Source organism: Puccinia triticina, chromosome 5A, assembly GCF_026914185.1.
Source record: "Puccinia triticina chromosome 5A, complete sequence".
NCBI lineage: Eukaryota > Fungi > Basidiomycota > Pucciniomycetes > Pucciniales > Pucciniaceae > Puccinia > Puccinia triticina.
This window is the reverse complement of record NC_070562.1, coordinates 3,405,260-3,476,174: the sequence shown is the minus strand read 5'-3', so window position 1 is coordinate 3,476,174 and position 70,915 is coordinate 3,405,260. Positions and strand designations below refer to the sequence as shown.

At 47.3% G+C, this 70,915-nt stretch overlaps 9 protein-coding genes across 9 annotated transcripts; 5 read left to right on the top strand and 4 right to left on the bottom strand.

The window, feature by feature from the left end:
* Positions 1-2,839: 2,839 nt before the first annotated feature.
* PtA15_5A431 (uncharacterized protein) lies at positions 2,840-4,407 on the top strand (the record flags this gene model as incomplete). The annotated part of the gene is made up of 4 exons (XM_053169192.1): positions 2,840-3,192; positions 3,264-3,388; positions 3,482-3,854; positions 3,948-4,407. The coding sequence occupies 4 exons, from the start codon at positions 2,840-2,842 to the stop codon at positions 4,405-4,407; spliced, it is 1,311 nt and encodes a 436-aa protein (XP_053020413.1).
* A 17,995-nt stretch (positions 4,408-22,402) lies between these two features.
* Positions 22,403-22,733, bottom strand: PtA15_5A430 (uncharacterized protein; the record flags this gene model as incomplete). Its single annotated transcript, XM_053169191.1, has 2 exons — positions 22,403-22,656; positions 22,721-22,733. The coding sequence occupies 2 exons, from the start codon at positions 22,731-22,733 to the stop codon at positions 22,403-22,405; spliced, it is 267 nt and encodes an 88-aa protein (XP_053020412.1).
* Positions 22,734-29,538: 6,805 nt separating this feature from the next.
* Positions 29,539-32,559, top strand: PtA15_5A429 (uncharacterized protein; the record flags this gene model as incomplete). The annotated part of the gene is made up of 12 exons (XM_053169189.1): positions 29,539-29,778; positions 29,846-29,881; positions 29,949-30,153; positions 30,225-30,291; positions 30,353-30,493; positions 30,585-30,863; positions 30,936-31,069; positions 31,140-31,289; positions 31,374-31,703; positions 31,778-31,822; positions 31,902-32,376; positions 32,496-32,559. The coding sequence occupies 12 exons, from the start codon at positions 29,539-29,541 to the stop codon at positions 32,557-32,559; spliced, it is 2,166 nt and encodes a 721-aa protein (XP_053020411.1).
* A 649-nt stretch (positions 32,560-33,208) lies between these two features.
* On the bottom strand, positions 33,209-36,569 carry PtA15_5A428 (uncharacterized protein; the record flags this gene model as incomplete). The annotated part of the gene is made up of 2 exons (XM_053169188.1): positions 33,209-35,895; positions 35,981-36,569. 2 exons carry the CDS (start codon positions 36,567-36,569, stop codon positions 33,209-33,211), a joined length of 3,276 nt encoding a protein of 1,091 aa, XP_053020410.1.
* An 854-nt stretch (positions 36,570-37,423) lies between these two features.
* Positions 37,424-40,765, bottom strand: PtA15_5A427 (uncharacterized protein; the record flags this gene model as incomplete). Its single annotated transcript, XM_053169187.1, has 8 exons — positions 37,424-37,549; positions 37,630-38,079; positions 38,160-38,321; positions 38,394-39,242; positions 39,317-39,736; positions 39,840-40,158; positions 40,239-40,421; positions 40,500-40,765. 8 exons carry the CDS (start codon positions 40,763-40,765, stop codon positions 37,424-37,426), a joined length of 2,775 nt encoding a protein of 924 aa, XP_053020409.1.
* A 340-nt stretch (positions 40,766-41,105) lies between these two features.
* PtA15_5A426 (uncharacterized protein) lies at positions 41,106-43,439 on the top strand (the record flags this gene model as incomplete). The annotated part of the gene is made up of 4 exons (XM_053169186.1): positions 41,106-41,360; positions 41,459-41,581; positions 41,670-41,765; positions 41,847-43,439. The coding sequence occupies 4 exons, from the start codon at positions 41,106-41,108 to the stop codon at positions 43,437-43,439; spliced, it is 2,067 nt and encodes a 688-aa protein (XP_053020408.1).
* Positions 43,440-43,814: 375 nt separating this feature from the next.
* PtA15_5A425 (uncharacterized protein) lies at positions 43,815-45,172 on the bottom strand (the record flags this gene model as incomplete). The annotated part of the gene is made up of 3 exons (XM_053169185.1): positions 43,815-44,100; positions 44,199-44,960; positions 45,126-45,172. 3 exons carry the CDS (start codon positions 45,170-45,172, stop codon positions 43,815-43,817), a joined length of 1,095 nt encoding a protein of 364 aa, XP_053020407.1.
* A 12,539-nt stretch (positions 45,173-57,711) lies between these two features.
* PtA15_5A424 (uncharacterized protein) lies at positions 57,712-61,611 on the top strand (the record flags this gene model as incomplete). The annotated part of the gene is made up of 6 exons (XM_053169184.1): positions 57,712-58,344; positions 58,403-59,104; positions 59,303-59,751; positions 59,794-61,044; positions 61,131-61,401; positions 61,465-61,611. The coding sequence occupies 6 exons, from the start codon at positions 57,712-57,714 to the stop codon at positions 61,609-61,611; spliced, it is 3,453 nt and encodes a 1,150-aa protein (XP_053020406.1).
* A 3,699-nt stretch (positions 61,612-65,310) lies between these two features.
* On the top strand, positions 65,311-66,795 carry PtA15_5A423 (uncharacterized protein; the record flags this gene model as incomplete). The annotated part of the gene is made up of 5 exons (XM_053169183.1): positions 65,311-65,660; positions 65,729-65,776; positions 65,841-65,972; positions 66,043-66,450; positions 66,549-66,795. The coding sequence occupies 5 exons, from the start codon at positions 65,311-65,313 to the stop codon at positions 66,793-66,795; spliced, it is 1,185 nt and encodes a 394-aa protein (XP_053020405.1).
* Positions 66,796-70,915: the final 4,120 nt, after the last annotated feature.

The following is a 70,915-nucleotide window of genomic DNA, read 5'->3' as shown; positions in this document are numbered from 1 at the left end:
GTTATTCCAAGACGGAACTGAGGGAGTCTGTTTAAACAATCACTGCTGATTCAGAGATGGATGAGGGAGTCTGTTCAAACTTGGTCAAGCAGTCTGGTCAAACCAAACTGCAATGGTGATGTCTCACACAAATCTTCATGAACAGGGTTGAACGGACTTGTCAGTATGTACAAAAAGAGCATCAAAGCCGGTGTTACTTGCATGACAGATTTTGTACAGGATATCGACGCTGGCGTGACTTGCATTGACAGATATTTGTACTGGTTTGTTTGGCCCCCAGAGGCCATTTCTTTAGTTATATGTAGATATGTACAAAGGTACGCAACAGTATGCAACACTTGTGTTACATCACCTACAGGTCAGTAAAAGTTGTGTTACAGCGTCAGCAGTACATAACACTTATGTTACAACAGGGGACAGAATCCTTCCCCATACTCCACCAACTCACCACATTTTATGCAAAAATTGCAAAGAAGTTAGAACTCTCTCAATGACTTACCTTCCTCAACCACCTTATAACTTTCCACCTTGGTTGAACTACCCACGGGACCTAAGCCCCACTCAAATTTCACTCAAATTTCCCCCACCTTTGTCCAATGGCTCTGCTCCAAGACCCATCCGTGATAAAGCCCTCCAAAGGTCATGACAGAATCTCTATGGAAGGAGAGTAATGATTTCTTGTTTATAGAGAAAGAATTTGGCCTTGCATCATAATTGAGTGTGATAAATACAGTGAAGTCAAGTCAAATCTTAGTGGAAATACAACTTTTGAAGCAAGGATTTCCCTATGTCATGAAAAACACATTATTTAGCTCAATTATTATGCAAAAAACAGGTGTTTGTAGATTTGTGTAGTTGCACTATTATCACAGAAAGAGGGTGAAACATCTTTGGGCCATGTGTGTTATGACATCATTGAGTGTCAAAAGTGATGTGTATCTTGTGGTGTGTGAACATACTTTTGAGATTTCACCAATATTTTAGTTCAATTCAGCACATTTAATGATGCTCAACTAGGACACAAAAAAATGGGGCCTTACTTCAACTATTTTTTCAAAATAAAAGGATGATCATGGGTACTAGGTTTAATCTTCAAGCTCAGAATTGACATACAATTTTCTTTAGTGAAAGTTGAGTTGGAACTCACAATCCAAGCCACATGCTTTGGGACCTTGTTCAAGTACATACCAATTTTTGCCCATTTTTGCTTGAGTTAGTTTACTTTGCTTTCTCTTTTGTTGCAAGTAAAACCTTTGGAACTGTGAGTATATGGATTCAAGTTACCATGGTGAGTTTTGATGCTGTCCTTTTTTTTTCTCTCGAGCTTAAACTCAACCACTCAGGAGCACTCAGGAGAAACGACATGGCAACTCACCAGGTATGTTGAAGGGGAGTTTGAGCTTGGCTGAATGAATGAGGATGAGTCAAAAGAAACCACAAGTTTTGACCCCGATCTGCGATATTTTGTACGGTGATAGTGGCGAATTGACCTGAATAGCTATTTTCATATGTGAAAAAACGGCTCAATATGGCCTGGACGAGCGTATCTTGCACGAGACCAGTTGACCACATCGGAGGTTTATGATCATGAGGGAAGCATCCAATCATCCCAAGCGCAGGAAGCATGCCGACCTCAAATTCCGAAGTACAAGTAGCTATGGGCATCTTCAGATGATGCCAGGAAGTCGCGGGGAGTATGTAGTCTGATCAACTTGACATCCAGGATGGGCTTGGCATTGTTCGGTCGAGTCTTGCTACGGTTGCTGACTATTCACACCTCGATAGACGTTTGCAGGACTGGGGTTCACATGAGCTGTATCCCTGGTTTATGAAATGCTGGATGATATTAGTAGGAAAGCCATGTTCGGTGACCAGTTGTTAGCACAGTCTGAGACGGGAAATCAGTCCGGCTGAAGATGTGGCGTAAGAAAGCCTCGACTGCCTCGACTCATGAGTTGAGGCTGAGCGAGTGACGTCATAGACCAATAACCACTACTTGGCACTCCATAAGCGCACTTCCCAATTTATCTCGACCCTAAACCCCAAACTCCACCGGTTCTCCTCTCCTGCAGGTGTTGACACTTGGTCGGACGGTCACAACTGAAAGGATTCTGGTCTGGTAGGCTCATAACCGATTCTCGAAAGTTTATCATCGTACCTAATTACCATCGGCTTGAAGAGTAGATTGACCGATGCTTTTCCTGTTTCTGTCGTATTCGTGGAAACTATCTTCCAGATATCCCGACTTGCAAGCTGAGCCACACCTCACTCGAAAGGCGCTGGAAGATACATTGCTATCATCCCCCTGGCAAGGGAGTGTAAAACTCACATATTGGCGATCCTCAGCATTTTGGGGTACTTGATGATTTCCACTTTCGATGAACATCGAGGGTAAGCTTCAGTTGAACTGGACTCATTTCAATCGATCATTCAACTGAGAGAAAAGTCGATATTTTTATATAGGTCCATCATATTCGTCAATCGCTCTTTGAACTGTTAAGTTTGGCCACCGGACAGACTTCCAAACCATTCCTTCAGTCAAATCATTTATATTCTGGGTTGTGAGTACGTTCTAATTTGAGGCTGGGGAAAACGATTTTTCTTACCACTCCTAACGGCTGTGTGTAATTTGAACCGCATCTTGTGATTCCTCAACGTTGATAATGTAGCCTGGTCAATCCTCTTCACAAAAACCCCAACCCATCGGCCCGCTCGCTGGTCCAGTCTTCAATCGATTCGTTTCCAAACGACTTGCAGGACCCGAAGCGACAACCACACTTTAAGCTTCTCTCCAAGCTACCTCGAAATATCAAATTTCGTCCTCAAAACCTCATCCAGCATGCCAGCTCGTGCTAACCTTGCTCCAGATGATCGAATGAAGGACTGGCTGAGCTCTCAAATCGACACTTTCCAAGATTTTCTCAACCGCTTGGCCTCACCTATCTTCACCCTAGCAGATCAAGCCATCGTTGTACTTTCTTATCTCAACCCGTTCACTTACATCTTCCTCCTGTTCAATTTTTTTTATCGACTCTGCGTCTCACCCCATACACATCGATCCATTCTGGGATCAATTATCTTGGGATTCATCTTTGTCATTAGCTTGCTTCTCAGTATCATCGCATACATAACCTTTTACCGAGCCTATGTCCCTCACGTTGGATTTCGTTTGCCGGTTTGGCTGCAGTACGGGTACGTTTGTTCTCCGACATTTGCTTACTATCTCCAAAAGAGTCTTACCAGAAGTTTCTCGTATGCTCCAGGGAAGCTCGTGTACCGTATGCGGCCATGGACCTGTCTTCGATTGCACCTGAAATCACTGTTGATCAGGCGTACGACGTCCATCTCCTTCTGACTGTCCCAACCAATGATCGCAACATGAATTTGGGTCAGTGTGTCACCAAGTTTCTCATCTCGCCAGTTTCTGACTCCACGGACTCCACGCTGATGTGCTAATTTGTGGCTTCGCTGGAGCTTTCAGGCAACTTCATGGTCCATTTCTCCCTTGTTACGACGCATCCGCATAATACCACCCTGCATCAAAGTTCCCGACACGCCTCTCTAATCTACGAACCTGGATTTGCTCGCGTGCTCCATGGCTTCAAATACCTTCGAACCCTCTTCTTCCTTTCCTCGCCCCCATCTGTTCAGCACATCAGGGTACCTCTCCTAGAACACCGCATCATACATCCCACCTCTCTCGGGAAGCGCACAAAAATTGCATATGCTAAGATTGAAGTTGGGCGGCAAGATGTATATAGCTCACCGACCTTACTACTTGAGCGCGATGGCTGGGGAGAACTCCAGATTTACAAAGCTACTCTTGCTTTCGATGCGCATTTGGAAGGTCTTAGGTGTGTTTCTATGTTAAACATCACTACGCCGATTCTATCACAAGCTGTTTCCTGTTCACTAATATCCGCCATGCTTTACATGTCTCATAACAGATGGGCACTTTACTATCATCCTTACATATCATTTTGCTTTTTCTCGGCGTTCTTTTTCATCGCCGAGCTCATGGCTGTATTCATTACTTGGGGAACAGTCCTTTACCGCGAGGCTCCAAGCAAGCCGACCAAATCAAGCTCATTCCCCAAAGTAGAGCCTTACTCCGGTAGGCAACATAGCTCAGCAAGTCAGGACCGCCCGAAGGTTGGAACTTTAGCTCCGGGCACGACAGAAGTAGATAGTTCCTCGACTTCTGAAAATGACCCCCGATCTCTGGAGGACGACGATGATCGCGAACACGAAACTTTCTTTGAAGAACCCCCACGGATCAAAACAGAAGTCAACGACGATGGTGTACTAGTCGGTAGCAGTCGGGACATCCATACAGATCCTTCTACGAGTGGTCCCCAGCGTCATCTTACCCATCGGAAGTCCTCGAAGACCTCCAGATATAGTTAGGTGGAACATATTTCCGTGTTTATGGGTAGAATTTGTTAATGAGCCCCTCCGGCAAGATTGTCCCTTTCTCTTTCGTCTTGATGCCGATTTGGCGGTTATACGTAGATCCCGGTGCTCTATGTCTTCTTTTTCCGTCAAGTATCGTATAGCGTCTTGTCTTCCCAACATTGCCACTACCATCCAAAATCCATCATATCATGATCAATGTGACACTTTGCTAAGCTATAAATAACAGCCAAATTATTAATCCGGACATACGTAGAACATGATGAAATGTTAATTCAATACCCTGAACTACCTTGCTGCTCAAGAATAACATGTTTCAGCACTCTCAGCAAGCGAAAAATCCACATGAACATGCAACCAAGAAACCAAGCCCTATCCGACTTGAACTCCTATTTGCCGGAGGGCAGAGCATCCAATTTTATACCCTTGTTTCTCAGCACTTCCTGGAGAGCTGTTTGGTGCGCATGTTGCAAGTGTGGTGCCAATTTTCTCTACTGCTCTCGATGCTCGTCGCAGCCTTGCTCGACCCCGCTGGGCTGGATTTGAGATGAATTACTTGTTGAACTTGTCGCAGGGAAGAATACACATTTCACAACTCCCCTCCTCCCCTCCCTGATATCCACTGATTCGTTTTTTTGGCTTGGCCAGTTACACATGTATGTCTCGACATGATACTCCTCGACTTTACACCGTTTCCGCGAGTCATTGAGGTGTGACAATGTGATCACTCGAGTTTCCGCTCTCCCCGTCTTTCATATTGACATGATTCCAAACTCACGTAATCAAGCTTTTCAATGATTCGTCTCTGCGCCTGAGGAAAAATTTGACTCTTGTGTAGGATTCTGAATTCTTGGGTTGCCGATGAGACGATGGTCAGATCAAACATGCATGGGCCACCCACAGTACTACAGAAAAGCACTTCTAAGCAAGACTAGTTGATAAAAGCATCAAGCTATTGAGCAAGACTAGTTAAAAAAGCATCAATCTATATCCATCCGAATCTTTCTTGCCTGTTCGATAGGAGTCTGACATCCATAGTCTCAGACCATTCTTCGCTCAACATGAAAACCGTTCATTTAATTTTTCGCATATTACTCGCCCAGATCGCAGTAGCATCACCATCCCCAGGGTATTACCTGGGCGGGCGTAGGAGTGAACATCCAACTAGCGAGTTTCCCCTGCTTCCCCCAACAGATCTGGCTCAGGCTGACGCCAATGAGGGATTCAACCCATTGCAGCGAGGACTCGATCACTTTGAGAGTCCTATGGCTGAGCCAAACGTCATGATCACCTCGCCCGGCGAATCAGGATTATCCTGGATGAGTGCATCCCGCCACAATTACATAGACCTGGCTGCACCAGGTAGTACGGATAGCAAAATGAATCAAGCCGTTCATAGCCAACAACACAAACGACAACCCCTTGACCAATTGGTAGCCGCGGAGAAGCAAACATGTGACGGTCATCCTGACACTCCCTACTTACACGACAATGGCCAACTTTTGAACCATAACCAAGTTGATACAAATTCCCAGTTCTATGCAGGAGATGTATGGGGCCCACAAGGACATGTTGGCCACAGGTGGAATGCCGGGTTTGGATTACTCGCTGAACCATCCAATGCAGCGGAACCATATTTCTTAGAACATTTTTTTATAAACCAGAAATCCAAAAGCTTCAACCATTCAATCATCAATCTACAAATTTCCAAACCCAAGAACAATATAAAAATCTTGCTGATGATCTCTTCAATACACAATTACATAATTTTGAGCATTATAACTTCAATCACCACCCACAGGATGTCTTTCCAGGAAGTCTTGAACCAATGTTTCCAAAGAGTAACCCATCAAGCTCATCTTATATTGAGCCACCCAAATCACCAGTGGCTGCTTCACATACATATAAGGAGGAAGTTGCATTGGGGAAGCTTCTTTACCAACATGAACAGAAATCCTTCTTTAGTATCCACAAAACATATCTGGAATATTGGGATTTAGTAGTACCACATTCACAGATTCAAGTAAAAAAGGTTGATGGCTTGCAAGCAAATATTCTGGTAGCCAAACTTGGCATTGTTGATCCTGCCACTTCTGTACATGAAACATCATTTTTATTGCCCTGCAATTCCAAAGAGCCACCCTATGACACTGAGGCATTCTTCAAGATTTTTAGGTTTTTACACTTGAATCTGCATCACATCCACAGCAACTTCTTCAGAGGGTCCAATACAGATCATCTTTCTGAGAAGAACAATGAATACCAGAGCCTTCTTCACTGGCTATATGAAGAGGTTTTCAATCCAAAAAATGAACTGCCCCTGATGGGGAAGACACAACTCCCAATTTTGGATGAGATGAAGTTTGGTTCCGTACAATATGGGATTCTCAAACTGCTTGAAGATCCCCTTCTTTTGGAACAAATTTCTCAAGAAATTTTTGGAACATGGCTCAAGAATGGTTCTAGGGAGTTGGGAACAAAGCCTGAAGATGGTGCTATATTGAATGTGTCACAAAAATTACCACAACATGGAAATAATTTTCATGATCCAATTAGATCCAAGGAAATAAAAGAAAAGCAGACTGTTGTGTCAAATTTGATAAAATCTCAAATAATTCGTAAAAAAGCAATTATGGAGATTGGAAACATGAAATTTTATGATGTTTATGCAAGGAAAAAGGCAAGAAGCAGGTGTAGAAACACAATAGTTTTGTTAAATTGGATGACCAGAAAGTTAAGCCTAGTTCCACGTGTAACATTCATAGAACAATGCCAGTCAATTGTGGAAAAATTCAAACAAATCCCAAATGATTGTTTTTGTGAAGGGTTTTCTAATCATGGAATATTGGATAAGTCACATCCCATATTCTCAAAAATCCAATTTTATAAAGGTTCATATTATTTTGGACTGTTAGATGAAGATTCAGGATTTTTTCTTACAAAAACTGAAACCCAACGAAGGCTGAAGTCATTTTTGGCAAGCCTGGAACATTACTCTGGAAAACTAATCCCATATCTTACTCTAGAATCAGAAGATGTCAAAATGTCTGCATCAAGCTTCCTTGATTGGTTTTCCAGCCATCTATATGGTAATAGAGAAGATTGCCAGCTTCCAGTGATTGGTCAAGTTGAAAGATCAACTCTAGAACAAAGTCCTCAACCAAAGTATAATATTGTCCAGTGTTACATCAGCAAATCTATAGCAACAAAAAGACACAACAAATATCAAGAAGATTCTTTATTTCTCTTTGGCTTTTGGCTCAAAGAAGAGAACAAAGAGCTATGGAATCTGTACTTTAAGTCTGATCAAGCCTATTCTAGGTTTATTGCTGCAGCATTGCAACCACAGGAAGTAATGCAAGTAGAAACATGAGCTGCATCATCAGCTGCATCACTTCTCATATCTGATATCACCTCAAGAACAGAGCCCAATCATCCATTTTCCCTTACAGATTCTGTTTCAATATCATTCCACATTTTGAAAAATTAAGTGATGTCTCCTGCTTTAACCAATCTCATTAATTCTTGCAATATTTATATCTTTTTTTCAACACAAACTTTTAATCTCATAATGAAACCATGTATAAACCATGATTCTACATTTCTGAGAGGGACGAGATGGTGTGGCTTTGTAAGCTGTCATGCAGAGCATTTATTTATGAAATATCTCATGCAGAGCAGTTGTTTATGAAATAGGGAGTTGAAAATTGACTCCCAAGAATTAATAAATTGACTCCCAAAAGTTGTTTACGTTGTGCGGACCGCCTCTGGACGTCCGTCCCCGGTCTGCAGGACCAAAGATTGACCTGCCGGCATTTTGGGACTCTGAAAATTAATTCTTCTCTCCAGAATGGGAGTCAAAATTTTAATTTCACAAAAAATGACGGAAAATAAAGAAAAATTTATACCTCTGCATTGGGGCACCTAAAGCCCCCCAAGATTTTAAAGTGGCCATAAAGCACTCTGAATAGCACCTGATGAGCTTCACGGCATTGGCACACCCCAGGGTAGGGGTCTAATTTGGTGGATTTCCTACTAAGGAAATCCGCCAAAGCGTTAGCTACAGTGCCCCAAAGCCCCCCAAAATTTTCAAGTGGGCATAAAAGACTCTTAAAGTCACATGGTGAACTTCTTGGCAGTAGGAAACCCCAGGAAAGGGGTGTGCTACTGTGGGTATCATTTGGTGGATCTCCTACTAAGGATGAAATATTTAGAGTACCCAGTGAGAATTTAGAAATTCTGTCAGTTTTTATCAGCAGGAAATGAAACAATACCAGAAAAGCTTGTGTAACTGCTAACAGTTTATTGTGTAACAGCTTTTGTAGCACCACCAAAGTAGATGGTAGTTTTTTTTTGGGGCATGCTAAATGCACCCCAAGTTTTCACTTCATGTACACCAATAAAAAGGGGTACACTACTGGGTACACCAACAAAATTGGGGTATTCTTGATTACACCCCAATCTTCAAGGGGTACCCACCTGGCCACCCCAAAAACATTGGGGTACTTGCATCAAAACTCCAAAAGAGCTTAGATATTGGGGTGCAATCCAATTTACCCCAACAGAGATGGTGTACATGAGGGGCGCACCCCAAACACACTTCTGGAGGGGGTCATTGAGGGCAGGTGGACTCGGATCAATGCCTGGCGCAGACCAATCGTCGGGGAGTTGCTACTCCCACCTCCCCTTGGTGACCGGCACATACCGGGCATTGAGGGAGGTGGACTCTCCTCGGTCGCCGGTCCCTACCGGTCATTGAGGGGAGTAGCAACTCCTCTCAATGACCAACCCAGACCGGTCATTGAGGGGAGTTGCAACTCCTCTCAATGGCCAACCCAGACCAGTCAGCGAGTGGAGTTGCTACTCCCTTCAAAACGATCATCAGGGGTAGTAGCAACTCCCCTCAATGACCAACGCCAACCAATCATCGAGGGGAGTTGATACTCCCCTCAATGACTGGTCTCATCGAGGGGAGTAGCAACTCCTCTCGGTAACCAACCCAGACGGATCATGAAGGGGAGTTGCTACTCCCTTTGATGACTGACAGAGACCAGAAATCAAGGGGAGTTTCAACTCCCCTCGATGATCAATTGGTGTTGGTCATTGAGGGGAGTAGCAGTCATTGAGGCGAGTTGCTACTCCCCTCAAAGATTGGTCGGTGCTGGTCATCGAGGGGAGTTGCTACTCCCACTCCCCTTGATGGTCTGTCCTCTCGGTGGCGAGCCGCGACCGGTGTGACAAGTCGGGCTGGGTGCCGGTGTGGAACTACTCAAAGGGCAGAATAGAGCTTGGAAGGGAAATGGATAGCAACACTAGTAATAATGTAAGCTGTGCAAGGGTGCTGATGAGGCTGCCTTCCTGACTAATGCTGAGGGGATGAGAGTAACACTAAGAAAAAGAAGAAAAGGTGTGGCTGATTTCTACTTGATCTTAGGAGCTAGTACTATGAGCTTACTACTGACTACTGAGGGTGAGAGGGTTGGAGGAGTGATGAGAGGGGGGAATGCAATTGGCAATGATTCAATAGCAATGGGTTGGAGTGATGAGAGGGGGGAATGCAATTGGCAATGATTCAATAGCAATGGGTTGATGAGAATGGGCACTATAATTTCTGTATCTAAATTCTGTATAAATTCTGCATGCATTGGCTGGGGTACAAGTGAGGGGGGAAGGACAGTTCTTATATGAAGGAAGGATGAGCACAGACAATGAGAAGTTCTGGCTATGGGAAAGAAGGTTGTACAAATGGGGAAAGGTTCTGGCTATGGGAATAAAAGATTGTACAAATGGGGAAAGTGATGTGAACATAGTGACAACTTGTAATGATGAGCACTACTGAAAGGGATAAGCACAGATCCAATGATGTAATGTGTACAATAGGCATAGTACATAATGAGCAATGTATGTAAAGGGTTTAGCATGTGAGAAAATATCTGTCAAAAGAATGTGATGTAATGATTCAACTAAGTTACTAATGAAATGAGTATTGTAACTAATGAAGACTGTAGGGTTTCTGTAATTCTTATATCCTTTATAACTATTGAACCATTGAAGATAAGGGGGTACTACGTATGAGTGACTATAGGTGAAATTTGGCGTAGAATCTGAATATGCAATAATAATGAGGTATTTGTGAAGGGTTATGGGCAAATGGGTAATGTAATGATGAATATATGTAAAGAAAAGCAATAAAATACTACTTATGGTTTGGAATGGAGCACCACACCGGATATGTACATCTGGGGTGTGAAGGGGCTCACCCCTATCACAGAGTATCAGATTGGAGTGCAGGGGATTTGCACCCCATTATGATGGGGTGTCATGGCCATGTACACCATAGATTTCACTTGTTTTGGGGTACCCTGTGGCTCACTCCAACTTCCATGGGGTATGAGGTGCTGTACCCCATCTTCACAGGGGTGTGTAAGTATACACCCCAAGTGGTTTGGGGTACACATCAGCTGTACCCCTTTTTGGTGTCCATGAAGTAAAAACTAGGGGTGCATTTAGCATGCCCCAAAAAATTTGGTCAACTGCTTGCAGTTGACACGCAGGATACTCAAGTCAAGCTGCCATTGTAACTCCACCTGGATGCACAAGTGCCTTTGTTGGCGCAGTCACTGTGCAAGGTGCCCAGTGACTGTGCATTGAAGCTTGGGTTGAGTCAAACCTTGAGTAAGGCTGGTGTAACACCACAATCTTCCTCAGAGTTACCAAATGTCAACTGCTCACAGTTGACACGGTTTTTTTTTTTTTTTTTTTTTTTTTTTTGCAGTGATACCTTCTTCTGATTGTTCAGAACCAAATAATTGATGCAACTGGTCCCCACCACGAACATGACAACATCATCCAAGTCTATTAAAACCAGAGTTTTGTGGGAAAAAAATTCAAGGGTTTCCCCTATTTTTTATCCACAAAACAACAAAGAAAGGGTTTTCCCTATCTTTTAATCACACAAAAACAAAAAAGGCTTTCCCTATCTGAGGAAAGCCTCTGCAAAAAATGCAACCTAGCCCAACACCAGCCAAAGCTGCTGCACCCAGGCCCATACTGCCGCCCAACTCACCGGATGGGTCAAACAGTATGTAAGGAAGGCCCCCAGCAGCGCGGTGGCAATCTGCTAAGTGGGGGCCAGCTCTTTAACCCCCCAGGCTGTGCAAATGCATATGCAGCAGCGGGAGAGCATGAGACGCACCGCCAGCTGGAATTACAGACAAAACGGATGCGGCTGGGGGGAGAATCTGACTGGCCAGCTCGCAGTCTTATATACCCAAGCCCCCGCGGGCCTCACTTGCCGCGCAACAATGCCACCAACACTGCCATGGCAAAAACGCCACTGCCATGGCAAAAACGCCACTGCCATGGCAAACACGCCACCGCCATGGAACAAACGCCACCACCAATATGTACAGCAAACGCAGGAAACGCGCCGGCCAAAGCCAAAACCTATTGATGACCAGTAACATCTGCCCTCAATGACCGGTCTGTGCCGGTCATTGAGAGGAGTAGAACCTCCCCTTGATTACCGGTACACACCGGTCATTGAGGGTATTAACACCTCCCCTTGATGTCCGGTACACACCGGTCATCGGGAGGAGTAGCAGCTCCCCTCAATGACTGGTACACACCGGTCATTGAGGGGAATAACACCTCCTCTGGATGACCGGTGTATACCAGTCAACGCAAGGAGGTGTGAGTCCCCTCAATGGCCGGTAAAGACCGGTCATTGAGAGGAGTAGCACCTCCCCTTGATGACCGGTACACACCGGTCATCCAGAGAAGCTGTTATTCCCCTTGATGACCGGTCTGACCGGTCATCAAGAGGAGGTGCTACTCCCCTCGGTGACCGGCACAGACCGGTCATTGAGAGGAGATTTTACTCCCCTTGATGACCGGTGATGACCGGTCATCGAGAGGAGGTCTTATTACCCTTGATGACCGGTCTGTGCCGGTCATCGGGAGGTGTGACTGATGACCGGTCCGCGCCGGTCATTGAGAGCTGTGAGTCCCCTCGATGACCGGTACAGACCGGTCATCAAGAGGTGTGATTCCCCTCAATGACCGGTGTGTACCAGTCATCAAGGGGAGGTGCTACTCCTCTCAATGGGAGGGAACCAGAGCGCAGCGAGGTCCCGTTGTCCATGGGCTGAAACCCATAGCAACCATCCTTGAGACGCGACACCAACACCCCCCACCTTCCCATAGGAAGGTGAAGCCTCAGGTGGCAAAGGGAAGTGCCCAAGCCTCTTCCTAAACACCTAGACGGCCGTTGACACGGCTGCAGAGGCGTTTACACCTCTGAGACACGTGGTTTGGTGAGCGACCCAAGGATGGGCCCCAAGGGGAGAAAGGAGCTGACAAGGCATAAAAAGGGGCGTTCTCCACGCCCTCTCTATGACCTCAGCTCCCATTCTTCTCCCATCGCTCCGAGCATCACATCTCCTACGGTTCCTACCTATTTTTCTTTTCAGCACCACCCACCCACCCCGGCAAATAGCACACAGGGGGGACGTAAGCATAGACTGTAGGGTCTAGCTCCGATCCCCCAAGAGTGTGCTCCTTTTCTTTTACTCCGGGAGGTTTTCACCCCTCTTGAACCACCAAAACACAGAGTTGAATCTGAAGAGTCGTCAGAAGCCCGAGAGACACGGGATGGAAAGCCCCCCCTGACCCACACACGGCCGACTTGGAGCCCCCGCCCAAGGGGAGGCACAATGGCGAAACCAACGCGCCTCCCTGAACCTGTAAGAAGTAAAAAGAAAGAAGAAACCCCTCCCAAAACCTCGCGTAGAGAGGGGTCTCCCAGACACCACCACAACCAAGTCCCTGGAGGGGCCTACATTGCGGTAGGTACGTAGAATGGATGACCGGTGTGTACCCGTCATTGAGGTTAGGTGCTACTCCTCTCAATGACCGGTGATGGCTGGTCATCAAGAGGAGGTGTTATTTCCCTTGATGACCGGTCTGTCTTGATCAATTCCTTCTCCCTTGCTCACTGGTCAAAATCTTTCCTAGCTCCACATTGTAGCAACCAATTATCAAGCTGGCCTGCCTGTCTTTGGCCTGAATTTTTTTCTTTTTTTCTGGTCTTCTTGATGCCACTGCTTGAATACCAGCAGCGGTGGGTAGTTACGTTACCAATAACGGTAACGTAACGGTTTTTAAGCCGTTATCGTTACAGTTACTCGTAACGGTGGTGCGCTACGTTATCGCGCCACTGCTCGCGCCATTTTTTTCTGCTTGTTACGTTATCGGGGCCTGCGGCGCGCCAGATAATGCACTGATTTCAGCGCCAAAACAGCCCTTAAGGGCTCGTTATCGCGTTATCCAAGCAATAACGTAGCGTAACGGCGTCGGAAAAAGACCCGTTACGCTATCCATATGGCGCTTAAAAGGCCCGTTACTCGTAACGTAACGGGGCGCGGTGGATAACGGAGGTAGTTACGTTACGCAAATAGCGCGGATAACGCAACGTAACGTAACTACCCACCGTTGATACCAGTGATCAATCTGATCTTGTTTTTTCCTCAGGAAACAAGGGTTGTTGTTTTGATATTTTTTCTTGTATCTGACTTTAAAGTTGGAATAAATTATAATAAGACTCAGTGACAACCATATTGGACTTTTAAACTCTCCAGCTACTTAGGCAAACTGAAAGCCTTTTCAAATCAGTGGAGACTGTCAAAATTTGAGCTGGTGGAATGACAAATCTGTTCAGCAGATATGATTTTGATTTCAATGATGGGAAGGCATCAAGCTTATCATGTATACTTTAGGATTACCATTTAACCTCAACACCAAATTCAACTCCCAGTTCCAGGCAACAAGGATAACTTACTCAGGCTAATCTATGCAGATTTCCATTGAAAGTGATATGAAAAGACCCATCAGTACTGAAATAGGATAAGGAAATTTAATAAAATGCTGATAAGGGTCTCAGGGTTTTATTTATGTATCTATCCTTTTACATATTCTGGAGTTTATGAATGCATTTCATATTTAACATTTGCTTTCAAGAGGACATTTACTGGCCTGTGGAGAAGAATGGGGAAAGGGACTGATGAGAAATTGTCCCTGAACCCCTAAATTTGCAGCGGCGAAGCCGCCTTGGCCTCTAGTTTCACTAACATGACAACATGAGTTGGTGCAGGGACTTTTGCACCGTAAGCGGTTCTGGCTATATCTTCTCCCAGCTTGCAGACATCTCAAAATAGGAGTGGAGGTTGAAAAATGCGCTCAATGTAGGCTTGTTTGAATGGTTTTATTTTGCAGGAAAATACATGCTGGACTCTGAAATCTTTTCCCAAAAGTTGTTTACTGGATCCAGCAATGAGCCCCAGCGCCAGCAATGGTGATTTGGTTCCACTGCACAAGTTTTTATCTATCAGTCTAGCTCAGAGGCATATTTTACTTCATAAAATAGACAACTAACAATTAAATTGTAGCCACACTTAGTTGGCGACCTCCTAGGTTCTCAATTGCCTCCTTAAATTCAGGTTGATTTTTGACCATGTCGAGGAACATATCCAGAATCTTGGTAAGTCTAGCTAGTTTTGCTTTGCTGATTGTTTCTTTTTCTTTTTTGGAAGGACCTCCAATCTTTGTAGGTCTGGGTTTGGCAGTTTTCTGCAGGTGCAGCCCAGAAAACTTTCAGTCAGGGTAGAATATCACAGACGATTGAGCGCAAAACTCACGGTCAGATCTTTCTTGATGAAACTGCCCAGAGGATTGCTTGACTTGGCTGTGGACTGAGGTGAGTTTTTAACACATCATTTGGTACAAGCATATGACATAGCTGATTGGGGGTGGCACTTACCCGCTTCGGAGCGGAGATTGCCGGCGTATCTGAGAAAACAAAAGTGTCAGAGGTTGGTAAACTTTTAATCTGTAAGGGATTTCGAAGTACATGAAGGCAAAGACAAACCATCATCAGACGATGGTTCTGAGAGAGTAGAATCATCATCATCATTGCTCTCATAATTGGACACAATGTACCAAGCACGCTTTGGGAAAGGTTTCTTGGGCTTGGATGCTGGCTTTACCTCCCCTCATGGCCAGTAGGGGCAATGGAGATCCACGGCGGTTGCAGCTCGCCACCAAAAAAAAGGTGGAAGTTTGGAGGTCAATTTGAAAGACCTTGCTCTGCGGGCTTTGACCCCTCTGGTGTGGAACTCCTAAAAGATCAGCACTGCCAGCATATTTGGCTGGGTTTAAGTCATCCTAGTTTAACTGGGATGAACTCAACCAATTTAAACTTGGTTTATCTCAACCAATTAAATATAAACCCAAGGGGTGTACCTTGAATTTATATTTCATCAGTTGAGATTACACAAGTTTAAATTAGTTGAGTGCATCCCATTTTAACTGGGATAACCTCAGCCAAGCCATTTATGCTGGCAGTGCAGGAAAGAGCTGTGAGGGGAAATAGTCAACTACACTACTAATAATGTAGAAGAGGCTACAGGTGCTGGTGAGGCTGCCCTCTTGACTAATACTGATGGAGAGAGGGTTACACTAAGAAAAAGAAAAGGGTGTGGCTGATGATTCTCTTTGACTTAGATGACTTTAACACTTTATGAGTTTGAGGTGTATCAATCCTACTGAGTGAGAGAGGAGAAGTGAGAAGGGGAAAAGCAGAAGCTCTTGTGGAGTCACTCTGAGATGTGAAATGAGATATATGCTGGGAGATATATTTCTATGGTGATGAAAAGTTTATCTAAGTGTGATGTGTAAAGGTGCTACAGAGGGGATGTAGTAGAAAGTGCATGATGATGGGGAATACAACATCTAGAGGGGTGTTTATATATGTGAGAAGTACTACAGGGGGGTGATACATGATGAGCACATAGTAACAATATCTGAAGATGAGCAGTAAAGATTAAGGTGCAATGACCAAGGAGTGTACATGAAAGGTAACTATGTAGAAGATGAAATAATGATGAGCATTTGGTAATAACTACAAGAGCTATGAAGGAATGTACTGCTGATATCATATGAAGAGGAAAAATGAGTAATGAAGTTATTTAAGATCTGCAGTCTTATGTAGCTATGATACTAATGAATGATGTATGTAATAATGCTAAGGATATGTATGAAGAAAATACCTGCCAAAACTATACATGCCAATAACTGCTGATCCATTTGGAAATCCTAGGTGAAATGAGTGGGTTACTAGGGGTAAAATGGGGTGTAGAATCTGAATATGAAGTAATAATGAAGTATTTATGAAGGGTTTAGGTGATATGAGGGTGGTAGTATGAACAGGAACAGGGTTACCACACCGGTCAGCCGGCAAACAAGCCGTCACCATTGGAACGCCCCCACCCACCAAAATCCAGTAAAAACTCGTGCAAACCTGATGGCAATTCAATGTCAAACCCAATCACAACCAAAACAGCTTGTTCCAGTGTACAGTGCTGATCTCACCACTCTTTGTTTTCACTCGTTTTGTGTTCATCCTGGTTTTTTAACTTACAGGGGGCTCTAATGATGTCTAGTTTTGAATTTCTATTAACGCAAGCAAAGAGAAAGTTGAACTAACAGAACAGAATCTTCAAGTAGAAAAGAAGGAAAAAATGATTGAAATAGAAATGGATTTAGAAGAAGGGCACTATTGTAAAAATACTGAGGTGTAGGACAGTGTTTGCAGCTTAGTTATTTGTCGTGATCCTTCAAAAACTTCTGATCTGATTGGTTCCTAAGGAAAAATAGTCTTGAGCAAGCAAGTCAGTGATGAGTAAGCAATAAAACAGAAGTTTTTGGATATAAGAGCTGTCAATTTACTTGTATACCATGATGAGGTACTTTGCTTCATTGAAAGCTGGGACCTGCGGATTGGGGAGGGGATTGATCGCGACGTTCCTAATTGGGCCAATTTAGTTAAAGTTAATGCTATCTAGGTGCTTTTCCTCCTGAATGGTCCAAAGAACATTGAAGACTTGTCTTAAATTTTAATTAATTAGAGATGGTACTCTCGACTCCCTCTGCTTGTTAGGCGAGTACTCTCAGTTCATTGCGGACTGAACCAGCAACTCTACTTGGGGGACTATTACCACTGGAGGCATAGACGGTGAGCGGGCTATGAATTCAATCAGTGTTGCCAATATGTAATCTCACTCTACACGACAATCTAATCCCAAAATCACTTTGAGCTCCAGTCAACAGTAATTGCAAAGTTTTATTAATCTTTGTTGTAGCTGGGTGGGACCAAGTTTAAAGTGTTGGTGCTGAGATCTCCGACTTGGATGGTCTGATGGTTGCTGGTCGGAGTGTGAGCCATTTTTGAGAATCAAAGTCTGGGCCCGTCCACATGTCAAAAACACAACCACCTGGTTTGGAGGAAACAGTGAATAGGCTGATAGGATCTAGTTTGGCGTGAAGTGTGTGTGTTCATCTGAAGAGGTGACAAAGGGTGTGGATGCTGGATGTGCTGAGGATGATGTTACATCTGATGATCAGCGGACTTTGAAGTCGGGCCCCTTGGCTGGATGAACGACTTGGAAAAATCTGCCTTGGCCGCTGAGGGTGACGTGTCCCTCCGATAGCCGGATCACGCCCGACCGAGACAAGTTATGTTAAACTTGTCTGAAATCAAGTTGCCAGTGGGTCTGCCATGATCAAGTTGGTTGAAATTTTGACAACTGACCGGAGGCCCAAATCTGAGCCGTCAATCTGATTGGTTCTTTGACTTGGACGGTGGTTTTGACGGCCAAAACCTTAAATTGTGCAACTGCCGTGCATACACTTTCCCAAGGGCCAGTACTGCCAACTGGCCCTCGATAGAGTGACAAGCGGCCGTCCAACTGCTGAACGCCCCAATCCCTGAGCCAAGTCGTGGGTTTGAGGCAGGTTTGGCCGGCGGGTACCCGGGAACGTACCCGTTTTGCAAGGCGGTTGTTGAGCTGCTTGAGTTGGTATAGTTCGAGGTCCAGATGATGATAGCTGAGGTGCTGGTGGCGAACACCGAGTGGGGATTGAAGGGAGGGGCGCCTGCAATGAGGCGGCCGTGATTGTTGGAGTTATCAAAGAATTACAAGAAGCAAGGGCTTTGAGGGTCTGAAAATCAGAGCAGGCCAAGTCAATGATGATCACCAGGAAAAGAGGAACACTCAAATTCAACTTACCTTGGCATAAGGGCCACAAGGCTTTTGTTCTTTGACTGGGACTTCGGAAAGGCAAACAATTCAGTGAATCAGTAGGAAGATCCTTTGTTGATAATTGGTGACTAACGTCTATGGTTATCTTCTTGCACTGGAGCAGTTACATGCATCTGTGTAATCACAAAAAAGAATTTGGTTAATTTATGACAGGTTACATTTTATCCAGCGCTGCACATAACTATTGATCCATTGCAAATACACTTTTTGGCTTGAGGTGCACAATTTTTGCATACCACGGAGATCATCACCCAGTTGGCCGACAGAAGTATCCATGCAATGCGACTCCTCTTTAGTCCAGCGGGCATAACCAAGGCTCTTGATCAATGTTTCACAACGTATAATTAAGCCTGCAGCGGTGAAAGTTGGAGATAATCGTCTTAAACCAGGCCGGAAAGGATCGGAGTGGGCCTGATTCAGTCAAAGAGCAAGGTGCAGCCAGGCTAAACAGAAGGACAAGTTGAGTCAAGCGGGGTCCACGTGACCTGTAGTGGTGATGATTTGTACAGTGTTGTAGCGTCCACTTGTTCTGATACAAGGAGAAAAGGTAGTCCAGCAAGATATGGACAACCATACCAATATTGCAGAGCACACGGTGACAGTTGCCAGGGTGGTGCAGTTCAGTCAATAGGGCCAAGGCGGTGGCGTTGGGTGGTGTACAGATGTCAAAGTGCAAGAGCATTGGTGACTGGGAGTCTATAAATACCGGACCTTGAGGGACAGTTATTTCCTCAGGCAACTCCTTGGGCTGGTTTCCAGCCGGGGGTTTGTCTCACCCCCGTCCGCTGTTGCACTTGCGCAGTTTGACGGGGGAATACTCGTTGGCCCCCCTTGTGCTTAACCACTGGGGGTCATCCTCTCACTTGATTTTTGACGCTGCTAGACAGGGATGGACAGTGGGCCACGGTACATCAGCTTGCTGATGTTGGGTGGCAGGTTGCGGGCTTGTGGATTTGTGTATTGTTTTTTCATTGTTCTTTTGTGCTTTTGTATTTTGTGGGGAAAACCTTGATTTTTTTTCTGCTTTTTAATGTGGGGGAAACCCTTGACTTTTTTTCCTGTTTTTTGGTAATTTGTTGGGGGAACCCTTGATTTTTTTTTCTGTGATTCACTGCCTTCAATATACTTGGATTTGGGAGTGATCCTCTTGGGAAGCTGGATAAATTTCCAGCTTGCCTGCAAGCCCGGCGGGCTCCTCTTTGCCCAAAGATGAATTCACTACACAAGCTAAAGCTAGATACATTTCCCGTAAACTGATACATAGCAATTTCCTCGGGCTAGCCAACCAATGCTACTAATTCATCAGTCGGAAGCCTCCCAATCTATATTTGCCTTGGGTGGCCGCGGGCCGAGGTTTTTTTCACTTGGTTGGCATCCACCAAACATATAAATAATTGGTGCAATGTCCAACCAGGGTTAGATTCCTTGGTGGGCAGTGCACGACCTATCCTCGCATCACCCCACTCCGATAAAATGATTTCATTGGTTGAAAGACAAAACTATTGCAGCTCAGGGGTTGAGTGGCGGACTTTACATTGGGGGGCAAATCCCTCGCACGAGTTGGGGCCAAGTTTGACTCGGATGCATGTTGCATTGGGTGCGCGCAACCGGTTTGGAATTGGTTAAGCGCACCCAATGAGGAGGGGCATTGTGTGATGCCAGGCAAATATGCTGGCAGTGAGACATAGGAGCCCATTGTGCCATTGTTGGCCATGATGCAGAATATCTTGTCCCTAATTCCAAAAGAGTCCAGTACCTCAACTAAATGTTTTCCTAGATTGATTCCAGCGTGACTTCCCTCAACAATCCAAGCAGCTAGAACTATAGATTTAAGAGAGAATTTCTTATCAATCCAGTGTGCCGTCACTCCTAGTATTGATTGGTTGCTAGGCAAAGTCCAGGTGTCACAGGTTAGGCTTAGTTGGGACTGGATTCCACACAGCTGTTTGTGGAGGACTTGTTGTCCCTGTCAAAATGCACCGCAAATGAAACCAGCCAAGGTGTTGGCTGCACAAATTAGATTGGTTGTTTGTGGGTTGCAGAGTCAAAGGAGCTCGCAAAATTCTTCATCCTCAACAACAACATAAGGTATATTGCAGTTGATGAAAAAGCAAGCAAAAGTAGTGGTTAAGGATTCATGGTTGAGTTTCTTGGGCAATTTCCCTTTAGTTAGGAATCTGGTGATTGCGCCAGTATCTGATTTGCCCTCTGTTATCCTATGGCAGTAGTCCAAGTGGTTGATCATACTTTTTGTTGATCCCCGTTGGTTGACAGCAAGCCTTTTGAGACATAGATTTTTTCCTCCGGGAGTCTTGTTGACCTGGCAAATGTTGAAAGACTTGTCATCAACTTTTGTTGTCTTGAAATACTGCCAAACCCAACTTTTCTTGCTAGAAGTTTTGGGTTCAGCACCATCCTGACGCGTTGACTGTTTGTTTTCAAAGTCTGAATCAATGTCAATTGGTTCTGGGTCTTTTGCAGCGCGTTTAAGGGCCACTTCTGGGTGGTGGCAGTGATCAGAAAGCCCAGATTCCCACCATGACACGTCAGAGCCTCAGTAGTGCTATTTTCAGCCATGCCCGGCGGGTACCCGGCGTCAGAGCCGGATACGCCGGGTACGGATCTTGGGAAGGTGGTACCTGGACCCGGGGCACCGGATTGGAACCCTAGTCAGCTCCCTTTTGCAGTCCAGACCCAAGCCCTAAGAGCATCAGCATTGGTGGCTAAGTTAGTGTAGTGGTGTGGGGTGGACAAACTCCACATTTGGAGTATAGGGGAGTCAAGAGGCGGGCAGGGAGGAGCAATGAACGGCAGTGATTCCAGTCACAACAGTTAGTATGGACTAACTAGCTCGGATTATGCTTGGAATAAGCTAATCCCATTGGCCGACTGCATGGGTGGGGATTAGCGGGTCTGAGGCTGTCGGAGGTTATGTGTTTAGGTGCCAGTATGTTATGTGTTTGGCACCTAAACACATAGAGCTCATGCTTATGAGCATGTTGAATATGCATTTTGAGTTTAATCCAGGGTTAGTGGGGTCTACATGTAGACCCCACTAGCTCCAAACGGAGCTCCAGGTCAAGTTGATCCCAAGCCAATGCGGATGCGGGGGTGGACTACACGCCGGGGGTACTTCCTGGCGAGGCGGTTCGTGGATGCGACGGGTGACACCGGCTTTGTGAAACCCACGTGGATTCCACTGTGCTCCCGTCGGTATCACCACACCGTCAAAAATTGGTGGAGACAACGGGATAACCAGTCGTCTCCACCCTCCTGGGATCTCCTTGTCATAGAATCCCGGTGGGGCCGACAACAACACAGAATTGTGACCCACGGGATTTCCTCGTCGCTGTGGAGCTGACAATAACAGTGCTTGATCAAATTGCCTCGTCATTCCGATGGGAAACAGACAAGGGATCCGTTGGGACTGGATTATTATGCTTATGGACATGCTTGTAGCACAAATTGTGTACTGGTTAGGGTTATTCCAGTGACACCCTCTGTGGTCCGTGAATTCTGAGGACTCTCAACGGCTCTCAGGGTAACCACCAACTTCGAAAAAACTATCAGCATCATGTCCGGTACCGCTTCATCAACTCATGGTGTTCCACACCTTGATTCTGCCCACAGACCATTACATACATATCCAGGTAAGTCCCCCTGTACACCAGCTTTTGTGAAACCAGCCCCTGCCATGTTTTTGAGTCATTTTTCAGGAGTCACCAGGCCCTTTAGTTCATCGCACCATTGCCGCCGTTGGTCCTTGCCTTGACTTTTGTCCTCCCGCTCACCTAGGAAGCTGTCGTGACGGCCAGCGGGGAGCCCAAGGCCGTTCAAACCTTGCTTGCCCGGACGAGGACCCTGCTTGAACGCTGTCGCCAATCAACGTTGTCGAGCCCAAGAGCGAAGACCTGACGGTCCCGCTGAATCTCGCCGTCAATCGGCTCCGCATCAGCAACGGTAGCAATAGCTTTCTCGGCAAGGCTGGTGGCTCGGAGGCAGGATCGAGCGCCCACGTGTCGGGCGGCTTGGCTAAGATCCACGTAGGCGGCGACGGCTCGGAGGGAGACATGGAACTCTTCTCCACCTGGCACACAGTCAACCAACTCAACAGAGCCTGCTACACAGTCAACAAACTCAACAGAGCTAACAGAGTTGTGACATGTGATGGTTGAAAACTTGAACAGGTGAGCAGGATTGGTCACACAGACACTTGTGCGGGCAGGAATGGCTTATTTGATGTTGTCTTTTGCACTCGACTCATAGTCAAGTTGGCTCTTCCCAAAAGCTCGGCAGCCGCTCGGCGATCGGCCTCTTCTCGCAAACTTTTTTGTTCCAATCAAAGCTCAAATTTTCGTGCGGCTTTCTTTGCTGTTTTGCGAGCCTGTATGGCGCTCTCAATTCCACAAAGAAATCGCTCCTCAGTCCGCCCACAAAACAAAGTATGATGATGCTGATTCCGTTCACAAACATTGACCAACACCTGATGCCTACCCCCGGTGATTTGTGGGCTCCTTTGTCCTCTACTAGTAACAAAGACACTCACTAACTTCCCCTGAAGAGCTAGCATACCGTACACCGACCCCTTTTGGAGTTTGAAAAGACAGGTTAGCGCGTCCGACTTCTCTGCGGGACTTGTGATGGCGATCATCATTGCGGTATCAACTGAGTGAGTGTCACCCTCCCTGACGTTCTCCTTGTGGAGTGGACATGATTGTTGGGATTTGGCAATGATTACCTTATTTTCTCAGCTCTCTATTTGTATTCTCTCTCCTCCTGTTCTAAAATAGGATCTATTGTTGGTTTTCTTTTTTGAATGAATGTAATGCAGCATCTGCTGCCCGTTGGGTGGCAGCGTTCAGCCCGAAGCATTTAGAACCACTCCAGACAACCATGGATTGTCGCAAAACAATCCAATTTTTATAGCTGGTGCCGACGTGTATATGCCCACCACCTGCGAGCCAGCCATCACGTGATTTGCACCGCTGCTACATCTGTGGAATCCACCGTTTACCCACGTGGATTCCACCGTTCAAGGTGTGATGGGCCAGGTGTGGTCCCAACCATCCCGTCGGTATCACGAGGAGTCCTCGGGGAGACCACGTCAAGCCTAAAGCCAACGTGGAATCCCCGTGTGATCTGCTTGGTGATGCCCACGAGGGCGTGTGGACCAAATGCCGCTGGTCCGACCTCGCGCACCCCTTCACCGTGGGATCCACGTGGATCCGCGGTGGGCCCCACGTGGAGGGACTCCCCGGGTGTAAGTGCCCTAATCCGGGCTAACTTAGCCACAGATGCGGATGCTCTAACCACGGCAAAGCTAACGCAAAGTTGGAGGACTTCCCTTCGATTTACACGGCCGTGTAAAGTCAGATCTGGCACTTGTAAAGCCAGATCTGACTCACCTTGTAATTTTTAGCTTTAGAAGCTTTTCCGCAGGATTGAGATGCCAGAATACCTGCCAGATTTACAACCCTCTAGATACCCGGTATAGACCGGCCATCAAGAGGATTCAACCCTCTCGATGCCCGGTATAGACCGGCCATCGAGGGTACGCAACCCTCTAGATGCCCGGTCGAGACCGGTCATCGAGAGTACACAACCCTCTCGATGGCCGGTATAGACCGGACATCGATCACTCGATGACCGGCCTGTCCCTCGAGAGGACACATCCCTCTTGATGGCCGGTACAGACCGGTCATCGAGAGTACAGACCCCTCTCGATGCCCGGTACGGACCGGTCATTGAGAGGGTACAGTGTCCTCTCGATGCCCGGTACAGATGTGTCCCCTCTACCAGTCATCGAGAGGACACATGCCTCTCGATGACCGGTGGGTAGGACATCAAGAGGACACAACGCCGGTCATCGAGAGGACTCAAGCCTTTCCGATGGCCGGTACAGATGTACCCCCTCGATGACCGGTCTGTACCGGACATCGAGAGGGTTGTGTCCTCTCGATGACCGGCACAGATCTGCCAGAGGGTGGTGCCCTCTCTCTCGATGGCCGGTCTGTACCGGCCATCGAGAGGGATGTGTCCTCTCGAGGTACAGGCCGGTCATCGAGTGGGCTATGTCCTCGCGATGACCGGTCTATACCGGCGATCGAGAGGGTTGTGTACTCTCGATGGCCGGTCTCAACCGGGCATCTAGGGGGTTGCGTACTCTCGATGGCCGGTCTATACCGGCCATCGAGAGGGTTGAATCCTCTCGATGGCCGGTATAGACCGGGTATCGAGGGTATAGACCGGGTATCGAGAGGGTTGAATCCTCTCGATGGCCGGTATAGACCGGGTATCGAGGGTATAGACCGGGTATCGAGAGGGTTGAATCCTCTCGATGACCGGTACAGACCGGGCATCAAGGTTGCGTACGAGAGCCGGTCTGTACCGGGCATCGAGAGGGTTGAGTCCCCTCGACGATCGGTCTGTACCGGGCATCGAGAGGGTTGTGTACTCTGGATGGCCGGTACAGACCAGCTATCGGGAGGGTTGTGTACTCTCGATGACCGGTCTGTACCGGCCATCGAGAGGGATGTTCTGGTTTGATCTAGCCGCTGAAAAGTGCGTGTAAAACCAGGGTGTAAAAATCCGGCTTTACAAGTGCCAAATCTGACTTTACACGGCCGTGTAAAATCGAAGGGAAGTCCTCAGTATTGCTTTGTCGATTGCAGAAGCCCAATCAGCCAGAACCTTAATGGTCACAGACCACAGACAAGCTCAAGCGCAGCCAAGAACCTTGTACGTCCCGAGACAAAAAGAAAAGCAGACTTACTCTAAAGCTGAGTTTATCGTGTTCCTTTGCAGAACTCTCGCGGAACGACTCGGACTCAAAACACAGACAGACCTGCTCTCAAGACTATTGTCGGAAGCCTTAGCTACCAGTAAGCACATAAAACAGACCATAGAGCATAGAGCATAAAGAGCAGACAACTGATGTTGACAAATCATCCCTAAAACAAACAGACCAAGAACAAGAAGACCCGTACAGACAGGATAAGACGAAATTACTCCGGTAACTCGGCTTACACCTGTGAGTAGAAAAAGACAAGAAAACAGACCAAATGAGAAAAGAGACTGACGCCGGGCATACGGCCGTCTAGAGTGTAGGATTGCCAATAGGACATCTCACGACAGACGAAGGCGAAGCAAGCGTACAACTCATCCCTTCCACGTCTAACCAGACACAGTACCGGGTGCAATCTGCCCTGCTTTTAGGTGCTTGCCCAAAACAATCTTCCCGCTCAGATTTCCTCTTTTCACAGTACAGACAAATTTTAAATACAAATCTAATGAAGTAATAAACTTTTGTTGCTTCAAATCTTTTACTTTTTCCTCAGCTTGACAAACATCAGTGGCGCTTTTTCTTGCAAGGAAGCGCAACCTTCTCGTTGGGACATGTTTATTAGTTCGGTCGCCAATGGTCAAATCAATCATACAAGTGTCGGACGCAGTACATATTTCATATACAAATACTCTTTACTCTTCATACATGAGCTATTTCAATCTTTCTTGTCTTTTCGTCATCCATCGTCTTCAGACCAATTTTCCCTCAACATGAGGCACTTCCGTTTACTTCTTCTTATATTATTCGCCCGGGTAACATTAGCACCGACATCCCCAGGGTATGGCTTGGGCGGGCGTACAAGTGAATATCTAACCAGAGGGTTTCCGCTCCCTCTACCAACAGACAAGGCTCGGTCTGACGTCAATAAGGAAGTCAACTCATTGGAGCAAGGACTGGATCACTTCGGAATTCCTACGGGTGAGAGAAACACGATGATCGTCTCAACAGACGAATCAGAATTACCCGGGATGCAAGTGTCCCGACTCCATCATATTGACTTGGCTGCATCAGGTCACACCAATGGCAATTTAAATCCAGCGGCTCGTAGCCAAAAATACAAACGGCCACGCCTTGAAAGGTTGGCAGCCGGGGAGAAGCAAAAAGACGATTGCCATCCTGACACTCCATATTTACAAGATAATGGCCAACTTCTGAATCACGAGCAACTGGATACAAAGTGCCAGTCTGATGGAGGAAATGTAGCGGGCCCACAAGCACGCGTTGGCCACATGGGGAATGGATTACTTGCTGAACCATTCATTAGAGTAGAACCAGATTTCTTGGATCAATTTCTGCTAAATGATATCAACCTGGATGCACTTCGTAGCACATATGAGGAACCAGAAATCCAAAAACTACAACCATTCAATCATCAATCTACAAATATCCAAACCCAAGAAAAAGAACAAGGCAAGAATCTTGCTGATGATCTCTTCAATGCACAATTACAGAATTTTGAGCATTATGACTTCAATCATGACCCAGCCAATGACTTTCCAGGAAGTCAGGAACCAGCTTTTCCAAAGAGTAACCCATCAAGCTCATCTTATATTGAGCCACCCAAATCACCAGTGGCTGCTTCACATACAAATAAGGAGGAAGTTACATTGGGGAAGCTTCTTTACCAACATGAACAGAAATCTTTCTTTACTATCCACAAAACATATCTGGAATATTGGGATTTAGTAGTACCACATTCACAGATTCAAGTAAAGAAGGTTGATGGCTTGCAAGCAAATATCCTGGTAGCCAAACTTGGCAATGTTGATCCTGCCGCTTCTGTACATGAAACATCATTTTTATTGCCCTGCAATTCCAAAGAGCCACCCTATGACACTGAGGCATTCTTCAAGATTTTTAGATTTTTACACTTGAATCTACATCACATCCACAGCAACTTCTTGAGAGGCTTCAGTGCAGATCATGTTTCTGAACAGAATTATGAATACCAGAGTCTCCTTCACTGGCTATTTGAAGAGGTTTTCAATCCCAAAAATCAACTGCCCCTGATGGGAAAGACAAAACTCCCAATTTTGGATGAGATGAAGTTTGGTTCAGTACAATCTGGGATTCTCAAACTGCTTGAAGATCCACTTCTTTTGGAACAAATATCTCAAGACATTTTTGCAACATGGCTCAAGAATGGTTCTAGGGAGTTTGGAGCAAAGCCTGAAGATGGTGCTATATTGAATATGTCACACATATTACCGCAACATTCAAATACCTCTCAGTATAAATTTAGGTCTGGGGAGATTCAAAAAAATCAGGCTGTTGTGTCAAGTTTAATAGAATCTAAGACACTTGGGGAAGAAGTTATGGAGATTGGAAATTTGAAGTTTTTTGCTGTTGGGGAGAAGAAAAAGCTTGGAGGTAGGTGTAGAAGCCCAGGAGGTTTGTTAGCTTGGATGAACCATCAATTAAGTGCAGTTCCCCACGCAACATTAATGGATAATTACAATTCAATCATAGAAAAATGCCAAAAGGCTACAAAGAAATGGGATTCTGATGGGTTTTATAATCATAAAAAATTGGATAGCTCATATCTGATGTTTTCAAAACACTTACTCAATGAAAATTCATACTTTCTAAGGCTGAAAGATGCAGAATCAGGAAAATTTCTTACTAAACATGATTTTCAAAGAAGGTTGAAGACATTTTTGGCAAGCCTAGAATTTTACCCAGGCAAAATATTTCCATATCTTATCCCAGAATTGGATGATTTCAAAGCACATCAATCAAGATTTCTCAATTGGTTTTCTAAAAATCTTTATGGTGAAGGAGACACTTGCCAGCTTCCAGTTATTGGAAAAGTCAAAAGATCAATTCTAGATCAAATACCTCAACCCAAACATAATCTGGTCCAGAATTACATCAGCAAAGCAATTTCAACAAAACAACACAACAAATATCAAGAAGATTCTTTATTTCTCTTTGGTTATTGGATCAAAGAAGAGAACACAGAATTGTGGAGTTTATACTTTCATGAAGATCATGACTATTCCAAGTTCATTGCTGCAGCATTGCAAAGCCAAATAATGAGAATACATATATGAACTCCATCATTTCTTATTGTTCATCACTTCTGATATCACCTCAAGTTCAACTAAGAGCAATAATAAATTTTGCTTGCTACATTTTATCTCACTAAGGCTCTGTTTGGACACCCTGTTATGCATGATAAATGGAAAAATTTATTACACTTGACTCAAATTTTGCCCTGTCTCCACTCATGAGTTTTAATTATCAGCAGGTCATGAAAGGTGTTAGATTTGGGGCCCTAAAATTCAGAATAACCACAGGTTGATAAAGCAGCTTTTTTTCAAAAGTGTTTGACTAATGTGATAAGAAAGTTAATGCTGCACATTATTCACACCAGAAGATGCCCTTCTGTAATTAAATGACACATGGTCCTCCTCATTACACTGGCAGAGGTCTGGATGCTGATCTGTGCCTGTGGTCACATTCAGATTTAGAGCTATTGGCCAGTCTGCTAATTGATCCTTTGAATCTCTTGTATTTTTAAGCATGGCAGAAGGGTAAGTAGTAAGGATGCGCTTCCTTGTATGTGGAAGACGGCAAAGCTGAAGACTTAGAATGGAGCAAGATCTAGCCTAGAAAAAAATATATGTATTGGAGGACTTCCCGTCAACTTTGAATAAATCTGGAATTCCAGATTTCGCAGGGGAATCTGGAATCTGGAACTCTGGATCCCTTCGGGGAGCTTCGGGGACCGAGATTTCCCTGCGAAATCTGAAATCTGGCGGCTCAGATCTGGATTTTCAGATCGACGGGAAGTCCTCCATTATGTATGCATCAGAAACAAAAATTTGTTCAACTGGATGAATAACCAACCCAGACTCGCCCTGTCTGGAAAAAACAGACGCTGGAAAGCTGGTCTTTGAACACTTCAAACGTAACACAATTGACTCTGGAGTGCCTTAATTTAGAAAATTGCATATGGAATTTGAACACCATAAAAGATCTGGTTTGGCTCTAGTCTGGCGTCGCATGTCACCGATCTTGGCCTTTCACAGGTAATCGGAGACTATTGGGCCGCTTTCATCTTTTGCTCCCAGGCAACAACACCGCCACAAAGTCTATCGATACACCCATAATCAGATCAGGATGGCCACGGCGTTGATAACCTCACTTATTCCGTCGTTGGACGAAGTGATCTTGGACTACCTGGAAGGATACCTTGACGAGGACGAAGACCCAGTTGCAACATTTGTCAGACCACTGTTGGAATGCGAAGGGATCAAGGAGAATCAAATAAACGATGTATGCAATCGACTCGATCAGATGCTGGCAAACAAGCGTGAACTTCAGAAGAGTGATCAGGATGGACCCAAAACTTTGGATCAGGTATCGTCCCCACACCTTACCCTGCGGCATAACCGAGGACTTGCCTGATTTCTGCTCCATCATTCAGGCTGTTCACATGCGCTCCCAGGCGGCGATGTCGAAGGTAAACAAACCGCGAAATCCAAAATGCATTGATGATGCGCGTGTCCTAAAAATTCCGATTATTACAGACAGGATTGATGGGTGGAGCAATTGATATTGAAAGCACAGTCAAAGCCCGGGATTCACGAGTTGATGTGACCAAGCTAGCAAAAGCTGAAGCGAAATTGAAGGCTAAACGGGAAAAGAAAAAAGATAAATTTGTGGAATTCGAAGAGAGTCGACTGGTTAAAGCCCGGGAAGCCCAGAAAAGCTACGAAGAGTTATTTTTGGAAGGTGACAACCTTTTTTTTCTTGGCTCAAAATATGAGACCTACGTCGAGGCTGATCCAGTTGCTTGTTTTCAGTCAATCCTCTTAATGCTGCCGCGCTCGCCAAAGGAAAAACCAAAGATATCCATGTGGATAACATTGAGTTAGTCTTGTTTTGGTCATTACACCAATGGAAACTAGAATTGATTAGGTTCTTTAACTAGGCTGAATTTCGGATCCAACAAAATCCTTTCTGGCGCCAAGTTGGACCTTGCTTATGGCAGGCGTTACGGTCTCATTGGGCGAAACGGTGTGGGGAAGTCGACCCTACTCCGCAATATGGCCCTCAGAGAAGTTGCTATACCGTACGCAACTCTCGCTTTCTTGTCCTCACCTCATCCCGATGGACTAAGGCCCATTGCATTATATTTAATTTTGTTTCTGCCAAATCCACAGATCTCACATCACTATTTTATACGTCGAACAAGAAGTTGTAGGGGATGAAACTCGGGCGATTGACTCGGTGTTGAAGGCCGATGTATGGAGAGATCGTCTGTTAGCAGAGGAGGCCGAACTGAATGCTTTATTATCCGCACCGGATGCGCACGGCAACTCCGATACTGCCGAAGCCCGAGCAGCAGTTCGAGATCGAGAGCTTGCCACCATCCGACTCGGGGAGGTCCATCAACTCTTGGTGGATATTGATGCCGAAACAGGTCCAAGTCGAGCAGCAGAGTCAGTAGTGATGGACATCTGGCTCTTCATTTTAAGCCCGGCTACTTCTGACTAAAGACTTTTCTGATACAGGCTGCTAGCGGGACTGGGATTCTCTACCGAAGACCAGGCTCGGCCGACTAAGGCGTTCTCTGGAGGATGGCGAATGAGACTCAGTCTGGCAAGAGCGCTGTTTTGTAGACCCGATCTCCTACTTCTTGATGAGCGTGAGTCTTCGGACAAAAGATCATTTGTGTGGATGTATGTGAAAAGCTGAATCCTTCGTTTATTTCACAGCTTCGAACAATTTGGATCTCAACGCTCTTGCCTGGCTTGAAGATTATCTCCAAACCTGGCCGGGATCTTTGCTGGTGGTTTCCCACGATCGTGCTTTCCTAGACGAAATCGCTACCGACATCATTCACCAACACTCGCAACGACTAGACTGTAAGCCAAGCTTCGCACATCACCTTGGTCGTGCACTTTCTGTATTGGTTGATTTAGCCCAAACTGCTCCATGGTGAACTACAGACTACAAGGGAAACTTCACCCAGTTCTACGCAACCAAGTCCGAGCGAGCCAAGAACCAGCGTCGAGAGTATGAATCCCAGCTCCAATACCGACAACACTTGCAAGCTTTTATCGATCGATGGCGATATAATGCTAATCGGGCAGCTCAAGCCCAGAGCAAAATTAAGATCTTGGAGAAGTTACCTGAGCTGGAGCCACCCGAGGATGACGATGTCGTCCACTTCAAGTTTGCACCCACCGATAAACTGACACCCCCTCTTCTCCAACTAGAGGACTGTTCGTTTGGCTATTCTGCTGACAAGCCAATCTTGAAACATGTGAATATCGATGGTATGTTTCCATGAATTTGTCAACGTCGCACACCCAGCTGATCCACCCGGCCCATCAATTCCTGCCGTCTGCAGTCACCATGGAAAGCAGGATGGGATTGATTGGTCCTAACGGTGCAGGTAAAAAAATTGCTTCAATTTGTTTTGCAATTCATGTTCAAATTTTGGCTGAAGAGTGCTAACAAAATAATCTCAACAGGTAAATCGACCCTGCTGAAGTTGCTCATTGGAGATCTCCAACCCATCGAAGGCCGACAACACCGAAACAGCCGGCTGCGGATCAGTTATTTCTCGCAACATCATGTCGATCAGCTAGATCTCAACCTCTCCCCGGTCTCGTTTTTAGCGGCCCGGATGCCGGGGAAGTCCGACCAAGAGTACCGTCAACATCTCGGGAGTTTCGGCCTGACCGGTCTGACGGGCCTGCAACAGATCTCGACCCTATCTGGGGGACAGAAGAGTCGAGTGGCCTTCGCCCTGCTCAGCTTGCAGCAGCCTCACATATTGGTCCTCGACGAGCCCACCAATCATTTGGATATCGAGGGGTTGGACGCTCTCATGGACGCCCTCTCCAAATGGAACGGTGGCGTTATCGTCGTCTCTCACGACAGTCGGTTCATTCATAACGTCTGCAAGGAGTTATGGGTCGTCGCCTCCCAAAAAGCTGAAAAATTGTCCGTCTCTTTTTTCGCAACGCTTTCTTCTGGCCACAATCTCCCTTCCCTTTCAAATACTGGTCATCAACTGTTAGCTTCTTTGGCTGAATATTTCTCCTTCCACTTTACTACAACAGCGTCGGGGATGTCAGCGCATACAAAAGTCTTATTGTTGCTAACCAGAAAACTAAACCAACTTAGCCGAGAAGCCACCCACCCGACCTTCCAAAATAGGAAATGTTTATTTCATCCACTTGTAGTACATGCGTACCCAAATCTTCGATATTTTTGTATGAAACATGAGCCACTTGCTTGCAAGGTTTTGCTTTTGAGGGATATCTAAGTTACCGTGTGTCCTCTCTAGTCCGCGCATTTCCTGGGATCATAGATTTTAAACCGGATACTTATAGCCTCATTTATAGATGATTTATGGCTGGCTTGTAGGCTGCCTGACTGCTTAGACAGCCTTGTCCGAGAGAGTCTATCAGAGCAAGGCTTTTCTCAAAGAAAGTTTTTTTTTTTTTTTTGGTTTTGCTCGAGCTTCAACATATAAGTATATTCTCAGAGTCTTGACAAAGATGACATTGACAACGACGCCCAAGCGATGTTTTTTTTTCTCTTCCCAAGCTAACAACGATCAATAAGTGAGTAATTCTTTTCTCAACTTGACAAAAGATGCTTAATAAATAGCACAGATTTTCTATAGATGTTAAATATATAGAAACAAAATCAACAAGGGTGAGAGAGAAATGAAAGATACATACGAGAAGGGGATGCAAGCAAACCCCAGCAGAAAAAAACGGACAAAAATAATAATAATGAATGAAGTAATGGAAAAAAGGGGAGGGGGTTAAAAATTAAGATCAAGAGTCGTGTCGTGTTCATTTTTCTCGATGAGGCGTTCGATGTGTCGACGGACCTCATGAGCCGCGAAGCTGACGGAGCCCAACCCGAAGAGGAGGGTGAGGTCGCGGCGATCCAAGGCCTGAGTCTGGAAGATTTTCTGCAAGGGGTGGAGGTAGATGATTGTCAGGAGGCTTAAGAAGGAGATCAGGACGGTGATCAGGAGGATCGGGTTGTGTGTTTTCACCCGGTCGTCGCGGGTCGTCAGATGATGATGATGGGATGCCGTTCGGCTTAAGGGTTGGTAGATCTTCCGCGATGCCCGAGTTAAGACTGCCATGAGCTTGTGCTGGAAAATCCCTCGGATCTGCTGTTTGATCCTCCTCGGAAGGAGGTCGACATTCAGGCCTCGATTCTGGATGGCCGAGATGAGATCCAAGAAGACGAAGGAAGTGAATGTCACCGTTTGATCTCTCTGTCCAGCCTCTGCGCCCTTCAGATCAAATAGGTAGATAAATAGTGTGCATCCGATGATCATGATCGCTGAGAATCCGATCCTGTAGAGGAGACGGACCGTCAGAACGGCTGAGTTTTTGGATCTCGGCTTGCGCTTCATCACTTCTTTGTTGACTGGGTCAACTCCAAGCGATTGAGAAGGGGGCCCGTCCATCAAGATGTTGATGAACAAAATTTGCATAGCATTCAATGGGGCAGGTAGACCCAAGATCGTCGAGATGGTGATCAAACTTAATGCAGCAACGGCTGTCGAAAGTTGGAACGCTAGGAAGTTTTGAATATTGTAGAATATCGTCTTGCCCTCCTCAATCGCGGGCAGGATGGTGGAAAAGTTGTCGTCGACGAGGATCAAGTCTGCAGCTTCCTTGGCTACATCCGTTGCGCCTTTGCCCATCGAGATACCAATGTCAGCCATCCTGAGAGCGGGTGCATCATTGACGCCATCGCCTGTCATGGCGACGACAGATCCGGTAGACTGGAAGGCCTCGATGATCGACATCTTGTGCCTTGGCGTCACTCGGGCAAAGACTGAAGTACCTTTGACTCGGTCGATGAGCTGACGGGGAGTCAGTCGGTCGATCTCTTGCCCAGTCAGACAGCTCGAGATACCCGAATTGGTCAGAATGCCCAGTTCTCGGGAGATCGCTGTGGCCGTGAACTCAGAATCACCTGTGATCATGACGACATGGACACCTCCTTTTTGCAGAGAAGCGATCGCATTTGAGACTCCCTTTCGAGGCGGGTCGGTCATTCCTTGTAATCCAGTGAAGATCATGTTGTTTGAGTCAAATCCGTAGGCCATGGCCAGGACTCGAAGGCCAGATTTGGCCATGTTTTCAGCTTGTTGAGTGATCTTAGCTCGAATCCCCTCCTCCTCCAAGCTGGTCGTGACTGTGTCCGATTTGAGATAAAATTTGCATCGAGAAAGAACGACTTCCGGGGCACCAATCAGGTAATGGGTGTCGCAATCGGTGATCAGCGACTGGTTTGACCGGCTACTTCGTGGTGAAATGGGTGGATTGGATGGTCTCGATTCGGTTGATTTGAATGAGCCAACAACTGATGAGTACTTGGCCTCAGATGTGAACGGGATCTCTGACTTCCGATTGAACTGCGGTCGACAATCTTCGACACCCAAAATCGTTAGCACGTTCAAGAGGGCTACCTCAGTACTTGTGCCGACATTTGCTCCATCTTGATTTCGATAAGCGTTCACACAGAGGTTGGCGATTTCAAGGGTTTTGAGGATGACATCTGAGATCTTGAGCATGTGCATGTTGGGTTCAGCTAGTGATTCGACGGTTTTCAGACCGTCATCTATCGTGAAGATTTGAGTTACAGTCATTTGATTAGTGGTGAGAGTTCCAGTTTTGTCCGAGCAGATAACTGAAACTGAGCCCAGGGTTTCGACTGAATGTAGTTTTTTGACGATCGCTTTACGCTTTGACATTCTTAAAACGCCCAAGGCCAGGGTGACTGTGACCACAATCGGCAATCCTTCAGGAATGGCGGCAACGGCAAGTGAGACTGTTTGGACATGATAAGAGCGATGCCATCTGATAAAACTGTTAGCGCAAAGTGGAAATGAACCAGAATGAAGAGACAGAAGAAAAAAGGCTAACTGACCCCCAACTGTGAACATCTCAAGCCAACTTCGTTTCTGCCATAACCCAATCAAGCAAATCACAGCTATTACTGCAAATGATATTGCACTCAACTTCTTGGCCAGTTCGTCCATCGATAACTGTAGGGGCGTCTTTCGTTCTTCGACCTCTTGCATCATTCCAAATACGACGCCAAACTCAGTTTCCAAGCCGGTTCCGACGACGATACCAGCACCGTTACCGCTCTTGACCAATGTGCCCATGAGAGCGACATTGGTTCGTTCGGAGATGTCGGGTAGACGGCCTTCGATCTGGACCCGTTCGAGTTGTTTCTTCATCGGTTTGGTCTCCCCTGTCATCGAACTTTCATCGATCTCAAGTTGGTTTGCTTTGATCAGTCTCAGGTCTGCCGGGATCCGATCCCCGACAGAGAATGTTACCAAATCCCCTGGGACGAGAACGTTGGCCAGTAGGGTTTGTGGCTGACCATCTCGTGTTAGATGACAGTAATGGGGAACCAGTTTGTTGAGAGCAGCCAGAGATTTCTCAGATCGTCGTTCCTGAATGAAGCCAACTACGCAAAAAAGACGCCCATATGGGCACAGGGTGATAAGTATACTAACAAAGGAAGGAGAGCAGAATCAATTGTGGTTCCATACCTGTGACGACGATGACGATAGCGGCAGTGATACTGATGGCGTCATCGGTGTTACCGACGACATAGCTGATGGCGGCAGATCCCAGTAACAGGAGATTCAATGGACTCTCATAAAACTGGGCAAGGAATTTCTTGAGGACCGATTCCCTAGCGTCGACCTGAAACTCGTTTGGACCATGAATTCCACGGATTGCGGGTACGGACTGGGAGGGGAGCCCTTTGACAGGATGAGTGTTGAACTGCTGGACGACCTGGTCGATCGATTGGACCGAGTAGTGTGCGGAAGGGGTGGCAGAGGCGTAGAAGGAAGAAGAGCCAGCCGTTTGGGATTCTTCGTGGGATCCATTGATGGGATATGCTTTCTGGGGGAATGTTGAGGTGGTTGGACTGGGCAGTCGCGACCTGGGGTGGTGATGGTGGTGGGAAGACCTGAGCAGGGTTTCGTCTTCGGCCCTTCGGAGCAAGGTCGAGTAGGCGAAGCCCTCGTCGGTTGTCGGCGGTGTTCCGATGGGCTGCGGGGGTGGAGGGGAGGATGCTTTGATGGGTGCTAGTCCGATGTAGAGTGGTTTCTCGTTCTGATGGCCGTACATCGTTTGTTGTTGTCGTGGTTTCCTATCTGCTCTTGACCAGGCCCAGGGTCAACAGCTGCCGGGAGCAGGCGATGACGTCGTCAAGTGACACCCAGGGCCTCGTCTAGAAGTCGGCCCGACCAAGAGCCCGTTCAGAGTCATCAACCCAGGGAGTGAGCAGCACATGCAAATCCCAATGGCAGCAGACTTTCCAATTATGGATTTTCCCCATCCACTTCCAGCCACAACTTGCTGTTAAAGTTCATGCTGTCCACCAATTGGTTCTCAGACTGTATTAACTTGCCACACAATCGCAGGTAAAAAATTGAGATTTTCCAACTTCATCAGGGGAAGTTTCAAGTACATATGTTTGCCCTTCAAGAGGGGTAGTTTTGAGTTTCAAATGGACACGCCCATATGACTTCAAGAAGCGACTCGTCCTGTTGAGGCCACTTGGGTTTGCATAAAGTTGGCAAACAATTGGATGAGAAGTTTTATGGCTTACCTCTGTTCCAAGCTTAAAAACACAGTCGACAATTTGAGTTTTCAAACAGAATCTTATTGGTCTGAGGATGTGTTCTTACAATGCGCTTTCCACTCAGATGCCGACCCAGGCAAAGTGCGCATTACATTATGGACAGCGTGGAGAAAATCTAGGCAATGGATGGCAATCACATATGGTTTGCTCCTCCAGATGGCGAAATACATAACTAGGATCCCTCTGCGAAGTCCAAAGAAAGAAGCCAGTCACAAAAAAAAAAAAACGAAACATAACAAAAGGCAGGCGTCTGCAAGACCGCTAAATAAAACATGTCTATCGGCTCTCCAAAGACGACGACTGGCTCAAGAACAAGAAAAGTGAGATGTTTTTTTTTTCATGAGTCTCCTATATTGCATTCGGGATGGACCAGCAGGATCGGATCTCGCGCGTTGCTCGAAGATTCCCCTTCTTCACTCTCTTGTTGTAATCCTTCACCTCGCAATTCCATGATACATTTTTCCTTAATATCGTGAAGAAAGAACCCCAAAAAATGTCAGTGACGATCAGCCCCTTCGTTGCGAGGAATGGAAAAAAACTGACCTTGGCGAGCCTGATTAAGACTTTACCAATCAGAGCTTTCTCCATTTCGAGCTCCTCTACTGAATTCAAATCCGGTTCCATCTCTTCCAAATACCACTGAACCAATTCTGTTTTTTTCATCCCATTTCCGGTCTCCCGTTCAACGGTTTGTAGTTTACCAAGCACGAGGGTCATAATGCCCATGTATTTCTCGTATGTGATCTTGATCTGAGGTTTCTTGACTTGCGCCGGTTTAGGTTTTTGGGTAGGCGTAGAAGAAGGCCCTGCGGTGTCTGTAGTCGGGGCATCGGTTGTGTCCACGTCCATCGGAGCTTCTGTTGGATTTGTTGGAAGGGTTTCAGCTTCAGCTTCGGCTTCGTCTTCTTCATCAAATCCAATGTCGTCCTTTTCGACATGAATGATAGATTGTTTCAGCAAGTTGAATGCTTCGCGCACATACGTAGGTGTAATCTGAATATCGAGTAAGACAATGTCAGGGCATCCGGCAGGTTGGGAATTTAGTGAATGAGGATAGGTAAATAATCAAGTACCTCTTCCATGCAATGAGCTCGAGCGATGGCTTCACTAAGCCGAATCATACTCTCCAATTGTCGGACTGTGATCCGATAAGAATTTCTTCCCCAGCCTTCCGAATCGTCTTGCCTCAAGTCTCGGTACTTTTGTACCAGAACGGTGGCTGCTTCAGGTGACATCTATAAGTTGTATTAATACGAGTGATAAGTTGATGGATCCATTGTAGATTGCTTGTTGATGCTACTGCTTACCTTTGGGTTGAAAGTGCGGCCATATCGGATGTACCTCTGCAAAGCATCAGTTGAAAACTCCGGCTTGATGGCTACCTCTCGGAGTCGGTGAACATTCACGATATGGCTAGCGATGGCAAAGTCGACATCCTCGTTACACTCGTCCAAGACCACGAAAAACAAGTCAAATCGACTCATGATTGGCCCGCTCATAGCCACGTTTGCTCTTAAAGACATTTTTTTGTTGTATCGGCCACCGACCGGATTGGCAGCTGCCAGAATGGATGTACGAGCATTCAGGGTAGCCTGGATTCCAGCTTTAGCGATGGAGATCGTTTGCTGCTCCATCGCTTCGTGGATAGCTACTTGATCAGAAAGATCCATCTTGTCGAACTCATCAATTGCACAGATCCCGTTATCCGCTAACATCAGAGCGCCCGCTTCGATCGTGAACTCCCCGGTTTCTTCATCCTTAACCACTGCAGCCGTCAGACCAGCCGCTGAAGACGCTTTCCCACTTGTATAAACTGATCGGGGCAGAAAACCGCAGATGTATTTCAAGAATTGCGATTTGGACGTAGATGGATCGCCGACAATGCATAAGTTGATATCTCCTCGTAGATTGATACCCTCGTGGGTCGTTTTATGAACTCCACCCATCAACTGCAATAGTAGGCCCTTTTTGACGATTTCGTGTCCGTAGACTGTGGGAGCAATAGATTGAACCAGTCGGTTGTAAATTCGGTCGGAGTGAACCATTTCACGGAGTTCTTGGACTTCTTGATCATTTAGTGAATCCAAGAAATCTTTCCGAGTGCCCAATTGATCATTACCGACGTCCGGGTCCCACCTAACATTGGTGGCGTTGGACTGTGAAAAGAATTTAGACCAGAATGACTAAGCCATCGATCATTATAGTTAGTGCGAGGCTCTCAGAAACTTACTCGGGAGTCGGCAGCTTGAACCATGCAGGCCAAGAACGCAGTCTTATAGGTTAAGTCCCTAGCCCCCAACATTTTCAATCCGCTGACACCCATACTTTCGGCACCTACGCCTCTCATCCCACCGGGCCGGCCACCGCCAGTTGTTTTGATCATCTCTGCATTGACCCCAGGTAATCCGAGCTGAGCTACATCGGGTACCACGATAAACGTGCCGGTGAATATGCATTTGTCTCCGGCCTTCGCTTTCTCAACAACTTCTGCTCGGAGGATCACGTCTAGTGATCGAGGCATCGAACCAGTTGGAATTTCGTTTGAGTTTTCTTGAATCCTGACACGTTGCCAATCGGTAAAAGTGGATTGCTCGATCGATAATTTCCATTCGGTACGGTTGTTACAGGTGGGGTGAGGGCAGGTGTTTGGCTAAGTAAGCGGGCATTTACAAGAACATTATCGAAAATTGCATATGTCGTGAGCTGCAAGATAATGGAGAGAAGGATGATATCGTAAAGAAGAACTTACCTACCTCAGTATATTTGAACTGTTGCTCAACATCTCTCACAATGTTTTTACATTCCTCGCAAATAAAGGTGCCAAAGATTAACTCGGGTCTTACTTCACTAGTCCTGGTAACTGTGCCACCGACTGAGATGAGTTTGCCGATTTTTTCTGTCCTGAGGTCTCTGATGCCCATGATGTGGGGTAGGTTGTAGATTGCAAGATTGAATTGGCGACTAATCAAGCCAGAAGAGACTGTTGAGTTGGTGTGGGTGTTGATGTGCTGGTAGGAAGGGATATATTTCTTGACGAGAGACTGTAGAGCTTGCTTGAGGTAAGGTAAAAATCTGTCAACCATTTTTAATAAAAGTCCGAAATCTTGTGTCAGCCGCCGATGAGATGATTGTGATCACATGAAGACGCGTACCGGTAATACTGCTCTGAGATGGCTTTGGCGAGGACTGTTTCCGTGGAGAGTAGATGCGAGAAATTAAGATATAGCGTTGTGAGTTCGAATTCTTTCAAGGCTTTGATTAGCTCGACGTATAATCGTCGAGGACCTGAGGGTGAAGGTGATGATATATCATTTCCATCTGTTTGATCAACGAAGCTGGTTGAAAATGACAGCGGACAAAGGATGAGTAGATGTGATCGGCCTGAAGGATATGAGAAAGAGGGGAAGTCTTACTTCTCAAGGAATTCTTCAAATTTTTCCCTCACCCGTTCTCCGGTGTCGTCATTAACCCGAGGGATTTCTTCCAAGTTCCTCGGAGCTCTCGGTCTACGCCTGGATGGTGCGGCTTGTCGATCGCCTTCTTCCTCGGCTTCGCCACTGGCAGTGGGTGTAGCACCGTTAACGCGTCGATGAGAACCTTGGCCACTGTTCCCCATTTCCGTATCGCCGCTGATGCTGAGCTCAGAGGGAACAGGGTTGGATGAGCTGAGTCCGGACATTTTGGTGAGTGAAGGACGAGAGATGAAAGGGTGGTCTTTTCTGTGATTTTGGAAAGAAAGATGTGTGTGGTGGATGGAGTTGAGGCTGACGCACGGGTCCCCGAATCAAGAAAATGGGTGGAGGAGGTCCGAACGGGAGGGTGCTCGCGGGGTTTCGGAGCGCAAATGACGATTGACGCGGAATCTCGCCCCTTCGGAGTCAAATCGCTCGCATCGTATTATCTCGTTGAAGCTTGAACTACCGACCACAGGAGTATGTCATTTGTGTTTATATAAATAGAAGAACTTGCTAGACGAACGGAGCCAATCAAACGTCCAGCCTTCGCCACTCCCGTCTACGATGGTCGCCACGCGGGATCCCAAATTACTCGTAACGCGTGTCTTCCAGCGTGGAATAACCGCGTTCAAAGCGGAGGACTATCAACGCGCGATCCAATGTTTCGATCAAGCATTTGAGGCATCATCAAACGAATCCGTTGCCCTTAAAATCAACATCCTGGATAGTCGCGCAGCATCAAAGGAAAAACTTAATGATATCAAGAGTAGTTTGTCCGATGCGAAACAGGTAATTGATCTGGCACCCGAGTCTCCCAAGGTACGCACTTCTAGGCCTCCTCGTTGATTGGAATATCAGACAACGCTTGTATGCAACTCGAAGTGGTCGCGCCGACATCACATTTTCTGTATCCATAGGGCTACATCCGCGCTGCGCGTCTTTTCAACCAGATCGATAGATTTCCGGCCTCAGTAAAGATGTTTGAACTGGCAATCACGAAGCTAAAGTCGAACCCCAAAAGGAATACATTATTAATAGAGGTGAGTGGACCATACAACTGATGAATTGCAATGATACCAAGTGGTCTGACCTATGCTCCAATTCTCCAATCGGCTCGTGGACTTGCAGACTTTACAAGCAGAGCTCCAGCAAGTTCGTCTTCGAGAAAAGACACACGTGGGTACACCACAAATCAGGCGTGCTACATCATCGTCTGCTTCATCGGCGAGTCTACTTGTGTTGCCTTGGCCTTTGATTGATTTCTAACGCACTACCATGTTGCCCTCGTCTCTGCATGGCTTGTAGAAGCCTAAATCCAATTTTGTGGGGAAGATGCCTTTTGAAATTTTCATTGACATCGTCTCGTCGCTCGACATTCCAACGCGTTTTCGATGTATGGCCGTATGCTCCTCATGGCGTCAGACAATATTGAACACCCCTAACCTTTGGAACACCCTGTGTTTAAACTCACATAATTATCAAAAGCTGTTGACCAAGGCTAAATATTGGCTCAACAGGCTGGGGCCGGATCAACAGCTACACACTCTCAATATCAGTGTTTCCCCCATTTGGCCTCCTTCCACCACTCACAGCCTTCTCACCTTTCTGGCTGAGCGGCTATCCACGAAGACCTCGCCGAATGCATGCCTTCGATCTTTCAGCTTTCATCACGCTGGTGCCTCATATGGAATTGCAGAGATACAGAAAACATTCAGTGTTGTGATCGCTTTCGCTTATTCAAATCGAGCGAACTTGTTTAATTTAGAACTTAAGGTACCAGCTTTTATCACCTGTCCTCTGACACTACCTGCTCTCTTGGCCGACTTCCCTTGCTTAAAAGGTTTGAAGCTTCAAGGCGAGCGCGGGCAATCTCTACTTTTCATCAAATCCGAAAGCTTTTATCAAAATTATGTTCCCTCTACGACGCCTACACCCTCGGGATTAGTCTCTCCAGATAACAACGATTCAAGCGCATCTTGTCACGCGCAACTGCTCCCCTTGAACACGAGCCAGCGGACCGAAAACGTCTTGGATCAACAACTTGAAGCACTATTTGCCCAATGTGTTTCATTCGTGCCGAGCGAGGAAGGGCCTATCAAGCTATCTTCCCTACGATCGGTATCCTTGATATCCACGGCCATCAATGCCATTTCGCCTGACAGCGCCCAAATCAATACGGTCAACCAGTACGTGCCTGGAATAGATTTTACTCGTCTACCAAAACTGGAGAACCTAGATCTATGCAGAGTCGCCGTTGGCCAGGAGCAATGGGAGCCTGTGTGGCGGTCTTTCGAACGACTGCCAACATTACGAAGATTGCGCTTGGATGGGTTACCGCATTTTATTCCCCACTTTCTCGAGTTGGCCAACGTCCCACTGCATTGGTCTCCGCAAGATCATGTTGATCAGCCTTTTAGGGTTGAAATGGAAACCATAGTGCCCGAGCTGGAATTTATATCCCTATCTTCCCTTGATAGCTCGATGTCTTACAAGTTTTTGGCGGTCTTTGGGTATCAATTCGCCAAGCTCGACTCGCTTTCGGTGGCCGGCTTATTACTCGATTCGGACACCGAATCGTTGCTAATCGGTGCATTGCGCCACTTACCACCGCTCGTGAACCTTAATCTGAGCAATACGCACGCAAGGCCCGAAGTCATTGACGCCATAAAACCTGATCGACTTCAACATCTCCAGCTCGGCAATTGCACGCGCGTTACTTTCCGCTCTGTGGCGCGTCTCGCAACACCTAATAATCTCCAATTCTTGGATATCACGGGCTGTCACCTGATCTCCACACGGGAAATGATCGAATGGCTTGCCCGACGGGTCAAAGTCTTAATATGGCGAGAAGGCCAGGATTTACCACGGAGATCAGCCAGAAGACTCTTCCTCGATTGATTGGCACGCTTCCATACATGGCGTTTGCTATAGCGTAACTCAACTCAAACCCCTGAAGGACAAGCTATAAGGTATAGTTTTGCAGTGTTTTGCGGAATCTACAGAAGAATCACGAAACGAAAGGAGACGACAGACTCAATGAAAGTTATTCACACAATTTAGATTTCGCCCGATGTATTACTACATATTGTTTACAGTGTGAGCTTACCGTTTTGCTCGCACTCATAGAGAATCAATTCGAGGATATCACATTTTCTTTAGATTGTAATTTGTATATGTTTCAGATTTTGAATACACGTATGTCTGCAAAGCGCAATGTATAAGTACACGTTGAATAGGACATCTTCTCGGGAGAAAGGAGTTGATTGATGACAGTCAAGACGGGAGCTGGAATTCAAATCTCCTCCAACAAGAGCAATCATCTCCCATCCAAACTGGCTTGCCTAATTCATCCCCTGGTGAATTGCTGTGCTGGATCTGGAAGGCATCACGTTCCACAAACGTGATTCTAGTCGGCGTGGTTTGGGAGACAAGTACGATTGTTTGGGTCCTGGTTGCATACCATGTCTCAATACTAGCAGATGCACCTGGTGTTCTTAATCGATGATGAGGTCGAATCAAAATATTACAAGGTAGGTCCTCCGTGGAATCATCAGTAGTCCTGAGTATCACAACGCATAAAAGATTGGTCAATTTCGACAATCGACAAACGTGTCAAAGGCTACAGAGCCAAGCTGCAGTCAATGAGCATTGACTCACGACAGAAGATTGAATAATTCTGTCTCAACGTCAGCAGGATCCACTGGCAGAGAATTCGCATTCATTTGAATCTTTCGCAGGCAATCTTCCATCAGATACCTTCCCTGGGTAACTTTGGGCCAGATTGGTGCTCGGTGTGCGATCCCGTTGCTGAATCCATAAACGAGCGTGGATTCTGATGTGCCCTGATTGTGACCTTCGAGGTCATGGTTGATGATGCCGCCGAATTCGTCATCAATCCCTTCTGGGTTTCTGTTGCAGAAGAATGCTATTCGGTCCTGCTCATTCTCATTCTTGCCGATCTGACCAATCACTAAATTGTATCCATTCATGTTCTTGGATATTCGGCTTGACTTGAGCTTATTGATACAACTTTCGACTCCTTCGTTTCCTTGGAGGAACTCTTGGATGATGAGACCTCTGCTGGCCGGTGGCGAACGGTCTTGGGGTGACCTGTCCGATTCCTCCTTATCCGGAACTATGTGGTCTCGTGGATGGGCCACATTTGTCAGGAAACCGAATTTGCCGGTTTGTTTATCAATTCCCAGCCAGGTACCTCCGGCAATCGAGTCTCTTCCTGAAATAATTTCATGGGCGAATTTCTGAGTGTTTAATCCATCGTTGTTACTACTTTGACTTGTGGCCTCAAGTGCGGCCGATGCTGAAACGGGCAGTAAGCTTTGATCGATTGGCTCAAACGAATGCCAGTTGGCTGGTAAGCTAGGTCGATTGAGAAATTCGTCCCGATTGGAGGCTAAGATACTGCAGATTCCATCATTTCAATATTTAGAAAAAGAAAGAAAGGGAGAGTTAGTTAGTACTGGACAACTTTTGACGGTTTAAACCTGAATGTGAAGTCTCGAAAGTCATAGAAAATGTTCATGATAGCCAGGAAAATAGCAACGATACTCCAGAAGAAGAACTGACAGTCGATATCCAAGCTGGTTTTTCGGCGACCAAAAGGCAATACACATTTCGATTTGAGTGGTGTTTGGTTTGTAGACAAGCAGCAGCAGTCCTGGGCTGCCCCTTTTTTGAACCGTGGATTGGGGGATTGCTCCTCCGGCCAAACCCCTGTTGTTGATGTGCATGAAATCAACTGTGATCAGATCAAAAAGCATATCCAAAGTTTCCATAAACATGACTGCACTTTCATTTGGGAAATCAAGACACCCAACACAGCTTGCAATCCAGGACGAGCTTAACAAAGCCCGCGTGCACCGCAAGTTGTGTAGGTGCAAGCAGGGCTTATGACCAAAAGGAAAGAGTTCGCATGAGGCGATCTCAAAAATAACTCTGAAGATTCTTGGTTTCCAGCTCACACCTCACCCTTACATGTACTTCGGTTCTTACTCTACGCCAGCTAAGCGCTGGCATCTCGGCTATCTTTTGGTCTGCTCAGTTTTTCTCTAACCCTTTTTGTATTTTTCCTATCTTTTTTTGAAATCAACGACTTCTTCAAGTCTTGTAGGCCCTTTACCGTCTTTTGCTTTTTGCACCTAGGGTTTCGGCAGGAAGTTGAGGCAACGGACCACTGCCAACCAGCTGAAAAACCAAAATACAAAGTTTGGAAAGCTCAATTGGGAATGATGGAGAGGGAGTGGGTAAATTCTGAGTTGGCAGAATTCACAAGACTATACTCAAGAACCACTGGCCAGGAGGAAAAATGAACTTGGTTCAAACTGTGATGGTCATGGCGGAAAAACATCCACCACCACCAAAAGTGGTGAATGCTCTCACGCCAACATGTGCCAATAGTTCATAAGCCCCCTCCACACTGGAGAGATCACAAGTGCTCACATCTCCCCCCGGCCAAGCCGCAGTGGGGACGGGGGCTTAGTTAAGTTCAAATCCAGGAGCAACAAGCAGATGCTTCCTGATCAAAGCCACCTGGGGTAGAACCCAAACTTAACACAAGTCCCTCACGCCTACGCTTGGGGGGGGCCAAAGGGCCCGCCTCCCAAAGGGAGGGACTTGCATCTAAAGTCAGCTTACAAGGGGGAGAGCTACAAGCCAAATGGCTGGGAGGTGATCTCGGCCCCTCAATTCATCACTAGCACTTCAAAAAACATCCTGCCGCCGGCACCATTAGAAGCGCAAGATTCCAAGCACATTTATTCCAGGTTAAAATTCCCAAATAACTTCATCCCTTCAAATAAATCATTATGTCAATAAAATGCCACTGTAAACAATCCAACTTCTTCAAGCCCGGATATCCCAACGGATGTATCTGGTGTTATATACATAACCAAGTATCACACAGCAGAAAAAACAAATACATATTATCAATTTTTCACCATTCCAACTAACAATCATGATGAATTGATGATCAGATACTAGTATTTATTCAGCACCTGGCTACAGCGAGTCAAAAAACCGTGAGAGTGTTTATGGTCCGATGATCCAAACAGTTCCCCACCTGTCAAGCTTTACTTCGCAAAAGGAAAGAACAAGACCAACTGCAAGTCGCCGGCTATTTTGCACCTTTTTTTTCCAAAAAACAAGGAAAATATGCCTAAGAAGCAAGGCTACAACCTTGCCAAATCAGAATTGTTCTGAAGGGCTTTGCTTTTGCTCAAATGATTCTTGAGCTTAAAAATGGTGAAAATTTCACCATTTTCTCAAATTGCTCCGGCCATGCGGGCGACTTTGGAGGTAAGCCTCTCCTACAGAGAGTTCCTTCGGGACCCCCATTCAAGAGGCTTTGTTAAGCTTGGGTAGAACCATGTGTGTATTGTTTAGCCAGCCTTACCCAAGTTGGCCATACTCCAGAAATTAAGGTTTTCAAAGTTGAAATCATAAAATTTTCAATACATAAAATCATAAAATCATAAAGCTTTCAAGTGATGATTTCATATGTACCATTCTAGAAATGTTGCTGTAATTTGAGTGTTTGGGTGGTATATTTTTTTTCAGCTCAGAATTTTATGATTTTATGGTGTTATGATTTTATGCAAGTCAACTTTGAACACCTTAAATAAAAACTTCAAAGTTCAAGCCACTTATCAAACAAATCTGTCTAACTGTGTACCACTTGTGAGACAGTGAAAAGGAAGTTTTCAAGGTTAAAATCCATGATTTGACCCATCATCTAGACTTGTTTAAACCCACAACTTGTAGGAGGTAAATGAAATGATTCACATTGTGGGCTGAGCCTGAATGGTAGTTTCTTGAGTTTTTCTGCTACATATTAGCGTACATAGTGTAAAATTCACTCTATGATCTGATCATGACCTAATCTGATATGTATGTATCTTTTTCTTATCATCAACACAGGCTCCCATGATGATTTTTTGTTGAGTAAAATCACAAATATTGCATACCTGGGAAAACATATACAAATACGGTCAGTTGATTGGTTAATGGCTGACAATGAGCAACAGCTGGAGACTATAGTACTTTCTTGGCTCCTGTTGGACTGCCAATCAACTAAATCAAGCAGCTTCCTTTTGTTCTGTAGGGGACTGCACTCATCCATAATGGGAAAGGTTGATGTGGTAGGACTACATGCAGGCCTCCAGGTTTGGTGTGATGTCCACTGGCAATTGACATCTCCCATGAAATCTTATCTTTCCAGATTCTTTTGGTCAGTTTACATATTTTCCTATCCTCATTTATTTTTTTTGTGCATTCTGTTCATCAACAGAGACAATGTTTTATATACTATTTTCTGCTTTGGTTTTTTTGGGCATCTTTACTCATTAATGGTTTAACATTAAGCGGACCAACACGCGCCAACCAGAACATTTTTGGCAGCATTCCTCCCCCCCCACTTTTCAACAAAGTACAGGTACCATTTGTCCTGGATAGCTTGTCTCTTTAAGCAATTGGCGCCAAGCAAGAGCCAAGCAATGACCTGAAATCATCTACAGGCCGTGTGCCTTCATACTTTTTCTCCATACCTCAGTTCATCTCGGACACAAATAATTTTTTTCCTTTTCCCCTCCCACCTGCGCACATAACCACACCACATGCAATTCTTCCCCCCGAAAATGGGAATCTGAGTTCCCTTTTCAAACCTTGTAAATTGATTGTGTTGCCGGGATAGAATTTTTCCCTGAGATACTCTGACTCAGAGTACCACTCCAATCCTCACTAAGTAATCCATGCCTCACTTTGATGACCATTGGGCCCTTCCACCTCCTTATTTACCTAGCCCCCCTCCAGCCTGACACCTTTTCCGGCGTCCCTCCCCTCCAATCCTCACTAAGTAATCCATGCCTCAGTTCAATAACATCGAGTCACTTCCACCTTGTTATGTACCTAGCCCCCCTCCAGCCTGACGCCTTTTCCGGTGTCCCTCCCAGTCCGCCCGGCTGTTTCCCTTGCCTCTCCCAAATGAAGGAGGCGGCCCTTTTTAAAAATGGTTTGAGCTTTGGTTATTGTTTGGCATTTGCGATAATATTGGTATACAGTCCACCCACATGTCCACAAAAGCTATTTCTGGACCACTTCTGCAATTTGGGAGACAATGTTGTATTCAAACTGGCTGCATAAAAAAATGACTACATACTTTTTGTATTAGCGGTCAATGAATATTACGCCATTGGTCACAGGGCGGCGGAGCCACCCATAAACCCTAGTTTGTATTATCAATGAAATAGTGACCTTCACACTGTGAAAAAAACTCAAGAAAGCACCGTCAGTTGACATGCGCAATCCAGGGCAAACTTCCAGGACATCCACTTCCATTCCGTGATTAATCACAGGGCAGCTCAGCTAGCTCAGTATTTGCATGCGCCAAGATCCTGAGCCGTACTGGTGCTCATTGGTCATCAACAAGGGGATTTGTTTCCATACACATAATACAAACCCTTGGGGGGAATTCCACCAGGTCAACCAGAATATGCACCTATGTCAACTAGTAGTAATCCCTCCTGTCCTAGGCGGGGTCGACCAGGCTAGATGAAAGGGCACTCATGTTGACCAGCCCATGTATGTATCAGTCCTCCGGGAGGCATCCCTCCCGGTCAACTATTGTATGAACATGTCGTCTGGGAGGGATCCCTCCCGGACAACAGGTTCATACAATAGTTGACCGGTGTGGTGATTTATATAGGCGAGCGCGGTAGAATGTCCACGCGGGGATAGCGCGGGTGGGGAATGCACAAAGCCGCTCAGGCATGGTGCATTCCGGTGACATAAGCACTGAGGATGAGGTCAGGAAAGCACGCTAGGAAAGCTTACAGAAAGTCACGCGCGGATTGGAATGCACGGATTGCGGATCACAGATCGCAGATTGCGGATTTTGGATTGGGTATTTGGATTGGAGCGGAAAAAGACAGGGCTGGACTGCGGCGGGACTACACACGTGGACTGGTAGCAGCGGCGCGTCAGCGGGTGAGCCATGACAGCTCGAGTGGGTTCCATCAGCGGGTGGAACCGGGGTGAAGGCGGTGGCAAGAGAACGACTGACGGGGGCTAGACAGAGGACGGTGGGAGGGCAAGCCTCGGAGAGGAGCGGAGTCTGGGAAAGTGACGAGCGGGATAGCGGGCGGAGTAGGCGGACTAGTGCGGGAAAGTGTCAGACGTGCGGGATTGGGTGGGAACGGCGATGTGTGTGGAGGGGAGGACAGAAAGGGTTTTTTGGCTCTCTTTTTGGAGAAGGGGGGAGGATGATCTTTTATCTACCGTATTACGGATTACACTCATCATCAATTGGTACTTACAACTACGGACGTACAAGAGTTATTGAGAGATTATCTGTGTTCTTATCCTTATTCGAGAGTTACTTGCGGATTATTGTGCTTGCAATGTGCGGAGCTTTATTCACTTGCGGATTATTACGCTATAGATCAGGCTCAGTAGAGGAGCGCTGAAGGCTAGCGGAAAGTAGCAGTGCAGAGCCGAGTTACCAACAATCACACAGCCCGGACATCAATATTCTTGAAGGAGGCGGTTAGCGGACATTCTTCACCAGCCAACCAGCTTTCATTCTCACACCGGGAGGGATGCCTCCTGGACAACTGATACATTCCTCCGGGAGGCATCCCTCCCGGTCAACTGTTGTATGTATTAGTTGGCTGGGAGGGATCCCTCCCAGTCATCTATTGTATGAAGCAGTTGACGGGGAGGGATATCTTCCAGTCAACTATTCTATTTATCAGTCAACCGGGAGGGATGCCTCCCGGACAACTTTTCCATGTATTAGTTGACTGGGAGGGATCCCTCCCAGTCGGCTATCCTATGTCTTTGTTGGACAGGAGGGATCCCTCCGGGTCAAGTACTGTATGAAGCAGTCAGGAGGGATCCCTCTTGGTCAACATGGGTGGATTTTGCCTAGTTGGTTGGCTGGGGGTATTCCTCCTGCTTGACAAAGGTGCTGACATGTACCTAGGTGCTACTGCCTTGCCAGCTGAGCAACTCAAAAGTGAGTGCACTAAGTTAAGGTGCAGCTGGTGTGGCTAAGTAGAGTCTTGAAATACTGCTTAGCCTGGGCTGTTGAGTAACTTCCAAATATTCCAGGTTGCACCACCCTGGGATTTGTTTTGTATCAGGCTTGTTTCAAGGGGGACTGAACTCCAGTATACTGCATGTCAACTACCACCAGTTTCTCAAGTTTTTTTCATAGTGTCACATTCAATGTTGAGGTGTTCAGAGTTGAAGCCATATGGTTCTCAATACATAAAATCATAAAACTTTTGGGAGTTGAAAAATTGACTCCCAGGAATTAATAAATCGACTCCCAAAAGTCGTTTACGTCGCACGGACCGTCTTGGGACATCCCCCCTGGGTCATCGGGACCTCGCGCGGCCCCAAAAGTATTTTGGGAGTTGATTAATTAATTCCCCTCTTGAGGATGGGAGTTGATATATTAATTTAACAAAAAATGACAGAATATACAAAAAAAATTATATCTTGTCACTGTTGTACCCAAACACCCCAAAGGTTTTACAGCAATATAAATACACTCTTTAGAGAATATTGTGAGCTTCACGGCATTAGTACTCCTCAGGGAGACCCTGTGTAGCCGGGGGCGGGTTTGGCGGATTTCCTACTCAGGCAAACCCCCGAAACCTTATCTATGGTGCTCCAAATGGCCCCAAAAGTTTTTAGCTATAAGATTAAACTCTTTAAAACATATTTTAAGCTTCATGGCATTAGTAATTGTTGGGTTTTTATCTCTTCCTTCTACCTCATATCATCACTTGTTCTCTGATCCCATGTTTTGCTCACTCTTAAGTATCTCACACCCATTATGGTATCTTTTATTCATGTCATGTTACTGTCTTATACTAAACCTGTTTACTTAGATCCCTTTTATAGTTCTGACTGCTAGCTTTCATGTCTACTGATATTCTCTTGTGCGCGCGCGCTCTGTTTGTGACAGACTTGAATCTTGTGTGATATCCTTGGTTGAGATTCCATTTCCTTCTAGTGTTTTCTTTGCATATTCATTATCTTTTCTACCACAATTCTTGCCAGTGTACCTAGTCTATATATACCTTAGCCTAGCTCTGCGCAATAACACCATTGGTTCTTCATCTATTTTTTCTGCGCCTCCTATCCGAGCCGATCCAGTGAGCTCCTCCTCCTCGCTGTCCCCTCTCGAGCCCAAAGGCTCATCTTTGTGTCTCATTTCGTGCTGCGGTCTTCTCGTGAAATCCCTTCAGTAATCCTCAGGGAGACCCTGTGTAGCCGGGGGCGGATTTGGTGGATTTCCTGGTAGCTTACCAGGAGCATAGCGGGAGGTGGGCCTAGTCCAAGGAGCGGTAGTAGAATCGGTGGCGTGCCGCGTAGGCGCGCGCCAACGGCTCCGGCGGCAGGCAGAGCAGGGAGCCCAAGAACCCTTGCGCGCCACGCAGCACCGGTCCGCAGCAGAAAGGCTGCAAACCTAGTTAGGCAAAGTTCAACCGGTACGGGCAGGAAGCATCCGGCAGATCCGCCAAACTCAACCTAGCCGCTGAACTCAACCCTCCAGCTCTCACAGGATAAATTTTCGCCCCCACCCACCCACCAAGTTGGGGATCCCACCCGCCCGTCGGGCTCAGACCTTAGGGCTTAGTACTCTAACAGAGAGAGAAAGATCCACATCCCAAGGCGGAATGTGGTCATCTCTTTCCAATCCTCCCACCTTCCACTTTACCTTGAGCTGTCACGGCAACAGGCGGTGTGAGAACTCCTTTGGGATGGGTTGGCAGTCCTTTGAGGGGGAATAACAATATGATATTCCAGCTAAGTAATACTACTGTTACGGGTTGTTTGAAAGACCTGCCCCTCTATTATACTACAGAATTCTGACAACAAATTTATTTATTGTTGTGGCGTGACTTTTATGACGGAGAAAACTTGTATGTATTAGTCTCTATCAGACCTAGATCAGTTTTAACAAGTACAAGATGCGTATACAACCTCTATATGGCGATATGGGCAAAGAATATAATCAAGTGAGAATATGTTGTGTTGGGTTTTTAATGGTTTCAGCAGAGGGAAATGATGATGGAGTGTGGTATGAGATTTCTATGTTAATGTATGATGACTGTGTCTTCCGTGATGATGGCAAAATGATGACTGGTGACCACTGAGCTGGGGTGCCTGGGTGATGATGAAAAAATGGTGGGAGGAGGGTCTCCTTATATATTCTTTTCTGAGTTATTTTTGCTGGTGAGGGCTGCACTCGAGGCATTTCTGCTGGTGGTGACCCTGTGGATTGCACTGCCTTCTGCAAGGGGTGCATAAATTAAACTGATGTTCCCATGACAATGTGTGATTTGTACTTTTGAAGGCAAAGGCCACCTAGGTTGGTTGCACTGCCAAAGTGGAGGCTTTCTGACCGCATGCATCAATGTAAGGTCCGCGCAAATCTGTTGAGTTGTTGAGTGGAGGCCTAGTTGATGCAGTTTCCAACGCGCAGGTTGCGTGAGGTGATCTGTAGCTAATAGTGGAGGCCTGCCTAACTGGTAAATCTAACTATACTCTTCTATATATGCATGCCTTTTATGATTTATATGACTTTCCACCTGGGTATGGCCTGTACTAAACCTATAATTGTAACTAAATTCTAAACTAAAAGAGCTAGCTGGGTAGTTGAAGTGAGTGACTAGGGTTACATTTGTATTTAGAATCTATTTCTCTAATAATATTCTATCATATGCTAGTATTGTAGGCTGTGAGTTGATGTTTTGTCAGTTTTGTTGCACGCAACAGATCTGGATCACCACAGCGGAGGGAAGGGAGGGAGAGGAGAAGCCAACCTTATCCCACACTTGGAAGGCTTGGGGAGTTATAGGACTAACTCCCGGGTCAGCCTAGGCAACTAGCGCCAAATAGAGGGCTAGTGGCTGAAGAAGTAAACTGAATAGACAAACTGGGGAAGAAGATTAATCCCCAGTCCACCACAGAGGCAACACAAGAGTAGATTGGATACTAAGGCAAACCCCCGAAACCTTATCTACGGTGCTCCAAACGGCCCCAAATTTTGTTAGCTATAAGAATACACTCTTTAGAACATATTTCAAGCTTCACGGCATTGTAAAGAACCCTGATGATTTTATTATTGAGAAACAAAAGCCAAATCTTCATAACACAAGAAGTTAGAGACAACAAAACAAGAAGGAAACATATGAGATGAAGAGCATACCCAATGATAGAATGTAATATGTAGCAAACAACTGGACTGGATGGTGGACAGGACAAGAAGATAGGAAAAAGGACTGGGAGAGGAAAGAAAAGGGATTAGTGATTGATTGCCAAGGAGCGAGGAGGGGAAATGCCGTCAAGAGTTCTTGGAGTTTTCTTCTCACCAAGTTGAAGCTAGGACGAGACGTCCAGGAGATGAAGTCAATTGAGATCGAAGAAGACGACGGGGTCTTGAGGCGAAGGATGTCGCTGAGAGTGAGTCTGGAGGAAGGGGATGAGATCAACAATGGGTAGTTACGATACACTACGATAACCAGCGTTATCCGCGTAGCGTAACGTTTGCTGTTACTATCCACATCCGTTAACGCTACTAGTAACGGTGCCATTTGTCCATAGAGGTTATCGTAGCTCAAGCCTGTTTTCCCTCAGCGAAAAAAAACTGTATCGTACCTCTTTTGGTTCTGGTTAACACGTTAACCCCGATAACTGGTAACGTGTTATCCACGATAACCGGTAACGTGTTAACAATGCGTTAACCGCACGTTAACCCACCAACCAGGGGTGAAACGCGCTAAGCCAAATTACCTGTTTCACCCCTAAACAGGGGTGGAACAGAAAAATCCACCGGCTGTACCATATTGGTATTGCCCTTGGGTTCCACAAGTCGCCTTGTCCTCAGGCTTGTGGCGTCGCAGCTTTTATATCAAAGTTATCGCAAAGTGGTCGATGCCCGAGAGGTCATTGACCGCATATCAAAGGACAATCAAGAACTAAATGCGGCTGGGGTATTTGAAGACGTTTTTTTCTTGCCGCGCGAGTGGAAGGAGATAGACAATCTCAACTGCGAGCTGGAGGTGAGTCTGTCAATAGTCCTGCTGTTGGGAGCCAGCAATTTACGCTTGGATCTCCTCATTTTACCCACAGGTGTTTGTCAAACTGACCTCGTACATGGAATGAAATCAGCCCACCGGAGCTCAAGTGATTCCCAAATACCTTGAGCTCAAAGAAAGCTTGACCGAGAAGCTCGACAGTGCCCTTGAAACAGATTCATTGTACCCAATGTATCACGCGATGTTAAAACGTGTCGACAAATATCTTATCGAGGCAATGCAATGCCACACTCTTATCCTTGCAACCATTTTGCATCCGTGCTACAGGATGCACTTATTGGAGCTTGCTTTTGGACCGGATAGCTCTGAAGTCGTCCAAGCCATGAAGTTGTTGAATGAAGAATTCGGAAAAACAAAAGAAATGATCGAACTGAACCGCCCCGCGGCGGAGGTTGTGGCTGAATTGGAGCCTGAGGTGATGGCCATTGATAAACCAACCCCTGCTCCGCCACAATCACTCAAGGCCCGTCTAGCCTCACGCATGACCAATCAAACACCCCAAGAGAACAAGATTGAAAGTTTCTTGAAGGCCCACTTTCAAGGATGGAGCGATGGACCGTCATCAAACCCCCTTAGAATGGTGGAAGGTACGGTCTTTTTGACCCTCATTTGAATTTATTCCTTTCGCTGAAACAGTTTTTTTCCTACAGTTCAATCAACAGGCCTATCCGACTTTGGCTGTCATGGCGCGAGCCTACTTAAGATGTGTGGGTTCCTCATGTGCGGTTGAGAGACTTTTCTCCGCCGCTGCGGATGTCTTGAGCAGTAACCGTGGCCGCTTACTTCCTTCAACCATGTCCCACAGTGTAAGTAGCCTCATGTGGCTTTGGGAGGAAGTCCCGCTGACTGGTTCATTTGAAAAAGCGGGGAGTTTTTTAGCTGCAGTCCTACCTCGAAAAAAAGTGATATTATAGACTATAATACATATATTTACATGTCTGTTTTTTGTTACTAGTAACGGAAAAAAACCACAGTCCGTAGTAACGTAACGTAGTTGTTCCAATGTTAACTAGTAACGTAACGGAACTTAAAAAAAAATCTAATTTAACATCTGTAACGTACCGCGCACGCGTTACGGATAACTGTACCGCTAACGGGCAAAAAGCGTTACGCTACCGTTACGGTACCGATAACCGTACCGTACCTACCCATCGTTGATGAGATGGTTGTCGGCGGGTTGAATAAGAAGGGGTGACTGAGTAAGAGAGCATGAGGGCCGCCAGTTGAGTCTTTTGATTATGATCTACTAGGTTTGAGATGGTGAGAGATGGCGCTTCAGCAGTCCGCAGCTTGATGTTTCACAGACTGTTACATGCGAGGTTGGGAGAGAAATGTCGAGTTTCAACACATTGGTACTCCTCAGGGAGACCCTGTGTAGCTGGGGGTGGATTTGGCGGATTTCCTACCAAGGCAAACCCCCCAAACCTTATCTACGGTGCTCCAAACAGCCCCAAATTTTTTCTGCTATAAGAATAAAATCTCTAGAAAACATTCTAAGCTCCAAGGAGGTATTACACATCAGGCACACCTTCTATTGACCGTGGTGTAGCGTAGCGCAGCACATATGCGCTATTTTTTAGCGTAGTGTTAGCGCAATCGCGCGCATCTGCGCTAAAGCTACGCGCACAGGGTGCAAAGCTATTTTAGCTTTTAGTGTAGTGTTAGTGCAGATACACGCGATTGCGCTAACACTACGCTAAAAAATAGTGCATTTGCGCTGCGCTATGCTACACCACGGTCAATAGAAGGTGTGCCTGATGTGTAATACCTCCTTGGAGCTTAGAATGTTTTCTAGAGATTTTATTCTTATAGCAGAAAAAATTTGGGGCTGTTTGGAGCACTGTATATAAGGTTTTGGGGGTTTGCCTTAGTAGGAAATCCGCCAAATCCGCCCGCGGCTACACAGGGTCTCCCTGAGGAGTACTAATGCCGTGAAGCTCACAATGTTCTCTAAAGAGTGTATTTATATTGCTGTAAAGCCTTTGGGGTGTTTGGGTACAACAGTGACAAGATATAAATTTTTTTGTATATTCCGTCATTTTTTGTTAAATTAATATATTGACTCCCATCCTCGAGAGGGGAATTAATTAATCAACTCCCAAAATGCTTTTGGGGCCGCGCGAGGTCCCGGTGACCCAGGGGGGACATCCTGAGACGGTCCGCGCGACGTCAACGACTTTTGGGAGTCAATTTATCAATTCCTGGGAGTCGATTTCTCAACTCCCAAACTTTTAAGTGATCATTTTTGATGTATCATTTTACAAATGTTGCCCCATTTTGAGTGGTTGGGCTTCTGCAATGCACAGTGACTGTGCATGATGGATAGTGGCTGTGCCAAAAAAAAAAACAGATGTCTGCTTGAGTGGAGCTAGAATGGAAGTTATGTAGGCAAAGAAGGCTGGGATGGCTGATGTTTCAACTCTCTATGTAGTGTGACTATGAGTGATTTTTGTGTGATGTCTCTCTGTATGGTTCTGGGAGATTCTTTTGAATCTTGATTGGCTGTACTTGGATTATTTATAGATACTAGTTAGTTACAGTCTTGTTGGTTCTAGTTGAGTATGTATCTCCAGTAGGCTCTTGGCCACCCTGGCTCATTGCATCCAAAACAGATATTGGATGTGTAGTATAGGTGTTTGAATAATGTATGTATGTGGTGTTGGCCGAATGGAGAAAATAATAAATTACTGTGCATGTAAGTTTGGCTGGTGTCTGCATACATACATGTGAGTTGGCTTGAGAGCATTGCGATTTGTCTGCTAGGTCAAGTTTGGGCAGCTTATAAGCTGAGTGATGCTATGTGGAGTGGGCATTTGCTGGATGAGTTCTGGCTAGGTTTCAGGATTAGGCTATGTATATGTAGCCGAAGCTGTTTCGACCCTTTGAGTCCAGGGTCCTGGTATGTGGTTATGTGGTTGAGTATATGTAGTCAGGTGGGATGATCCGGGGTAAACGCTGGTCGGAGTTTGTGAAGAGTGTGCTCTCATCCGTTCTTCTTCTTCTTTCTCCTTTTTCCTTTTTCTTCTTCCTCCACCCACCATACCATGTTCTCCTATCTCACCAGCCTCGCAGCACACTACCTCCGACCACTACCCACCACCACCACCCCCTCACCCTCAACCTCAAACCCAAACGCACTCTCGCTCGCAGCCATCGCATCGCACACCGACCACAAAACAACCACCACAAACTCATTCTTCAGCCCAGAAGAACAACAGCCACCAACAAAAACAACGACCACCAGACCACCAGCACCCAACACCCTCTCCCCACGCGCAACCCACGACCTCATCTCCCGCCTCGAAACCACCTCCCCACTCCTCCCCCAGAACCTCGCCAACTTCATCACGGCCGCATCGCTCGCAACACGCGTCTCCCTCAGATCATCCGCCTTCTTCATCGAACTCATCCTAGAGTCACTCCGATACTCAACCACAACATCCCTCAGCATCACCAGAAGAGCACTCATCTCCGCAGTCGGAAGCGCACGCGCCATACACTACAACACCACCACCACCACCACCAACAACAACAACAACAACAACCCCTACCTCAACGTACTCGACCACTATACCAACGTCGGCATCTACCTCGTCCACCATGTCTTCACCATGGCCGAGCTGCTCTCCATCGCAGGACTCGACCTCACCCACTCAGTCATCTCAACCGGATTCGAGGTCAGCAGCCCAGCCCCACATGCTCACCCATCCCACACTGATTCGCCTTCTTCCGCAGACCGCCGAAGTGTCCGTCATGATGCTCGACAGCATCTTCGGCTCCAACGAATCATCCCGCGCACTCTCAGCCATCATCATGCTCGTCCGCCGCGAACTGCTCCACGACCCGCGCTTCACCCCATCCCACTCCAGCAGCCTCACCGGACTCGTCGCGCTCACCAAGGCCATCACGGCCTTTGCTTGTCTCCAGCTGGCCACCACCCGCCGGACCACCGGATCGATGAAGATGCGCGTCGTCTGGGACGCAACCATGGTCGCCGAATCACTCTCCGAATCCAGGAGCCTGGCCGGAGGAGGGATCGACTACCAGCTGGGAATCAAACAGGGGCGCGCCCACGGCTGCCACCCTTCGCAACAAGAAGCACCCCCATCCCCCCCTCGAGGGAGCATCCACAAGCTATCCGATTCTCTGAGCTCAACAACCATGTCCGCACGCGCAACTCGGACCAACTCCTCCACACTCTCCAGCGCCAGCGCCGGCTCACAAGCCCCAGCACAACACCGCCTGGACGAACGCGAGGAGATCGAATTCGAACTCACCCAGATCCTCACCGACGGTGAAAACAGCAGCTATCGCCACCACCCAGCCGACCCCACCCCCAACTCTGCCGAGAAACAGGTGTCCGAAGACGTCCGGAAAGCACTCTACCATGTCAAACGCACCTCATACTCCCGCACCCAGTCCTACTCATCCGGACTAGCAAGCCTAGCCACCACCTTGCCAGACTCATCCTCCTCCACCTACCAGCTCACCACCCTGACCACCCAAACCACCCGAACAAGGACCACGACCACCAGCACCACCCACTCCAGTAGTAGTAGTAGTAGTAACCCCGCCGATAACAACAACACCACCACCACCACAAACGATGGTTCATCCCCCAAACCCTCCTACGAGGCATACCAGGTCCATTGGTCCGCCAATCTTGATCCGCCCGGCAGAAGGCCCTCCAAGATGCGAATCATCACAAAATCTATCCAGCCCAGCAATGATCAGTCTGAGGAACACTCACCACCTACCAGTCCCAAGCCCAGCTCATCATCCAAGGCAAAGTCGATGCCCTCCTCCCCACAACGCTCGCTCTTCTTCTCCCAGCCAAAGCTCGTCCGCCGTTCCCTGACTCGATCCAAGACCCATTCAGACATCAACGACCTCCTCCTCCTCGATGACCCCTACTCGTTTGCTTACCCCATCCCGCCTTCCCAGCAAACACCCCCATCGTCCCCCTCCGTGATCAGCGAGGAATCCAGCCTCGAATCCGACGAGCCCCACCAGAGGCCGGTCTCCTCGTTCCCCAGCACGATCTCAGAGATCCCCCAGGAGGATGAGGATGGCTACTTTGGCCGGCCAGTTGCTCCACCACCACCACCACCGCCTTCGTTCACCAGTCCCCAACAATCATCCACCTCCGTCCAAACCATCCGCACCCACCGAGTCTCCCAAACCCTTTCCTCCCCAGCAGCCCAGCCCCCCTCCTCCGACTTCCCGCCCCAATCACTGGTGAAGAACCTGAGCCGGTTCATGCGCTACAGCTCGGCGGCCTACGGCCAACAGTTCCTGCGGATCATGGGCATCGGCGTGGACTCGTTCAACTACCCGAACACCAAGAAACACTCCGCAAACGACCACGCCTTCGCCAGTCATGTCGGCCTGGCCGTCGACCAGATCCTGCTCAGCTCGTTCACCGAGCCCAATCCGGTGCTGGGTAACGAAGCCCTCAGCCCGCTCGTCCACTACATCTCCATCGACCACGAGTCCAAGGCGGTGGTGCTGACCTGTCGAGGCACCTTAGGCCTCTCCGACATCCTCGTCGATCTGACCTGCGAGTACGAGCCGATCAGCGTCGACGGCGGGGATCCGAATGCGTCCTATCTGGCCCACTCCGGCATGCTCCATTCGGCCCTCCGCCTCCGCAGGGAGTCCTCCACCGTCCACGAGGTCATCAAGCAAGCCCTGCTCGACTACCCGAGCTACGGACTGATCATCACCGGGCATTCGCTCGGCGGAGGCGTCGCCGCGCTGCTGGCGGTGCTCTGCAGCACCCGCACCGAGAGCTTTCTTGCCCAGACGGCCGGCCAACAGACCGTCCACCCGCCCATCAGCACCCGCTTCGTGACCTCCTTCCGCTCTGGGTTCCCCCCGGGACGCCCGATCCACAGCTACACCTACGGCACCCCCGCCGTCGCTTCCCTCGACCTCAGCGAATACACCAAGGGCCTCGTCACCACGGTCGCCAACGGCATTGACATCGTGCCCACCCTCTCCCTGGGTGTCCTCCACGATCTCAAATCCATCGCCGTCTCGCTGCACGAGGAGGAGAGCGTGGCGATCGAGATCGTGAAGAAAGTCGTCGGCCTCTACCGGCCCCAGGCCGCGCCCTCGGCGCCCCACCAGCAGGCCCAGAACCTCTTCGACTCGCAACCCCAACAGCAGCAGCAGCAGGGCGACGGGGGGGAGGAGGAAGAGAAACAGAACGTGGCCCTCTCGGACTCCGAGATCCGCAACGGCGTCGGCGCCAACAGGGCCGCCGGCCCCGGATACACCGACCCGGCGCTCGAGGGCTCCGTCTTTGGGAAGGCCGCGCTTGCGCCCGAGCTCGGCGACTGGCTGTGGTCGCTCCGGCGGACCATGCGGGCCGTGTCGGACGCCGAGAAGCTCTAGTACGTCACCCCACCCTCCCCCCCCCTTTCTCTCTCTGTCTGAGCTGATGAGCGTGTGTGTGTAGTCCGCCGGGCGAGGTGTGGCATGTCGAGTCGTACGAGGTCTTCGTCGTCAGAGAAGAGGACGACCGCCCGTCGTCCGTCCGGCGCCGCCCCAGCGTCTCCCCCTCCTCGCGCGCCGTCTCCTCCTCCTCCGCCCTCCCCTTCCTCTCGGCCCACCCCGCACCGCCCGGCGGCGCCTCGAGCACGACCTCGAGACGCGAAGGCCGCCGGATCATCCTGCGCGCCTGCGACGACGTCCAGGCGCGTTTCTGCGAGCCCATCTTCGGCAAAACCGTCCGTCTTTCCCTCTCCCCCTTGCTCCGAGTGTTCGTGCTGACTTTGCGGTGCGGGGTGTAGATGTTCCACGACCATATCCCGTCCCAGTACGAGCTCGTCTTGGAGCTGCTCGACGCCGCCACCGACGCCCCCGCCTGCGCTCCCTCCCCGCGTCCCTCCCCCTCCTGCTCGCCCTCCTCTCCCTCGGCGGCGGCTGAACCGTCGTAGCTCGCCCCTCCCTCGAAGAACCCCCAAAAAACAACCTCCACCCTGTCTTTCCTCGCCCCCGTCTTCCTTGTCTCTCGCTCCCCGTAGTGTCATTCGGCTCCCTTCGGCTTCCTGTCCTTTTTTGTTTTGTTTCTTCGTTGGGGCGTGTGGCCCGTTCTCTCGTCGCCTGCGGCGGGCCAGGAAGGAGCAACCGGGGGCCTTCCGGCGCCGGCCCGGCGTGTTTTTCTTGGGCTTGTGAGGTCGCTCGACCTGCGTATATACTCGCTTACTTTATCTCTTCGGTCCTGGAACAGCCGGCCCCGGCCTCTCCTTCTTATGTGCCTTCCACCCTCCCTCCCTCCTCTCTGCTTCTCGCCCGGGGGTTCTCCGCTTGTATCCATTATACTCCCGCTGTATCTGCACCCTTGTGTGCCCCCCCTGCCCCTCCGCGTCCCAAATATCATCCCAAAAAAAGTACTATTGGTTGGTCGTGTACCGCACACACACACAGCTTGGGATGTCCCCCGGGCTCCGCAGGTTAGGGACAAGGCCCCCCTCACTGCGGAAGGCCCTGGTACTGCCTCGGGTGGATGCGCCCTCGCGCGACGCGCGACCTGCGAAGCGCGACCCGCGAAGGACCAAACTGAGCTGAGAGATTCCAACGCCTTTCTAATATTGGCCCTGTCCTGGAAGGGCCCTGCGGATGCGCTTTGGACCCACCTCAACCCAACTCCCTCGCTGCTGCGGGCGTCTGGTCTTGGGAAGCAAGCCTCCGGGAGCCCTATGGGCGCGATCACCCCCTTTTGCAGAGCCTAGAATCTTCGTTTGGCTGGGTGGTTTTTCAAACCATCACAGTTTCTTGCACTCCAAGAATCATGCTTGAAAGATTTGCGTGGCGCAAAGCCTTGCTTCTTGCCTGTCATCAGATACAATCTGGGTTATTCCACACAACTCCTTCAAAGATTTTTTTTTTTTTTTTTTTTCAAAGTAAAACAAACCTTGGAGCTTACTGAAGTCAAGTAACATAGAAGATCCGTGCTCACATACATATACATATACTTTTTTTCAACTTACAGTCAGCACTCTGGGCCCTCAATCGCCGGCACAGAGCGGCCATTGAGACCATACAACCCTCTGGATGACCGGTACAGACCGGTCATTGAGGGGATATGTACAACCTCTCAATGACCGGTCTGTGCCGGTCATCAAGGGGACTTGACACTCTCAATGGCCAGTACAGACTGGCCATCAAGAGTATATAACCCTCTTGATGACCGGTCTGTGCCGGTCATAGTGGGGACTTGACACTCCCAATGACCAGGATTGACTGGGCATTGCAATTTGAGGGGACTTGACAATCCCAATGACCGGGATCAACCGGGAATTGAGAGGACTTGTCCCTCTCAATGGCTGGTACTGTACCGTTCATCAAGACGGTTTTATCCTCTCAATGACCGGCACATACCATTCATTGAGAGTGTTGAGTCCTCAAGCTAGCTGCATGTCAAACACACTATGTATTAAATGGGGAGTCTGTGATCTCATTTTTTGATTAATTTCTGCAAATCTGGGTTATAGAGTTGGTAACAGTCTCCAGGTTTATTTGTCTTGTTTAATTTTTCAGGACTGGCTTGTATCAGCACATAAAGAAGAGAAAAAAAATACAAGGCTCAGCGCTTGCATGCTGAGCTGATCTGGAGCAAAAAACAAACAAACAAATTTCATCATGGAATGAGGGAGGTACAAGGGGAAAAGTGAAAAGAGGGGTGAAAAATGCATTCTCCATGCACCAGAAAGGGGAGGTACGGTATAAGTCCCTCCTGCCAAGGGCTGTTGGAGGCTTGCTTTGCAAGTCACACGCCTGCAGCAGCAAGGGACTTTGTTAAGTTCGGCTTTGGACCATCAGACTTGGCTCCCTCTTCCCTCTCTTTAGCCGCTCCACACAGCCCTCAAAATACCTGTATTTTGGGGAATTTGGAGCACTTTGCAGCCGGGCCAATGCGCTACACTGCTGCAATGTATCTGTAAGGACTTGGATGAGTCCTTCACTGGTACGTCTCAAGGGCTTGGAGGACGGTGTGGTGATCAATTCCGGAACTTGTGTCAAATTGTCCACGGAGCAATCAGTGCGGCGCACAGGCGGTGCGGAAACAGTGCGGAAACGGTGCGGAGCGGAGCGCACAACTGAAGGCGGCGGCGCGCGGAGCTTGACGGCAGAACTGGACTCAGACTAAGCAGGCCAGCGCGGACTGGAATATAGCAGAGGTGGTGATTGGGGGAAGCCGTGGCAGGCAGAAGGGCGGCGTGTGGGATCCTGACATCATAGGCTAGACAGGGGCGTGGAAGCTAGAGAGAGGAGTTTGACGGCAGTCAAAGGCAAGCGGCGGAGACGACAGGAGTTGGCATGAGAGCGGAGATTGGCGGATGACGTGCGTGTTTGTATAGCACTTGGCGGATGACAAGTGTGCGTGTGTGAACGGAGTTAGCGGATGGCGTGCATGGGAGGCGGGCGGAGGATATCTTTTAGTTCTCTTCCTTTTCTCTATAAAACCACAGTGGTGGAGGGAGGATTCTGTATCATATTCCACACAGACTCTCTTTTTTTACGGTTTTACTTCACTTTGCAGATTGTTGTGCTTCTTTTGCTTTGCGTACGTTGTGGACTTGCTTCATGTGTTACGGTTATGCTTTGCGGAGTTTTGTGCTTGCTTTTTTCTTGCGGTTGTTGCGGAGTTATATTCTTTATGCGGCAGAGCTTTATTTTACTGTTTACTTTTGCGAAGCTAAATTATTTTACGTGCTTTACTTTATTTATCCCACTCAGAGCCCTACAACACGGCGTAGCTGTGGAGCAGAGTTTCTCCAGATCACCTGACTTTACCTGGGAATCATCTTGGAGCGGCGGGGTCCTGACATTTCTACACAGTGACCACTTTTGTTCATCACAACGGGCACTGAGCCTAGTGTGTCTAGCTCCAACGGGTTGGGTTGTATTTCTAGCGTCAACAGAGAAGATGTCCAATGGTTCTCTGTTAGTCTATCTACAATCACAATACTGAAGAAAGGAATGATGAGAAATACTTACCTAATGTTGGCAGAGAGAGCAGCAAGTTCTCTGCCGAGTTAGGCAAGGAGAGGGACAACTATGTATAGGGCGGAGGGGGGAACCAGGACATGGGTTGTGACATTCTTGTGAAGTCTGGGCAACAGGGGACTTTACAGTATCAGCACTTTTTTAAGACAGTTACTAGCTGCTGCAAATGCATCTAGGGCAGCGGCTTCAGCGTTGCTCTCAGGCTCTCAGGCCAAACACAGGTTTTTGCAGGTAAAAAAGCCTCTGACTCTCTGTGAGACAGAGAGCCTTCGGGGCTCTCGCCTGCTCTCACTGGGAGGCTTTGTTCAGCTTGGGATGTGCAGGGTGATGATGGCTTGCCCAACGGTTTTATACAGCAGCGTTTTAAGGCTTGCTATTGCCAAACTTTGGACGGCTGCGGCTAAACCTTTGCGCAGCTGGAATCGACCGTGCCCGCGGGCCGTGATCGGGGGATCCCGGGGGCATCCTCACCGACCGTGACCGCCCGCCCGGATTCAAGTTCCGATCCGCCACCGCCGCCGCCAGTGGCCGAAACAAGCCGGATAGGTTGGGCCATCACATGAAGTGAGGTTGAGACTCAGTGCACAAGGAGAAGGGCCGGAAAAACAAACCAAGCGGGAACCAACATGTTTGCAGGACTATCCTCGCGGGGTTCATCGAGAGGGACATGGAACGGCACAAGCAGATTGCGGAGGACTTTCGACCGAGCTTGTTGTCAGAAACTGAACCACTACCAGTCATACTCAGCCGCACCCGGCGGCTATCCAGCTCGGACCACGATCCCGAAGTGGCTGAAAGAGCTGGAGAAGAACCAAGCACCCTTGCCATCACCCTTGCCGTCCCAGCCGAGGATCGTCAACAACCGACAGAAGGAGCTCGATGACCAAGCTATCATCTATGAGGCTAACATCAGGGATGACTTCTCAGGCTCACCCAATCGGATCGGAATCAGCATCATTGGTTTATTGATAACCAGGTATGTAGGGACATATACATCCAAGCTGAAACCATCATCTTGCTTATTCTTTCCGTATGACTATGTAGTGGTTTGGTCGCCAATCAGATTCGCCATCATGGAGCTGGTCCAGTATGGTAGGTGTCTCAGGCGCACATAAAGCTCAAAAACGGACTGACGTGTTTACTTCTCATATTTCAGGTCCGATCCAAAGAGTGATTGGCTCGATTTCGAGCTCAAGCTCTGGGACCAATCCACGCGAATGTTTATCTCGATCAGCTTAATCACCCTCTCATTCGTAAAATCGGTCAAGTTCTTGTTCACTTTGAGCCAGTTGAGTATCTTCCTAGATCATCTTCTGTCCATTCGGCACCATTCTTACACAGATTGCCGTCAATTCTAGTACCATCAAGCGGATCACGATCAAGAAGACACATCTCAGCCAACTCAAAAAGCTCGTTTCTGCAAGAAAAAACAAGCCATCCAGCCAGGCGCTGTTGGATTCAGTCCCACTGAACTTCTACTCGATCGGTGCATTAGATCTGATCTATCCGATCAAAAGGATATTCCAATTCTCGATCCTAGACTCGATACCCACCAGTCGTCTGCTCCGACTCTCTCAGCCCCTCGACAGCCAGAGCCAATCATATCACCAACGCTCCCTCTGGCTGAAGTTCTGTGTGTCCGCCGATAGCCGCGATCGCCCCCTGGAAAACACTCAACTCAATTCCTTCGCCCTCCAAATCCCTGCTGCTGGGGTCTGGGGAAACGCCAAGTTCGACTTGGCTCCTTCGGATATCTTGTCCCTTTTGTTAAGTCTACTCCCCTGCAAAACCCGCCCCAATCTCCACTCAATCAATACCAAAAACTCATGCATGACAAAACCCACTCTTTTTGTTTTACCAATAGCGAGGAAAAGATTCGATCAATCGATGATCTGAAGGCTAACAAATCACGTTCAACCCAACCAAAGAAACCAGCGGGGAATCAGCTACACTTGCCGGGAGAAAATGTTGACCAAGATGGACAACTGTACAAGCTTTTCGGGCTCGATCTCCGGCATTCCCTCGGCTTCAATCTCTCGGTCCTCAAAGCCCATCTTTCTTCTTACTATCGACATCTTTCCGCAAAGGTTTCGACCACTAAAGCCACCTGATGTTGCTTATGTCCACCTTGATGAATGATGCAGATTGAGCGACCGACTTCGTAAATAAGATGAGTTTAGCAGACATCCTCTCTGGCTCAAAGTTCTTTCAATAACAATCTTTCTGTTTTGGATTAATGGAATTTGATTCCAAATGTTAGCAATCCTGAGTAATGTTGAACTCATAAATTGAAGTTGAACTTCAGAAGCATGGGACAGGCCGTGGGTACAGGCCTTCACTAAATTCCTTTTGAGATGGTGAAGCCCATCCTCTCAAGTCAGTAAGTGGGAAGTGAAAATTGCCAAGCATATTTGTGGGTCTTGTTAGCTGATAGCCAGAAGGGCAGAGTCTTTCATCATTCCACAAAAGGGTTCCACAACCACTTTTAAGTTATACACTGGTCATCCCAACTAGAGATGACCCTGGCAGACCTGTTGCAGGTACCTGCTATCATGGCTGATGGGTCCTGCCAGCAGGGGTGTGGATGCAGATGCCTGAGATTCTGGGGAAAAGCTGGCTGGTACCTGGGTAATTCAATCCACCTCTGCCCACACCTGCCCACTGCTTTGATTGGAACGCCTGATCCCTTCCAGTTGCCAAGGCTTTACAGCCTTGTAAGCAAGAGAAACCCACCTGGTTGCCAAGGATATACAACCTGTTTGACCAGGAGGGATTCCTTCCAGTTGCCAGGGCTGTATCTTGACAACCATAAGGAAAAAATCCTCCTGGTAGCAGAGATTGAAAATCCTTGTTGACCACGAGGTGATTATCCTGGTCACAAAGGTTATAAAACCTTGGTGACCAAGATGAAATCATCCTGGTTACAGAGGTTAAATAACCTCAGAGTGTGACCAGCAGGTAACCTTCAGGTCACAGAGGTTACCTCAGAGACCAGAAGGAAATCACCTGGTCGCAGAGGTCCTATTGCAACCTGAAGAGCTTCCTTCTGGTTGCAGAGGTCCTATTGCAACCTGAAGAGCTTCCTTCTGGTTGCAGAGGTCATATTGCAACCACAAGGGCTTCCTTCTGGTTGCAAAGGTCCTATTGCAACCAGAAGGGCTTCCTTCTGGTTGTGAAGGTCCTATTGCAACCAGAAGGGCTTCCTTCTGGTCACAGAGGTCCTATTGCAACCAGAAGGGCTTCCTTCTGGTCACAGAGGTCCTATTGCAACCAGAAGGGCTTCCTTCTGGTTGGATCAGAAGTCTCCAGAGGAGCAAGTCTGACTACTATGAGCTCGGAACTGAGTGCAGTATGTATTTCATGTGGGAAGAGAAGAAATGCATGTGGGAAAAGGGGCCTAAAAAGGGGTCTAGGTGTCTGAGGGGCCCTGATGGAAAGAAAATGAACAAAAGGAAATAAGCCCTCTTCTGGGCATGGGGCATAATTCTAACAATGGTTTGATCCATCATCATTGTACATAGAAATGAAAGGTAAATTATGATTGTAATGACAGGGAATTGAACTCATGAAATCATGTACATGAGTCAATTACTAATGGCAACGTTGTAACAGCTAAGCTTCAAAAAGCGCAGCGCAGCGGGTTAGCGCAGCGGTTTTCTGCACCGCTGCGCTGCGCTAAATGGTAGCGGTCAGACCGCTAGCGCTTTCGCTAAACAAAATCCCTAAGAAAAAAATTGTATTTTAGCGCGCTAAAATTAGCGGCCATGTAGCGGCATACCGCTAATAATTAGTGGTAGCGCAGCGCTTTTCCGCTAATTTTAGCGGTAGCGCAGCGGTCAAAAACCGCTATTCTACATACACAGGGGGAAAAAAAACTTAGGGAAATAAAGAGGAAAATATTGAGGATAACAAGAAAAAAGATACCAATTTTTTTGGGGGGGGGGGGGGGTTTATTTAGAGCATGAAGAGAAATCAGTCAAGGGAAAGAAAAGGCTAGCATTTTTGTTTGTTGGTTTGTTTAGGTTTTGGTTTGATTTTGTACCTGTCAAACTTTGGGTTCCTCCTTGCATCGTCAATTACCTTTTGACAATCTGAGAATATTCCTTCAAGTCTGACTTCGTTCCGTAACCACATATGGCTGCTGATACAGCGTTCGATTGTTCGTATTGCCAGTGCGGACCTACCTGGTTCGCAAACTTTGGCTGCTGCGGAGAAAGTCCGCTCGACTGTGGCTGAGCTGGCTGCACATGCTAGATAGTCCCTGGCCAACGACGCCAAGGTTGGGAAATCTTTGCAATGTACCTATGTTTGATTGGAGAAATAAAGAAACAGTTAGAATGTGCAGCAAGTTGGATAAATAAATAAAAAATCAAAATCACCTTCCACCAGCTCAATACACAATCCTTTTTATCCATAGGAAACGCTCCATTAATGTAGCGCTGTATTTCCGTGTTGGCTTCAACAGACTCGGCGTTTTTTGGGTAGAAGTTGAAATCTTCGCCATCAGATTCTGATTCGGACGAGCTAGTTTCTTGAGTTTGTGATTGTGAATCCTTTGGAGATGGGTCCGGCTGAAGCGACTTGAGGTGGGATTCTCGATCTTCAAATATTGATTGGATCAACTGGGTGATCCGTCGGACTTGAGAGTTGAATCGCTTATTAAATAACATCATTCGCCACGCTGGATGAAGAAAGGTGGCAAGGATAACGGCCTCACATTTGAGGGCTAGGTTGACATACTTCTGGGTGATTGTGATCATCGGTTCAAACATAGGCTCCAAGACAGTCAAATTTGCAGCTTCTTTCTTCTTTTTGAGAGAGTCGAGCATCCGCACGTATTCATACAAGACCATCGCAAGCTTGGGCCCATCTCCTTCCATTTGCTTCGTCATGTCCAAAAATTCCTAGGATAAAAAATATAAAGATATGAACCACTGTTATTCTTGACCGCAACAAAGCCCAAAAAAATCATTACCTTGAGGACCTGGTTTAAATCATTGACATCTTTCCATTCGGTCTTTGATAGCTCATACGCCTTGAAATAGTGACCTTCTGCAGCTCGCCCAGTGTGTCGGTCGGACTCGTTATCAAGGAGCTGATTAATGACCTTGCGTGCGTCGTAAGCCCGGCTTCTGCTCTCGTATGCAATATTCCATCTGATCCCATAGCCTGCGATGATACCTGGTCCTTTGTAGTTGAGTTTGTTGGCCCAAAGCCGATACTCGGCTTGCTTTTGCGGCGAGGATGCAATCTGTCGGCAAATATAATCGATCTGCTCGTTTTTCCGGTACAATGGTAGCTCTGTCAGCATTGCTTTCATGTGTGTATGGATTGGAGAGTTACAAACCTTTTTCAATGTGAAAGCAATACCTGTTGGTTCCACGTCCTCGTCTGCTTCCTTGTCAGTATTGTCATCACCCGACTCCCAGCCGGGCTCTTTACAATTTGATTTTTTTTTGGCGTCGTCTGGATCAACCTCCTGTTCAGCTATAGCTGGCGCAGGCTCAACTAACTCGATGTCTTCACCGGATGAATCCTCGACTGATACCTCGATGATTGTGCTAAGCTTCGGAAAGTATTTGTCCGCTTTCTCGGGGCGAACAATGGTCTTTGATAGGTTCAAAGCCTTCAGACCCACTCCCAAAATAAGAGCGATGACATGACAAGTACACCGATGGTGATTTGATTGAACGTCCCAATCGGTAGCATCGACCCGACGAAAGATTGAGGCAACTCCTCTGGCCATTGTAAAATTATTACTGCCGGAATCGGTTGTCTGGGCAAGGATGTGAATATTTGTGCGAAAAAGTAAGTGTTGTGCAAAACCGAGGAAAAAAGGGAGAAGCAATAAAAAGACTTATCTTTTTATGGAGGCCATGCTTCACCAATACATTGGCAAATGGTACTGCAAGGTACTCGCCATTGTGATGCCACGAGACATACTTAATGGCAAGGTGTTGGCACACATACTTCCACTCTGGGGTAATGTAACAGCAAGCCATACCAAGGAAAGCTTTGTGGCTTCCCTTGGTGGTCCATACATCTGACACGAGTGATACCTTTGAGTCAGAAGCCTAAACAGAATCAGAAGTGATATCGATTTATCAGCTTTGAAGATGTTTTGGCCTCGTTTGTAAATTAACCCACCCTAATCGCTTTGAGAACCTGGCTTTGCTGTTCGAGGTAAAGTTGATGAGCATGTGAGGCGGCCCAAACCCGAGAATTTAAATC